Below are 72,089 nucleotides of genomic sequence, written 5' to 3'. Positions count from 1 at the left end.
AAAGAGTGACGAGCACCAGCATTGCAGCAAGAATGCTGCAAATCTTGGGGCTACCAACTTTACTTTATCAACCCATGGTTCGTACAAACTTGGAGGTGACAATGATATATACACAAGTAAAAGTGATCATTCTGCCTTTTGTCACTGTTCAGCTAGCGAGAGACCACTAGGGTTTCCAAGCTAGACTTCTATGGATTCAAAAGAATCTTGATTGATGATGAAAGAAAGAGCAATCTACTCTAGGAGAAAGCGTGTCTACTGCAATAAGGAAAATGACTGAAATCATATGCTAAAAACACACCATTCTCTAAATAATTGTTGAGAAAATATGCTTTACAGGAATGCCAAGCTAACATGTATGAAATGCTACTGTCTAAAGCATGGAAGTTCAAAACATCAAACATTATTATTGTGCATGTAAAGGACCAAAATAAATCTATTTTGTCTTTTCATTCCTTTTATGGAAAATAAATTGTAAACCCTAATCTCTTCTGGTGATGTGGCAGGTGTCTTAATGATGTTGGTGGATGGTTGGGAGGTTTAGGAGATGGTTGGAAGGTTTTGGGAACCCTTGGGTGACTTGGTGTGGCTTCCAAGAGGCTTTCCCTCAATTCAGCCTCAAAACAGGCCACTACAGGAAAACCTATAGGATGTACTAGAAACCTATTGGATTCTCTATATTTCTACAAGATACAACTGAGATCAAAACGATGGTTGCTGGAGGTGATGGAAGGATTAGGAAAGGTCGTGGATGGGTGGAATGGAGTGAGAAAATTCCTAGGATTACTCAGAACTCAAAACTAAGGTTAGGATATGGTTGGATTCGCTCAACATGCTTGGAGGAATTTCTATGTAAAATGATGAGGCTGGTGAAGATCTTGGTGAAAGCAAGGAATGATTATGGATGGATGAAATTGGAAGGTGGTTGCCTCCTATGAGATCTCTTTATATTTATGAAGCACCAGATTTGCATCAAACATTTATAATTGCCAAAAAGTCATGTAAACAAGAAGAATTCTAACAAGCTAGAAAAGAAGAATTTAATGAACTATTTGTCTACTTCATGCATGAGGAAAATTGCTGAATAAAATGGAATCATGGATGAGATCTACTGTAAGACTGAAGATGGAAAATAAGGTGATTAAATCCTACACTTGCAAAACTGATCAAATGCTGGTTCAAGTATAGTAAACTCTAAATCTTATGAGGAAATGGAAATATGTATTTTTGGGAATGCATAAGGGTCTTTTCCTCAAATCATGATCCCCGAGGGAAGAGGTAAGGCCAAGAAACCTACTGAAAACTTTGTGGTTCTCCTTTTACCCCTTCTAACTTGCGACTTAAGTAAAGCACAAATGGAAGCAAACTAATAAACAAGTAATCAAATCCACATTACTTGCAATGAAATACTTCTAAAGACAATTTAACCATGAATCTATGAAACTAAGCCAAGAATAAAGATACAAGAAGAGGATCCTTTACTGCTAGGGTTGGGCCCTAACCCAAGGGCTTCATCCCTGTGAGTTAACTCAGTGCTGGATCAAGAAAAGACTCATTTTCATTATCAAAACAGAAAATTACATCAATATCTTCCACAAGTCTGGAGCTCGAAAATAACTAGTGTTTTTACAACAAAAATTTGAATCCTAATGAGGCTCTAGGCCTTTGGACCTATACAACTAAAGTACCCAATGACTTCCTTAAATATATGGAGGCTCAGATCCCAAACTTGAGATGAAATAACTCTTTGTCTATCACTTGCTCGGCTGGCTTTTGATCTTCATGACTTCGTTGATTGCACTCCGAGATGGTGTGATTAATGGAGGAATATTCAAATGGGGGAGGTGTAAATGAGGAGGATTTACCTCCTACAATCTCTATCCCTTGTCCCATTTGAGTTTCAAACCTTAGTCTTGCAAAAATTCCTTGATTTTCTTTTCCAAACCTACATTCAATGCAATTAGTCCACTAGGCATAATATCTCACTTTAACTCATCTCATTAAACAAAATATAATCAAAACATGTAATAAATTGTGATAAGAGTTTATTTGACTAGCTAGGAGGTGAATTAAGGCCCATATAATTACCCAATGATGAGCCTCATCAGGTATCTACTGCTATATTATACACAACATGCTATCATCCCTTGGAGCCTCGAGTAGTTATGAAGAAAAATAAATCAAAGGCAAAAGGAATATGAAGAAGGGTGGAAAATTAAAGGTCAGGGTAACTCATGTACCACAATTTTCTCCCTCCTACACTCATATATCTAAGTGCAAGCTTCCCTCATTATAGCTACCCTTGTACCATGACATGTGGCCTAAATCCTTCTACTGATCCCCACTTCATTCCATCTCCATATCACATGCCACCTACCCATTGAGGGATGTACCATGGAGATATCACCCCCTCTAAAGGTCAAAACCACCTAATAGGGCCCTTGGTTAACCCACTTATTGAGCTTGGAGACACCTTTACATGCCAAATCCCATTATGGAAGGGCATGTGTTACACAACATTTTGTCAATGTCCCTGTACTCCCCGTTCCTTGATCCTGGAGGACCTATACAGTGAACCCCACATGCTTTGCCTTCATGGAGAAACTCCCATTATGTCCCTCTTCATGACTAGATCATTTCCGTTTTGCACCATTTCCCTTGAAACTTCTGTATTGCCCAATTTACAAGACCGACTCTAATGGCCTTTGTCTCCCCCGCGTCGATGTGCAGAGATTAACACTATTCCCTGCATAGATCGGTGTGATTGAGCTGTGTTCTAGTCACGCCTGTCCTGTTATGGATTTGTTTTTAAATTAAAATTGAAGCTTCCATCTCTAGAAGCTCTGTAACCGAAGTCTGGTAAATGGTTTGGATAGATGGGGTCGAGGATGACATTTTGGGCTCCTTTCCCCTATAATGATGGAACTACCTGAAGGGATAAATCCTTCTCCCATGAGAATAGAATCCATCTCTCATCCATCTTTCCTATTTAAACCTCCCTTCTTCCCAAGCACAAACTAGTGACATAGTTAGAGTGTTGTCTGAGTGTGAGTATACTATGTTGGTTTGACAAGCAAGTGATTACTAGTTGTAGCCATCTAGTTGTGTGAGGGACAAGTGTGTTTGTTTTGGAGTGAAGCCTAAACGAAAGAGTCTTTAAACTATTGTTGTTTGAATCCATCATGAAGTGCTAGCAGAAGTGGTGGGAACTTGGTCTTGTCAGAGGAATACTGCGACATCAAGACAAATGGTTGTAATCTCTCTTTGATATTAATATATGCATCTATCGATTCATTTCCTACATGTTCTATAATATTACATATTCATGTCTTGATGCTTCTTGACTCATTAAGTAGGTTGGATTGCAATTTGTCTATTATTATGTTTGTTTTCTGTTGTTGTTTACTTGTTTAAGGAGCTTGAAGAAGAAAGTGAGAGATTGTTGGAGCAGGAAAGCAAGGAAAATGTCAAGCAGGATAAGCAACTAAGAGGTAGGCCCTCTTGATTGATCCTAACCTAAGGAAATCTTCCATAGAATGTAACTATTTTGGCTAGACCCATTATCAGGCTAGAGGAATTCGTTCGTGTCCACACTTATAATTTTACTTCACCACAAATTAACGACTCCGCTGGGGAGATCCCATCATTTTGTTTATTTTGGATTTCATGAATTTGTGAAAACTTTGCTAGTTTTGTGTTTTCCATTTTATTTGGTTGCTTTTCTCCTACTTACTAGCTTAAGTCTAAAAATCATGGTAGTAGATCTGGTCCCTGTTTTTGATTTTTTTTCTTAGTTTCCTCAGACAGCGCATTTAATCGGCTGACAATTGTGCCGATCAGCATGAATTGTAGAGGAACAATCGCATTGACCTGCCTCTGGCACTTGTTGTCAGTTAGGCGGTCGCATCGATTCCTGTAAGTGAAGATTAGGGCTAGACCCCAATCTTGGCCAGTGTCTTCTGCTCTTGTGTTTTTTACCTTGTGAGCCTTTTGACTATTTTTCTCCTTCATTAGAAAGCTACTTTTCGTTTGTTTTTTCTTTCTTGTAGGCTTGACATCTTGTTGTTTTATTGATCGAGTCACTGAGTGGCCAGCGACACTAGGATATCTAGCTAGTCGTCCATTTAGTAGCTTGTGAACTCATCGAGTCTGGTTGCAGGTGTGTTTGCTCTTTGCATTTGTTTTTGGTCCCTTGTACGACTTTAACCTCTTTTTTCACAAGTTTGAAAAAGTTTTCTTTACTAGTTTGAATGTCTTTTTCCGACATAGATTACATTGTTGATCTTGTGTTTGGGAAAGTCGGTGCTTAGTCAATCTGAATGAAATCTCTTTTCATGTTTTCATCTGATTGAAGAGCTCATAGTATTGAAAATTTTCTCATTTAAAAATTGTATGTGAAAGTTTGTTGTGTTGTTTTATGAGAAAATATGAAATTCTAGCCTGTTGCTTCATTATGATTTGCATCTCTTAGAAACTAGAATTGCATCAGCATTTAAAAAAGAAGAGAAATTTTCTTCATTTTGAAAGGACTAATAGATAAGTTCTTGTCAGGAAATTAGAAATTGGAATGCATTTTTCATTAGTTTTTTTTCAAAAAGTGAAGTAGTGGAAAATAATTTCATTTTCAGTTGCTTGATTGTTTGCATTTGATTGAGTAGTTTCTACTATCTGTAGTGTAGGCATTTCATTGAATTGAAAGGGCCTTGTCCCATTTAGTTGCATTTTAGGTTTTTCAAGTAGCGTCGCTAAGACTTGAAAACTAAAAATTAACTCAAGATCAACTTTAAAATGAATTAAATTTACCTAAGGTGCATTTGACATTAACGATCAAATCTAGAAGGTCTAGGCAAGAGACGTGTTTCAGCGTCTATAAACCTATCAGTTGTCGTTAGCTTCTGCATTAGACAGTGCTAGCATAGATTTGTGCTCCCTGTACCATCGCGTATATAATGGGAGACCCCAGTAGGCTTCAATCCTTTTATCCTTAGGAAGCTGAGTCGGCCGCTTTGCAAATGTGATACACCAAACACAACATTCGGGGAGATTTCCTGCTCATACTTCTTGGTTTTCCAGGAGGTATTCTGCAGTTCACGGTTTCCTAGTAATCTTGTTTACCTAGATCATCCAGAGTAGTCATTCGATCTTTTTGACTCATTAAACGTAAAATATCATCTGAGCACTTGTCCTTTCAAGCTCGTTTCCAATCAAAAGTGATAGAGTCATCTTTGTTTCTTTCTCGACTCTTTAAAAATGAAAGAACACCAGTCTTTTATGCATTTTAAATAATTGATTACCCACGATCCAAAACATCCCATTAGATTTTTGACCAAATCGTAAGCTCCCTTAAAAGGACATTTTAAATCCTTGAAGTTATTCATTTTGTCAGCTAAGACAAGGTCATCATGGCTGAACCATCTGCTTCACCCATTTCCTCTTCCTCTCCTCCATCTGAAAGATTTTTCGAGGAGCCACTTCCTGAGTTATCAGAGCCATTTGAGGAAAAAAATGTTGAACTCGCAATTGTTTTGAGTGTTCAATCATTATCATCTCATCCTCCACCTACTTTCAACTCAGGGTCATCTTCTGGTCTTGACCCAAAATCTCCGGATACTCATTTTCGAACTCTAGAGAACTCGCTGACCACTAATGGTCAGCTTAGACTGGTTATCTATCTTCTGAACCCTCTATTTGATGCTATTGAGATATTACCACAATGCCCTTACAGTTTTTACGATCAACTGGGTGTTCCTTTGGAACTATCCCCTAGTACACATTCAGTTGTCCATCGTCGTTTGCTTCCAAACATGGAACCCAAGGGCGATGCTCCAATCACTTCTTCGGATGAGTCTACAGTCTCAACTCCACACACTGTTGAGGGAGAAGAATTGTAGCTGCAGTTCCATCTCGAGGGTTTCCCTTATTCAGAAGGTATTCCCGCCAGCTTGCCACCTAGCTATGTGTCTTTAGGTTACTTAGTTTCATGCACACCAGGTGGCTCATCACTCTACCATAACTATGTTTGGGCATCAGGCGTTAGGCATACGTCAGGTCCGTTTGTCACAAAACAACCTCCCAACTAGTTGTTACTTCAGTCCCAGTGCAACCCACCATCCCGAACATCCTTATACCATCAATCCCAGTTATGCGTCAGTCGTAACCGGTGGTTTAAAAGATTGTCTCTATTAGTTCTTTTGTCCTATTATTTAGTGGCCAGATTGTGCCACTGCTTGGGGGGCAGAATCTGAATGTCTCTATGGTGTTAGGTGCCACTAATGTGAGTGGCTCACAAGCTCACATGCTTTGTATAAACTAGCCCTCTTCTGGTATTATTTACAACCCTGCTAACCCTACTAGATCAAGCAATGTCTAGAACCAATATGTTCAGAATCCTGGTGGTTTGTCTGGATCGAGTAATGTTCAGTATCAATAGCCTTATGGGACTCAGGTCCAATACCAAAATCCTTACATTCCATATGGTTCCCAAGGATTGGTTAATCAACCTTACACCATCTCATCTAAGCAATACATCCAACGTGGCTACGGCCAGATTTAGTTCGGTAATTTCTTGAGCACTGTTCAAGTACCCTTGCAAAACAAGGACAACTTTTGCAACAACCAGGGCAACCTTTGTTGCAGCAAGAGCTTTCCACGCAATAGAAAGGGAAAATTATCCCACAGCAAGGTCACCTGCAACAACCGCAAGGTCAGTCATTCCAATAGTTAGGACAAACTATGCAGCAGCAGATGCAATATTCTTTGCATACCTCTCAACCCATACCCTCGTAGGGCTAACCTCTACAAACCCAGGGACAAATTTTGTAGCCAAAAGTCAAGCAAAATCAACATGGGCAATAGTAACCCTTGTATACCTATCAACAAAGGCAATCCTTATAGGGGCGGGTTCAAGGTCAAGTCCTGCAGCAGCAGGTGTAGAATCCTCTTGTCCAAGGCCAACAAGTTCAGAATCCTACCAGCTAAGGGCACCAAGTGTAGAACCCCTATGTCCAAGGGAAATGAGCATATCAACCTTATGCCCAAGGGCTGCAGGTCCAGAATCCTCTTGTTCAGGGACAACAGGCCCAACAACCTGTTGAAGCCCCGAAAATCGGGTAGACAACAAGGGGGATACCCACCCGGTCCGGACCTTGGTTGGCAGCTCCTTATCCATTTGGTATAGCGGGTCCGACTGGGGATAATGGGACCAGTTTCCCAATTTAAGGGTGTGTGCGTGTGCATAATTGGATGATGCTGATCTAAGAGTACTTAAAGATAATTTAATTCAAACTTTTAAACTAACTCTATGCTATTGTAATCTAATGAGAAACAACACATCTAATCTACGCTAACCCAGGGTGTATTTCTTCTATTATGCGATCTAAAGATATTTCAAACAATAACTGGTAATAAAAATCATTCAGCTATCATAAGACTAGAAATCAATTAAGATAAACCACTTTGCATAAAAAGTTAGGCAAAAAAGTTGTGAACAACATATCGCATAGTAAGTTATTCATATATCAAACATAAATAAATGACTCCACCGTACAAAAGTGCCAAATGGTAACTCACACATTCATGCAGTAACATATAAACAACTAAAAACTGTATATCACTTTAAGAATATAAGCACAAATGGTCAAGAGATAAAAGTACCATTTATGACTGGTTCCACTCATAAGCTTCAAGCAACAATGATTATCTCTCCTTGCTCTAACATCTACTAAGAGTACAGAAGTACAACATCAGTAGCAGATATCAAATGCAAACATTAATAAACCTTGATCCATCCATTCATCAAAACCCCCTCTGAGGGTGCAAAAGTGCATGTTCTGAGGACAAGTTTTTTGACAAATTTCTGGACCCTTCTCCAAATGCAATGAGAAGGGTTAAAATACTACTTCCTAATCTAATAATAGTGTATTTACAAAATTTAGGATGCGGTTTTCAAATGACCGTCCTTTTTCTAATCTAATTTCAAAGAAAAAACAACATTCTAAAACAAGGCCACTTCTGAATTTCGTCTTTAAAGCTGCAAGTGTTCATCATGGGCTTGAGGAGAGTCGGCTGGCTGACTTCTGCACTGAGCTGGGCTGCGAAAACAGAATCTATGAGAGTTGGCACTAATTTTTCGGCCGCGTTTATGATGCATTTCACAGTCATCCATTGACTATGCGGCTAATCAAGTATGCCCAGTAACACTCCCAATTTAACTTGTTTAATGCTTGGATCGCTTTTCCCTTTTCCTGCGCCTTCTGCTTCCATTCTGCTTCCAGTAGTAGTTTATTTGGTAGGTACCCCGGGGTGGTCTCTTCGATTAAATTGGCCCTGTGTAAATTCTAATTTACACAGTCGATAAGAATGCTTGCTTGCGTGGTCGCTGTCTTTTTGTCTTTTAGGTCTTTGGTCAGGTCGCCCTCTGAACAGGTTTGATATGCAATTTCCCGAGCCAAAATTTTATCAGGGATATACAGAGGCAGGACATGAGGAGGTACAGTGCTTCCAAACACTCTAATATAGGTGAACCATTTTTCCCCGAACCATCTTGCAATGGGGATGATATCTATCTGTGCCTCGGGTGAGCACCTCGGGGGGTCTTCATCATACATCATTCTATACAAGGGTAAGATAATCCCATGAAAAATCTGGTAGAAGTGTGGGACGAACTGAGAATCCCATAACATCTTATGATAAACATGGATAGGTAATGGGTCCTAGGTAGTCCATTTCCAACCCATAGTGGGAAATTTAGACACATAACAAATAGAATCCATAACATATGCGGATAGATAAAAAGGAGGATAGATCCTTTGAGACAAGGATCTTTTAGACCGGTAATTGATAATAGCCGTGTATAGATTATCAGAAAAGATCTTGGCCCAATCCATAATATCGGAATTTGTGGCAGCATCTATTAATGGTAGCCATTCAGACGAAAACTTATTGATATCCGGCATCCCAAATAATCTACAAAGCATGGTCGCAGCAAAACAATACGGAGAGGTGAGGGAACCAGTGCTGTACATACCGTTTTTGTCTTTTTTGAGTGGCTCCTCTTTTCTGGACCAATCTTTGGTGGTCTCTACTAGGTTTGGGTTCTCTGCCACAAATTTATTAACGAATTGTGCATTGTAAGTCGCCTGCGGTTCAGGAAGATGATACATAAGCTTTAAATCTTGTGCAACGAATGATCCGATGAGCCCATGTCCTTGAATCTTGAATTGTCTGTTGTTCATCTCTTCATTGTCAAGTATCCAATTGATCATATCCGTATATGGTAGAATTTTGGGCCTTGCTGCTATCCGGTGAAGAAATGAACATGCTAGCTCCTCTAAGGATGCCTCGGAAGAGCGTTGTGAGCCCGCGACAGCAGCAACCTTCATTATTTTGGGATTCTCTTCTTCAAGCAGTCTATACATGCTTTCCCATGTCGATATCCCTGCGTCTCTGTTACAGGTTGTGTCTGTATACAAAGGCGCCATCTCCTTCGTCTTTTCCTTCGCCTCAGAGCCTTGAGCTTTATTTTTCTTTCCCATTTCTTCCTGCATTTGGCTTTGAATCGTCTTTAGTTCTTCGTTCCAGCAGCTTACAAGTGAAATGGAAATGACTGATCAAGAAAGGTGATGGGAGAGTTTTAAATGCAACAGATAATCAAATATGCCACCTTGCGTGAAGTAATTCTTTACAAAAGCACGCATCTTCATTTCATTTAATAGCTGACAACTAATTCCTTTACTATCATTAAAAGCACATGATCTTGAGTCAGATTATGGTAAGTGGCTTTTCCTTGAATAGCGTGCCCGAAGGATTCGTGATGAAGTGATTTATGATTTGCTTACGTAACATCGCAGATCGTGCCATCGCAAATCGCACCATCGCAGATCGCGCAAACATACGAATATAATATCGCAGTGATCGCAACATCGCAGGTCACAGAAGTTTAATGTTTGCCGAATCTTGTCAGCTCATTTATGCGATATGCGATCTTGCGATCGGTTTTATCGCAGATCGGTAAATATTGAAGTTTTTTCCTTATGAGTATTACTTTATTGCGATGCGATATTATGCTTAACACGAGAGTCTTGCGCATACCGATATTATAGAGAAATGGAGGAATTTCCTATCAATTTTTGCAACGCGGCTTTAAAGATATTTCCCTTATCATAGACTTAGGTTAAAAAAAATATTCAAAAGACCTTCCTAAGCTTACGATGGTAACCTTATTTTGAAGAAAGGAAACTCTTGCTTTTTTTTTCTTAAATTTAACTAAGGGTCCCCATTCATTTAGTATTTTGGACAACACTTAAATGAACAAGGGGGGGGGTGTTGCTTGCCACAACACAACCCTATGTTCCAAGAAAACAGGTCCCATACCCACATGTCCAAGGTCAATAGGCTTAGCAGCCTTTTAACCCATATGTTGCTTATTAGTAACCTATGCATGGAAAGTTTCAAGGTATTTGTGGTCTGAATCCTCCCTTTGGTCAAGGTGAACCACAATGGGGGCAGCCTCAGATGCCATATGGCCAAAATCCCCCACTGTGGGGTCAAAATCCTTACCAGCAGGGATGGGGTTTTCCTTACGGGCCCTCTTATCGACCTCCCATGCCTTTTAACACTCAATTACCTTTCTTGGCTACAATTGAGTTGTCAGATGCATCATGTCTCACGAATGATCTGATTCTTCATTCACCATACTAGCCACTGGTGCTGTCCAAGATACCAAGTGATTTCCCCAAGTTCGATGGGAAAGTTAAGGAATATCCTTAAGCCCACATGAGCCACTCAACACCCGAGCCACTCAACATTACAATATTGTTGAAGATTTGGCTCAGGCACCGTCAGTTATGTCGGCTCTCGAGGTACTCCAAAGCTTCCCATCACATCGGAAATATTTGTTGTCAGCTATTGGGGGCATCGATCCCATCGATTCTAATTTAACTGTTTCGATCTAGAGAACCATGTTCTGAGACTCCATCATCAGATTACCTTTCTTACTCAGGTAATCATTAATGAAAAACCCATCCACCGCACTGTCATAGATGAAGGTGCTTCTACTTGCATCATGTCAACTGTGTGTTGGAAGGCTATTGGTTCCCCTACACTAAACCAGTCTCTGAACACATTGGAAGCTTTCAATGGGTGCGATTCGTGACCCTTTGGTGTTTTACCAAACCTTGCCATCACCCTAGAAGGCAAGACAGTGCAAGTCGAAGTAGATATTGTTGACGCCAATCTCAATTATAATCTTCTACTTGGCCAAAGTTGGACTCATGCCATGCATGTCATGGCCTCCTCTTCATTTTGTGAGATTCATTTTCCCCATCCAGGGATGATTGTCACCATTGATCAACTGTCTTTATTTTCCTCTTCCTGATCTAATGGAAATGTTGTGTATGTCGAGCACTTTGGTTCTCCCTTTGAGAGTGTGGGGGTAGGTCTCTTCAAAGATTCTGCCTTAATGGGGATTTTTCCACTCCCACCTCCTCATGTTGCCTCCGTCAACATGATATTGGTCAAATCTAATACCTGGGTCATACCTGTGCTAGATCTAGTTGATGCTTGGGGCGATGTCATGCCGCTTAGTCCCGCCGAAGTCAATTATGTGGAAATTGTTTCGGCTATGAACTTTGCATCCTTTTATTCTCATATCTCGAAGACCTCTCTCGATATGTATTCTCAATCCCCTTGGGCACATTGGAATCATCCGGTCCCTTAACTGAGACCTTCCTCGTTGATGAAGGTATCATGGAAATCATGTCTCTCGAGGAACCACCATGGATCGATACCCATGATCGCTCCTCGTTCCTGCCTCGCCCGACGGTCATATCTACCTCTTTTGAAGAGTCCTCTTATCCATTTCCACCACCGACTATTACTCAGGAGGTATGGTTAGAAGGAAATCTGGGTAATATTACCCAAATGATGTCGATTGACATTTCTATCAAACCCAGTGTCCTTGAGCACATTCATATCGAGGTATCTTGTTCTCCAGAAGATATGAAGACATATACTCTTCTTTTTCAAGAATTTCATGATGTGTTTGCATGGTCGTATGAAGAAACGTCTAGCATTGTTCCCATCATTGTAGTGCATAAAATACCAACGTATTTAGATGCAAAGCCTGTTCGCCAACGGCTTTGTCTGGTGCACCCTAGAAAGGCCGCTGCTATTAAGGGAAAAGTCAAAAAGCTTCTAAAAGATGGATTCATTTATCCCATTCCCCTTATAGACTAGGTGTCCAATATTGTCCCGGTGAATAAAAAACAAGGCATGATCCGTGTTTGCGTGGATTATCGAGATCTTAATCGCGCTTGTCTTAAAGACAACTATCCTACTCCCTTCATTGATCAAATCATTGATGAATGTGTCGGGAGTGAAATTTTTTCCTTTATGGATAGTTTTTTTGGTTACAACCGGATCAATATCACATTGACTGATCAAGAGAACACAACCTTTATCTACCCATGGGGTACGTTCGCATACAAGAAGCTCCCTTTTGGCGTAAAAAATGTTGGGGCCACATTTCAATGGGAAATTTCCTATGCATTTCATGATATTCACAACATTGTATGACCTTACTTGGATGACCTTCCTGCCCATTCTCGTACGTGACAATATCACCCAAACCACCTTCAGTAGATTTTTCTACGCTGCAGGCACTACAGCATTCAGTTAAATCTGCACAAATGTGTTTTCTATGTAGAATCAAGACGACTCCTTGGCTTCATCATTTCCAAGGACAAGATTCACCTGGATCTGCTAAAAGTCAAAGCTATTGTAAACTTACCCCCTCCATCTTCACTACACCAACTCCAGAGCCTTCAGGGAAAGGCCAACTTTATTTGTTGTTTTATACCCAACTATGTCGGGCTAGCTACGGGATTTACCTGATTTCTCAAACAAGGAACACCCTTTGCATGGGATGAGATAGCCCAAAAATATTTCGATGATCTTAAGGATGTCCTCATAAATGATCCTCTATTGCATTTGCTGGATTGTTATCGAGATTACTTCCTCTACCTAGCTGCAACCCCTAGCACCATAGTTATGGTGTTCATTCAAGACGACGAAGGCGCTGAACACGTCATCTACTACCTAAGTTGGAATCTCCTCGACACTAAAACCCGTTATGCACATGTCGAGAACTTGGCTTTGGCCGCTGCCCAGGTTGCTCAATGTTTTTGGCATTATATTCTCTTCAAAACAACCACAGTGATTTCTGAATGCAACCTTATGACCTACATCTTGACTCATCAGTTGTTCGGGGGCAAGTATTCTAAATGGATCAAATCTTGCAAGAATTCGATTTGGTCTTCACTACGGCCAAATCTAAGAAAACACTTATTTTCACAGAATTGGTATGTTCCCTTCCCTCCAAAGCTCTCCCTGCTGGTGTAGATGAACAACTCCCGGACGAGACCATTTTCCTAATTAGCACCCTTGATCCATTGTACGGTGATATCTTCATGTATCTCCAAACCTCCACGTTTTAGTCCGTGTTGACCAAAGATGATCGTCGAAGGATTCGACATGATTCTCAACCCTACCACATTATTAGTGATACTTTATATCGTGTCAGTGTCAATTCTATTCTATTCTTTACTGATGCCTCATGATTGAGGAAGGCGAAAGAGTTATCAATGATTACCACTCTAGGGCATGTGGTGGTCATATGTTTGGTTATGCTGCAACTCAGAAAATCCTTTGTGCTGGTTATTTCTAGCTATCCATCTTTAAAGACTGCATTCTTACTATTCACAAGTGTCATGAATGCCAAATATACCAACGAAATATTCGCGCCCCACCCGCTCACCTACACCGCATCATTACCATTGGTCCCTTTGCCAAATGGGGCATCAATTATATGACATGTAACCCTCTTCAGCTGGGAGGCATGGCTTCATTATTATTGCTGTGGATTACTTCACCAAATGGGCTGAAGTGATGCCTACATATTCGGCAGATGGTAAGACAATAGCTCAATTCCTTTTTGACCATGTTATTTCTAGGTTCGGCGTACCCCAAGCCATTTTCATAAATCATGGCTCCCACTTCAAAGATTACATGATGGCAGAACTGACATCTGCATTGGGCTTGTGCCACGATGGCTCGACCCCATATTACCCTCAGGCCAATGACCAATTTGAAGTCGTGAACAAAGTTTTGGTCACCATGCTTCAGCGTACTATTGGGATGCACAAGTCAAATTGGCATCTCATGCTTTTTTCAACTCTGTGGGCCTACCGAAATTCAACCAAAGACGCCATTGGTTTCAAACCATTCTAGTTGGTCTATGGCCTGGAAGAAACATTTCCAATCGAATGTGAGGTTCCTTCACTTAAGTTAGTTGTTGAACTCCTCCCTGAAACATCACCTCAAGAGGAGCGCCTCTTGTATTTGGAATGACTGGACGATATTCGCCATCTCGCTGCCTTGGTCATTGAAGCACAAAAGAAATGGGTCAAATCCCATTTTGACCAGTCGGTCTCCCCTTGTGCTTTCTATAAGGGTGATTTGGACCAAGCTACTGATAAGCTGGGGTAGGAAAGTTCGAACCTATGTGACACGGGCCCTATATTGTAAAATGTGTTTTGTAGAAAGGATCCTATGAACTTATTGATTATGAATGAAATCCTCTCGATAAGCCCCGAAATAGGCTTCACCTCAAAACATACTATGCTTAGGTCATCTTGCATGGTTACTTATGTACATTAGTGTGTGATTCATTTCTGTACAGTGTGGTTTTGTGTGGAATTTTTCGAACAACTCTCCTGTTTCCTATACTTTTCGTGCTTTGCAGATGTCTCCAGCTCCTCATGTTGATTTTTCAAATGGTTCTTACCGAGGTACCTAGAACCTATCATCCCTAGAATGGGCTATCTATAACCCTAACGATGAGTTGATTGATCTTCAAGGTATCTGCCTAGGTCGTACAACCAACAACATTCTTGAATACAGTGCTGTCATCAAACTATTATCAAAAGCCATCACTCTAGCCATCAGAGAATTGGTTGTCAACCTAGATTCACACCTTGTCATTCTTCAACTCAATCTTCCCTCTTTTGGATTTCAAGACCTCATGACAATGCATGACAAGCATGGAAGATATGCTTGCCCCAACCGGACTTGACCCGTACAAATTCACTAGCTCGCCTCTGCGAGACAGCCCAATGATGAAGTAAATGTCTAAAGTTGTTAGCTCCAACTCTTGGTCCCCAATGACAAAAATCTCATGATTGATGTCCCAAAGGCTTATCAAATACTGAAGCAATTCAGGTTAGACCCACATCCCTAGTGTAAGGAAAAATTTGAGGATCCCACAAGCCCTCAAAGCCTCTAGGCAATTTGGATCATTCATTGCCTCGGTGTCCACATCCTCATGTTCTCTTTCCTTCCAATCCACCCTTTTTTGTGATTTGTCTCCTGCAAAACCCATTTATTTGAGTCAATCATCAATGTTGGTACATAAAAATCATTTTTTAACAGTCAGTTCTAGAGGAAAAAAGGTTGCCCTATCTAAGGCGCCAGTGCGCCTGTTTTAGAAATAGTCGCACTAGTCGGTGTGAATGGCCTTGAAAATAACTCTCGGCCGGAGCGATCCCGTGCCCGGAAATCACGCCGAACGAGGGCGAACAAATTTCTCAAAAACCTCCCTAAAAATCCAAAAAATGGTTAAAAGCATAAATGAATAGCATAAAATGGATTTTAGGGCTTCGGCTATCACCTGGAACAAACGGCTCATCGATTGGCCTCCTGGATCTCCCTCAATTTGCTCCAGAAAAACTAGGCCAAAAGAGGGTAAAAGTCTTCACTGCAAAGGTAAAAAGGTAAATGGTAAGATATATTTACTATTCCCCTATTCATTCATTTTTTCATGAAAATATGGTCTTATAAAATATTTTTCACCTATTTTGCCTCAAGGACTTGATAATACACTTTGCCTTGCTTATGCAGTGACACGTGATGGAATTCAATGATGGCGATGAGTCATGTTTCAACTCTTTTCTCGACTCGTTAAACTCATATGAAAATATTGTCGAGTATTTTTTTCCCTTTTTGACTCATTTAAGAAAATAAAAATGGGGGGTCCACTTTCAGCACTTTTCCGAACTTTTAAAAATGAAAAGTTGGTCGAGCCCTTGTCGTTTCAAACTTTTTAATGGATGCAAAACATCATGTGCCTAATATAAGTTTACCCCTTTTTCTGGTTGGGAGGCACTATTTACGAAAAAGGTACTTCTTGACTAAAATGGTCAAGCAGTTCTATAAAGTATTGTTTTCTACCTTTTCGGGCTCGAGAGACACAAATGTACAAAAAGGGACCATGTGGTGTTTCTTTTTACGTGTCTTTTTCAAAATCTCTAAGCATGAAAAAGATACCAAGTTACACCTTTGTCAGACTTGTTAGACTATTAAATGACATCAGATTTGTCACCATGACGAACACGAGCTTCTCCTTCCTAGGGCTTGTTAAACTTACTAGGTCAGATTCATCTGAAGGATGAACTTACAATGCAAGCACATGCTATCCCCTTCAAGCTTGCGATAAAAAATAATTGAGGTACTCGCTAGAAATGGTGGGGGGAAATTTGGAAATCTATCGAGTTGTGTTGGTAGCTCACTCTTGAACATGACACTCTTTGCTTCGTGTTGGGTCGGGACATCCTCCTTTATATCGTTGACCTTCCTAGGTTTTGGCCATTCATTTTTTCCCCTCCATTTGATCTCTGCTATGTTGCCATGACCATCGATCCTATGGATCCAAAAGCTTCCAAACTACTAGTTGTGTCGCCGATATGTTCAAGAGTTGTCCTTCTATAGTTACACTTACCTCTGTTCCTTTGTATCATCCAAAATCATTTTGCATCCACTCGTCTCGCATCGACGATGTGGGATTCATTATGGCCCTCCTTTGACACGGTCACTTTCCATCAACATCAACTCATTATCTAGGAAGTTGATTGAGAGACTCCCTTCCAGTACCTTAGAGCTTGCATGCCTCAATGGCAAGTTCTTCATACTCGATGATAAGTTCACATCATTGGCTTTCGATCAAGTGATTTCGCGGATGTTTGACTTCAGTTCCTGTATTCACATTAAGTGAGTTGTGCTGATAGTACCTTGAGGGTCATTGTCATTATTGGTGGTTTCTCTCACACTTGTTAACAGTTTACATCATTGATTGGTAATCAAGCGACTTTCTAGCATGTTCGACATCAACACATATGTTCACGTGTTAGAATTTGTACTTTTATCGGGTCATGTTGGAGTACAAGACCCTGGACTCATATCACAAAAGTCTAGGTTGCAAAGTGGTGTGACATGGTTTATGATGATATGCATGTCTCTTTCAGATGGCTAGCTATGACCAAACCATGAGTTATCATATGTGATCCTTCTCATTATTGGATGGCTACAACCATACCTTGGTTTCCTTATTATCCTCTTTGATAGATGGTTGCACCCATATCTGGATCCATTTACATGATCATTCTCTAAATGGATGCATCCATGCCATGAATCATTTATCAGTTGATAGGGATCTCAGTTTGTGTATATGTATCTATACTTGCTTGTAGCTTTTCCGATGGCAGACCGGTTCCCCGCACTAATTTATAAAGCATTTCATCCCTCACTCTAGTTCAGCTTTCACGCTTTAGAGGACATCTGTTACACAACATTTTTTCACTGTCCCTGTACTCCCCATTCCTTGATCTTGGAGGACCTCTACAGTGAACCCCACATGCTTTGCCTTCATGGAGAAACTCCCAATATGTCCCTCTTCATGAGCAAATCATTTCCCTTTTGCCCCATTTCCCTTGAAACTTCTATTTTTCCCAATTTACAAGACCAACACTAATGGCCTTTGTCTCCCCCATGCCGATGTGCAGAGATTAGCACTATTCCCCATGCCAATCGGTGTGACTGAGCTGTGCTCCAGTCATGACATTCCTGTTATGGAAAGTTTTTAAAGTAGAGTTGAAGCTTCCATCTCTAGAACCTCCGTAACAGAAGTCTGGTAAATGGTTTGGCTGGATGGGGTCAAGGATGACAATTTTGTCTCCTTTCCCCTATAATGATGGAACTACCTCAAGGGATAAGTCCTTATCCCATGAGAAGAGGATCCATCTCCCATCCATCTTTGCTATATAAACCTCCCTTCTTCCCAAGCACAAACTAGTAACATAGTTAGAGTGTTGGCTAAGTGTGAGTATACTATTTTCATTTGACAAGCAAGCTATAACTAGTTGTAGCCATCTAGTTGTGTGAGGGAGAAGTGTGTTTGGTTTGGAGTGAAGCCTAAATGGAAGAGTCTTTAAATTCTTGTTGTTTGAATCCATCATGAAGTGCTAGTAGAAGTGTGTGGGAACCCGGTCTTGTTAGAGGAAGAATATGACGTCAAGACGAATGGTTGTAATCTCTCTTTGATATTAATATATGCAACTATCAATTGATTTCCTACATGTTTCTTAATATTACATATTCATGTATTGATGCTTCTTGAATCATTAAGTAGGTTGGATTGAAATTTGTCTATTATTATGTTTGTGTGTTGTTGTTGTTTACTTGTTTCAGGAGCTTGAAGAAGGAAGCGAGAGATTGCTAGAGTGAGCAAAAGAGGACAACGTCAAGCAGGATAAGATACCAAGAGGTAGGCCCTATTGATTGATCCTAACCTAAGGAAATCTTCCATAGAATGTAATTGTTGTGGCTAGACCCATTATCGGGCTAGAGGAATTCATTCGTGTCTGCACTTATAATTTTACTTCACCACAACATGCCAACATGAATTTCCCACTTGATTCCATGATTTTTAAGCTCTTTTACTTGATTACTCTAACGATTTTTTGTATTGGAGGCAAGGGGACACATTGGATCTTATGCAATATTGCAAGTGGGTCTCCATTTTGGGGTTTGGTCTCCCTATATGGGGTGCGAGCCCTCTAGAGGGCCATATTGGAACTTATAGAGTGAGAATTTGGAGCCATGGGCCTCCACCATAACAAAGAGTACTTCATGCATCCCCAACACCATTCAGGGATTGCTCGTGTTCCACCTTGTTCATAAGGACGATGCACCTGAATCACCATGCCCAACTAGGTCCACACATGTACCGCACATTTGGAAGATGTTCTAGGGTCCAAATGAGGATGTGTCTCATTATAAGAGAGAAAGGGAGGGATAATGTAATCATCCTAGCCCTTACATATAGTTTATAGGCATTATCGATCCACTTGGAGATCCATGAGGATGTCATTGTGCCCCCACACCCACTTGGGAGCACGACATGTGACTTGTGTTCGGTGTGGAACCTGATTATCTTCTTTATTCAGAGGTATCACCACATTGGACCCCAGTTTTTAATGTGGTGACAACACGCCCGTAATATTTGCGTTGCAAGGGGGGTCTTGGGGGGGGTGGCAATGATCATTAGGAGCCCCCCTAGTGGGGGATCGAGGGCAGTGCCCCCAAAGATAAAAATAGATGTGAAATTTCCTTGTAAAATGTTGTAATTTCGTAGTCAATCTGGGTCATTAATTAGGCGGAGATCTAATGGTAGAAGTTATGTTTAATTTAGGGTTTTTTTCCTAGAAGGCAACCCCTTGCTATATATGAGGGAATTGTATTGCGTCTATGTAGATCTGTATTTTGAGTGAGAAAGAGAGAGGAGATTGTGTGAGAGCGAAGAGGGAATTATAGCGGATCTGCTGCAGCTTGTATCTCTTTAGTTTGTTGGATAATATAAAAGGAAGTACTGGTTGTTTTTCCATGGACGTAGCCTAAATTGGGTGAACCACGTATATCTGTGTCTCTCTTGTTTTATGTGTTTTCCGTGTTTATATTTTTGCAATATATTTTATGAGTTCCATTACTCTATAATATATAATTTTCTAACAACTTGCTTGGAAAAAAAGGGGCCAGCCCCTTGTCCATTATGTTTGGAGCCTTCTCACTCAACTTGGCACCTTTAGACTCCATTAGGCCTCCTCAATGGCCCAACGACTCATCATAGTCATTATTTCACCCTCTTGAGAGGTTATTCTTTGTGTTATTGAGATATCTTAGTGGGCCTACACCGAGTTATGCCATTATTATTTATTATTTTATTATTTGGAGCTAAATTAGGCCAATTAGGTAAATCAAATCCCCTTTAGAGTTGTATAAATATGAGAGAGGCTCATTCTAACCTCTCATCATCACTTGGATTGAATTAGTATCTCTTGATAGGTCTTCACACTTTTTTCTGGGATAACTTTTGCAGATTTCTTGATGCAATATGATATTTGTATTTTCACTATTTTCTTTGGAGCTTCTTGCTGACATGAAATTGATGAATGGATATACTCTCTCTCTCATGCAAGTCAAATTTTTGATGTTATTCTTGTTATCTTACTTGTCAAATGCATGTCTCTTGTGATCATTATTCTTGTATGGGTTAATCTAATGCAAAATTCTTCTGGGACCTTGAACAAGTGGTTAAATTCATACATTGAGCTTCAAGGTATTGTTTGAATGTTCCTGAGGCACCTCTTGGGTTAAATACCTTGAAACTTTGTATCCTTCACAAATTTAAAGTATAAATACCTTTTGACCTAGTTTCTTCCCGTGAATAGGCTAGCAAAGATCAATTAGGGCCCCTTAGCTTAGGAAAATTCTTAATCTATGTCTATCTTGACTCCATTAGGCCCAAGAAATAAGGCAATAATCTTTGTATCCCTTTGGTGGTCAAATTTACCTCTCTTTCTTCACCTTTCCAAATTCTAGGCCTAACCCTAGAGTGTCACCTATGACATCCAACGAATTTTATTGTAGCCATTCAAACTCCTCGATTTTTGGTTTATTACTGCGTGGGATTTTCTCTAGAGGTCGTCCAAATTTCAAACAAATTCGACGGTGGAATCCCGAGATATAGCAAGTGCTAGTCATAACACCATTTTTTTCACTAGGTTTATGTGGGATAGTGTCCTCACTTGGGTCATTACAGTAAAATCCCAAAATAGGACTTGTCCTTTGATCCCATTCTTTCCCCTAATTAGGTTAATTCCCTCCTTAGTTGATCAACTCCATATCCTTGACCTAGTGAGGGCCCACTCGAGTTCTTTGTGGTCCCACATCTCTACAACTTAAATTACACAAGGATTACATATAATCCATTTCTTCACGAGAATCCTTAAGCCTAGGAAGCCCCTTGTCAAGGCATATCCTCCAACCTAGGTCTAGGTATCCTCATAGCCCTTCTTAGAGAGCGGTTCACCTTTATTTCAAAGCAAGAAAGCCAATTACTTGAACCTCTATTGTGAATAGGATTTAGGAATCACTTCTCATACCATCGTTGACATATTCATCCTTGTGATTCCTCTTATATTGGGTCTCCTCCCATTGGTGAAAGTCCATAAAGAGTAGGGATCCATAGCTAAGGTGACAGTGGGCTATTGATCCATTGTTTCCTCTTTACTAGTAGTTTCTCTATAGGATCCCCTCATAGGACCCCTACTAGTTTGAGTGGTAACATTTTGGCTTTGTTGTCGGGGACATGGGATGCATGTCTTGTCTCCTTTACAACATTATTGACATATCATTTTTTGGTGACTCGATTGGAAGAATGAAGCCCTAATTTTTCATTGAACATTAAGGTTGATGCTTGTAGGGTGGAGCAAGAATTTTTCTAGGCATATTTAAATTAACCCTGGTGACTCCTATACAATTTACATGTATACCTCAATAGGATGTCCTTCTTTGATGATTTTCCCGCTTTGAACATCGTTAGCATCCCTAGGCACCCTAATCATGTCACAAGAAGGATGGTATGTGGGGTGCCCATGTTTGATGGTGACCCACTCTCTGCAATTGATCATGTTGAGAAATTTAATGCACATGCTTCAAATGAGAAAGTTGTCCACCATGATGTCTTGATGTTGTTGTTCATGAGATCTCTCCATGGTCATAACTCATGGTTGCAAAATCACAAACCTTGGAGCATCTCATCTTTTCAGGAATTCTTTGATAGCTTTTTGATCTAGGTGGATGTTGGTGGCCACCTTCCTATTCCACTAGGACCCCCACCACTATCTCTTTCAGTTTTTCAGTTTCCTTAATTGTACATAGTTACTATTTTTGGTAGCTTTTTCGGGTCCTAAACTTTTGGAGTTGTTTTGAGGCCCTAAAAGACGTTTTTGGGGAAACATAGGGCCAACAAAAGACATATACTAGTGTTGGCCAGTCAAACGTTGTAGTCCTCGGACAGATATTTCTAATGAGGTATTGTGCGCATCAAACAGAGATCGTATGCCAAAGTTACGACCCTGAGCAGTTGATGTACCAATTTACCCAAATGGGGCCCATAGTTTCGGTGCTTCATCTCCTATGGTTAGGGTTTTGGATTCTTATGGTTTTCCATTATTTCTCAGTAATAAATAATCCTCCGAGCCTCATTGTAACATAGTTCAAAGGCATGTAGCTTCCACATCTCTTCTCAAATATAATTTACCATCACCCCAGCTAGTCTTATTTCCATTTTGTTTGTAAGCAGATTTCAATATTTGATATTAATGAAATGAAGTTTTATTTCTGTTGTTCTGTAATTTGTTGTGTTCCTATCTAAATTCGAATTAGTGTTATCAAAGTGGTTTTTTCATTCTCTTTTTTTCTTTGTATGTGCCCAACAATGTCAGGATATAAGGAGTTAGGGCTTGAACTGGTTGAACCTTTGCAAGACTAGCCTCACAAATCCCGACGATCTTCGATGGTGGAAGAGAAAAAGATGAGGGGGCAAGAGATACTCTCAAAATATTTCTTGAAGAAGCCCTCAAGTGGAAAAAGAACGCGATGATGGAAAACTTTTCCCAGATCCTTTAGCAGCTACTCAGAGGCGACACATCTACTTCTAGCAACTACTGTGGAAGTTCCACACCCTTTAAGGTACATGTTAACTTTCACATCCCAATATTTGAAGGTAAAATAGATGCGAACGCCGTAGATAAATAGTTAAATCTCCTAGAAGGATATTTTTCTTTTCATATATTTTCTAGCGGGGAAATTATTTCCTTTTCACTTCTTAAAGCCACCCCCCCACGTCAAGAACTAGTGGGAAACCTACTATGAGAAGAAAGATGAAAGTACACCCTCACTGTTTTCATCTGCACCCACTTGGAATTCATTCCGGGATCTCATCAAGGACCATTACTTCCTTGTCGGGAGCTATGAGGATAAATACATAAAGTGGAATACATTACGTCAGGGAAGAAACTAGGACTTGCCGAAGTTTACCAATATTTTCCATACCCTTCACATGAAATTGGGTATCAAGGATTTTGAGCGACATTTGGTACTCAAATATCGCAACTTCCTACACAAGTACATCGAGGATGATATGGAATTCCTAGACATCTCCTCACTCTGCATGGCGTACCGATACACTGTTAAGATCTAACAAAAGTTTAAACAAAAGAAGCGAGATTTTGGATATATGAATATGAAGCAAGGGAAAGGTGCCCCCAATCTAGAGAACAGAGGAAAAAGCCAAGGCGGGGTGACCCAAGACAACCCATCGAAGTTGCAAGAAAAGAACAACACAAAGTCGAAGAAGGACACAGGGAAGTGGTGTGAGTTCCATAAGATCCCCACTCACAACACAAGTGAATGTTAGGCCAAGCAGTCACTGGTGGTCAAGTTGAAGGCTTCAGAATCAGATGCATGTTCTGACTCTAAGTCAGAACCCAACAAGAGGAATGACAAAGGGAAGAAGATTATTGATGCAAATCCCAATGCCACTATTGTCACCACCAAGATCCAGAAGAATGAGCCCAAAGATCGAGAGGAGGGGGAGCATCTCTTCCACTCACAGATGTGGGTGAAGGGTTCGTCACTGCAATTCATTGTCGACAGTGGGATCTAAAAGAACCTCATTTCAGTAGAGGTTGTGAAGTGGTTGGGCCTACCGACCACAACACACCCGCAGTTGTACAATATTGGGTGGCTTCAACAAGGATGAGATCTTTGAGTCTGCCAACTTTGTCACCTTCCCTACAGCATCAAGCCCTTCAAAAATGAGGTATTGTGTGATGTTACTCCTCTTTACGTTTGTGATGTATTATTAGGAAAATCATACTTATGGAAATGAAATGTTGTCTATGAGTCAAGACCTTGCTCTGTTATTATTTCTTTGGGTAATACGTTATATAGGATACTGGAGGTAGCTCCGCCTACTGCCATATCTTTGATCTCTGTTAAGTAATGCACTAAGATCATCTCCCAAACTAGGAAATTTGTTTTCTTTCTGATTCACTCGCAAAGTAAGGGAAGGATCATAACCACATCCATGGCCCCCAAGAAGGGTTCCTCCACGCAGTAGAAGTAGGTGGATATGGTCATGGAAGAATATAATAACACCTTCTCCTCACCCAAAAGGGTACCCTTGCACTGCCAGATCAAGAATTCGTTCGATATGACTCCCGAAGAACCTCCACATAATGGGTCAATATATCATCGCTCCATTATGGAAAATACCAAGTACAAGCAGTGACATCAACATCAGATGCGACACAAGTTGCTGGTGGGCAGAAAAATTTGGTTGCATTTGTAGAAATAATGCCTTACCAGAGCCCATCGGAAGCTCAAACCACTCTAATATGGTCCTTACACCATTACCAAGTCTATGGGAAACAATACTTTTGAGCTCAACATTCCCCCATTATTTGGCCTGCACCCAGTGTTCAATGTGGACCACCTTTGACCATACTTCCCGCCATTATGGGACACATCAAACATTGCAAAACAACTCACGCCAATAGAGTTAAACCTAGACTGCATGGAACAAGATACAACTGATTGGACTATGGACACACAATTCATTAACACTCACCAGCAAAGGATCCAACTATATCAGGTTGTCAAAGCTAGCCAAATCCTACACCAAGGTAAGTGGCTCACTAGGGACCAAGTTCAGCAGAAGTTTCCCTATCTCATGGAAGCACTCAATACAATGGGGACCATTGCTTCCTAAGGGGGGAGGAATGATCCAGGTGGATGTTGGTGGCCACCCGCTTATTCCAATAGGACACCCACCGTTGTCTCTTTCAGTTTTTTAGTTTCCTTAATTGTAGCATAGTTATTATTTTTGGTAGTTTTTTGGGTCCTAAACATCTGTCACTATTTTGAGGCCCTAAATGACGTTATTTGGGAAAAATGGGGCTAATAATTGTTGTGGGCTTGTGTTGGATATTCAGAAGTTTTAGCCCTTGGATAGATATTTCTAACGAGGTATTTCGCACGTCAAATGAAGATCATATGCCAAAGTTACAACCTTGAGAAGTTGATGCACTAATTTCCCCAAACGGGTCCCACAGTTTTGGCGCTTCATCACCTAGGGTTAGGGTTTTGGATTTTTATGGTTTTCCATTGTTTCTCAATAATAAATAGGCCTCTGAGCTTCATTGTAACATAGTTCAGAGGCATGTATCCGCCACATCTCTTCTCAGAGATAAGCTACCATTGCCTGAGCTAGCCTTATTTCCATTATGTTTGTAAGCATATTTCAGTATTTGATATTAGTGAAATGAAGTGTTATTTCTGTTGCATCTTTGTATTTATGGTTATATCTATAATTTGTTGCATTCTTGTTTAAACTCAGATCACTTTATTAAACATTTTAAATTATTCCCCACATTAAACATTGAAGACGAAAGGGGGTCATCCCTGGATCCGCATGACAAGAGATGGCATGATAATTCAGAAAGCATATGTGATAGGGAAGGTGAATTTATAGAGAGTGAAGTTACGGTCAACCCTATATTTCCCAAGGACACTATCTCTGATGATATACCCTTTAAAAAACTTGGAGAAGGTGATCCCATAACCCCTTCAAACATTGATATCGATTATTATTTACATATTGAAGAAGGAAAATGGGAGTTCCATGGAAATCGTTTCGAAAAGAACCCTATCTACGACACCAATGATGATGATATCGATAGGACCTTTGTCTTTCCTCACAGTCCTGGGGTTGTAGTTGGGTCTAGTATGGACCCTTTTTTAAGGTCCAACCTTACCAGTCATCAATAATATAGAGAAGTAAAGGTCGCATTAATCACTAATAATCATTTTTTTGTTGTAACACTACTAACTTAGTTATCATGTAATTAGGGTCCTTAATATATTTCAATATAATAACATCACATAAGAAGTTAGGGATAACTTTCCCTTAAAACGTATTCTAAAACACATTTCGTCCCAAGTTTAAAAGATGAGAGCATGTGGTTTTTTCATACTTATACATCAACTCTAAGTAAGACTAGAAATAGATTCAAGCTAGATCAACCTATTTGATTTTCTAGATTTTGCTAAATAAGCTCCACTTATAGACTCTTGATATCATAATCACAAAAGTATCATCCTTCTATTACAAAAATCAAATATAAGTGTATGAGTATTAACCTACCTATAACAAGGTAACTAAGGGAAGAATATGCCTCTCTTCATCAGTAAATCTAATAAACTTTATATGTTTATGAAACAAAATCACAAAATATATTGATCCAACAACATGTCCAAATTCATCAATTAAAATTCTCGATCTCAATAATTAAGGAAATGTTTCAATCATGTGAATTGTATAATGAATGTTACAACAAGAGAAACTACTGCTACCAATTCAGAAACATATTATTCTTCAAGAAGTTTCAATTAAAACAATGGACCTGCATAAATTGGGCATAAATAGTTGTTTCGTCAGTCATTGAAGCATAAGATTACACCCATGAATACATGCAAACCGGGAAAACTTATTATGCTCAATTGCACAAGTAAATAAAATTCTATGGGCTTGGTTACTGTAAAATGATTTCCAACGACAACCATTTTTTTCATGATAGTTTTAGATAATAAAAGCAAAAACCATCCTACTGAAATTTTTTCTATTTACACTTCACCAACATTTTTAAATTATTTTTCACATTCTTACAAAAATTTACAAACATAGGAAGCTATATCTATTGAAATTTCTAGTACATAAAAGCTACAGTCATTAAGACATTTAATCTAACAATTTATGTGCATAAAAGATACATTCATTGAGGCCTTTTGACAAACAATTTGAAAACATGAAATCTACAACCATTGAGGCCTTTTCACAAACACTTTACAACCATGCAATCTAAAGCCATCGAAGCATTTTGTCAAACACTTTGCAAGCCTGTAATCTATAGCCATTGAGGAATTTTGTCAAACACTTGGAAACAATGAATTTTAGATTCTTCTCCAACCTATTTAACTCATAAATTCAGAAATTGAAAGTTCAAATGTCAGAATCTCAAAACATGGACTAAATAATCCTAGTCTTTCATCAAAAACTCGACAACAGGAACACATAATTGACAACAATAATCTGCAAAATCGCCCAGATTTACGATCTGGTTTCTAAATTTTTTTCTTTTTTCAATCAAGTTAGGGGTTGATGTTGAGATGAATTGCAATACACATTCCTATGAATGTGATTCTTTAAAAAAAACAAAAATTGATTCCTACTATCTCATTTACAACTTTTGTCAAACACTAAGTATGCAAACTTCACCTACAATTGTACATAGAGAAGCACAACCCAAATTTATGCTAATATGATAATTTCATAAAACTCATGGTAGCCTAAATGCTTCAACCATTAAGACCTTTTACATATTTGAACTAAAACTTCTACATAATTTATTCAAACATTTAGTGTGAAACATTTTATGTACATCTGAGTTTAGCTAACAGCCCAATTCACAGTAAGCAAAAGACCATGCTATCAAACATAGAATATTGAATTTGGATAATAGATATGACTTGCTATGGAAAAAGATTCATTATAAATTGAAATTGAAAACTTTGGCAACAAATTCTTATTTTAATCCTCTGCATGTACATACTCAACTATAGCTTCCATTCATTATTGGTTAGCTCATAATATAAACATTCACAAGTAGCAATTTCCCATAAGTTAAGTGATTGTAACACCCTCCTCCCACATTTATCCAAGTTAAGTAGTTTTTCGACGTAAACATGTGTCGAGAGGATACTATCATCTGATTCAAATCCCCATGTACATTTAAGGAAGTGGAACCGACATAACACAACCAATCTAACCTTCTACACATGTTACAAAATCTTCAGGATCCAACCAACCCTTGTAGGTGACCAACCATGAGGTGACTTGTCATTTTAATGACCTAGAGCCTCAATCACTCCCATGATATGGGAATTCATACAACTGGGATCCTCTAGTCACTCCCATGAAAAATGCATGCCGGCGACAAGGGACTTTTTCAGCTAGTTTTGAGCCAACGACCCTAGATTGTGTGCCACGTTTTCAGGGCTAGGTCTTAAGCCATTGCCTGAAACTTCATGAAACTTCTAGAAATGAAAAATAACATCTAAGTAATGATACTGATGCAAATACTTTTACAAAGACTTGATCTGACCCCTACTATCCATGACAATCATTTCATTAGACATTTCACAAATATGCAATCTATAGGTCATATCAACATATCTAAGCATAGGGGTCTCATACTTATCTAAGAATCACTAAGAAGCATTGATGCATTATTATGATAGCTGCATTATCATCTATTAGGTCATATATTCATTGTACATTCATTTATGAATCAAAACATGATGAGAACCATACATCAAGTTTGTCATAAAACATACTCATAACCAACATATAATGAATAGAAGTAACAAGGATATAACAACCATAACATCCACATATACACCAGTACTTTCACACATCAAATACCAAAGGGAAAGAGCTCTTATTAATGAGTGAAAAATCCAACCAAGTATGGGACTTCCACGAACCACCCAACGATAGATTGGATGAACCAAATATTTCTTTCAACCAATCACCCTGGTGCCAAATTCCAAGCTTGGATATGGGACTCATAACCAGCAGTCAACCAGAGCTTCTCAATGCTACACCACCTCCCCCTCATCGATAGAACCAGGCTTTACTATAATCCCCACCAGATCACTAGGCCCTAAACAAGCATGGATGCCACCAGATTTCTTCAACTAGATCGTGAGGAATTTTCTTGTCTCCTAGTCTCTAGGTTTTACTGTACATCCTACCATACAACGTTCGAGGCTCCATAGGCATAATCGAGACTCCACCCTCCAAGATTTACAATATATTCTGCCATTCACTGACTAAGGATTCCTAGGCCTGATCAAGGGCACCCACCTCTAGGATTTACTGTATATTCCACCATTCATCGGTCAACCCATAGTACAATTCAGGGGTTACTAGGCTAAGGCTTTACTGCAATCCATAGTTCGATTCAAGGATTAGGGGGCCATGTGTTCTTTCTTTCAGAGACCAAATCACTCAGTTTCGAATCCATCTTGTAATCCAACTCAACCAAAACATTAGAATCCCATCACGCCATGGCTATTCGAAAATAGAAAGGAAAGGCTGAAAAACATTGTCACACCTGGAATAAACCATACCAATAACAACAAGAGAACCAAGAACACACATGCATAACCATGGATGCCAAAACTAGCAAGGAAATCATACATGCAACTTGATACCTCCAATTAATTCCATTGTAGTCACTTGATCCTACTCTTCCTTGCTTGAATTTTGCTTCCTCTTTCTTTCTTTACTTTTCTTGATCCAATGGTGAGGTGTTCCAACAAAACTCTAAGTGTGCAAGAGTGAGAGAGAGAGAATAGAAAGAAATCTCTAAAACTAAACTGTCAAAAAGTAACAATTGGTCCTTAGAAGCCTTTTTATTATGAGGCCTCTACTTTCTCTAATTTTCCATTATTTTCCTTCATTTTCCGCCTCACATGCAACCTATGATCTTTCTCCTTCCTTTTATTCTAATTTCTAGTATTTTCATAAATAAAATGTCAATTAATGCCACTTGCCTTTTCAAAACCTTTTCCATTATCTTTACCAATTTCCTTTAGCCATAATAAGTCAATTGAATACCCACACTGGGATGTTTTTCCTAATATTAAGGTTCGAATAAGTGTCCCAAAACCATGGTTATTATTTTTCCTTTATTAAATTTATTACATGGAATTTTGAGCAGGGTTGTTACAAAACCCTCCCCCTTGGGGGACACCATCCTCGGTGTTCAATGAAATCTACAACCAACAAAATTGTTGAAAGAAAAACATACTTCCCACAGAGATTTATAACTTAGCTCGTTGCAGTATTTGCAATGATCAACATGCTAAGAAGAAAAACCAACATGACACATAACAACATAACAACTATAACAACATGACACCCATACTTCTTATTAGATCTTTATAATAGAACTCATGACGATATTTACATCCATATAAATATGTACATTTGACAAAAGATCACACCAAAACATATACCAAAAACATTCACTCAACCAATGAATAGAGAAGGATACATAGCCCACATTTGATCTGCCATCTCCCATGTAGCTTCATCAGGCCCAAAGTGCTTCCATTGCACTTTAACCTACTTGATTGGTTAGTTCTAGAGAATGAGCATCTTTCTCTGCAATATAAACTAAGGTTTCAACTAGAATTCTCCATTTGGCTCCACCTGCAATACAGACCAGTCAATCACATGATCAATATCTTTAACATAATTCTTAAGAAATGAAACATGGAAAACATCATGGAATTTTATTGCTGGAGGCAGTGCAAGTCGATAGGATACTAGTAAAATCCTTTCAATAATCTTGAAAGGTCCACAAACCGAGGTGCCAGCGTGGCACAGGATCCACCCTCAAGGAGCTCTTCTTCGTCTTGGTGCGCAAATACACTTGTTCCCCAACCTGAAACTCCTTAAACAACATGTTCTCATCTGCATAAATTGTTTGCCTATCATGTGATTCCCTTAGATTCTTCTTGATAACTTGCATTTCCTGTTCCATATCTACCAACATGTTCGGTCCTATCAATACCCTATTCACTGGATCACTCCAACTAATGGGAGTATTATAACTCCGCCCATAGAGTGCCTCGAACATACTCATCCTTAGTGACTCCTGATACCCATTTTTATAAGAAAACTCAACCATTGGAAAGTACTCCAACCATCTGCTTTATTGATGCATCACATACATCCTCAACATGTCCTCCAATATCTCATTGAACCTCTTTGTCTGTCCATCTATGTGCGAATGCTAAACTGTACTGAAGGCCAACTCTGTCCCCAAACCTACAAACAACTCCTTCCAAAACTTGGAAGTGAACTTAGCATTCTTGTCTAACACAATCTTCCTTGGAACACCATGCAACCTCACTACATCTTTGATAAATACCCGTGCCACATCACTAGCTGAATATGTAGACTTCACTAGAATGAAGTGTGTTACCTTTTTCAACTTGTCCACCACAACCATGATGGAATCTTGTTATCTAGATGTCCGCAGTAAACCTGTGATGAAATCCATGGAAATGAACTCCCACTTCCACTCTAGAATCATAATCAGCTGTAGTAGTCCACCTGGATGCCTACATTCTGCTTTCACCTGCTAATAGCCCAAACATCTAGCCACAAACTCTACCACATCCTTCTTTTAGATTTGACCAATGATAAAACCTCTTCACTACTATCAATGTCTTATGGTATCCTGTGTGAGTTGAATACAATTTTTCAAGAAACTCTCTCAAGATAGTATTCTTGAGCTCACTACAATCTGGCACATATATCATGTCCCTAAATATGATCAATCCATCTTATGTCAGACGATATTCCACATCCTGACCACTTATACCTTATTGTAACATGTGCATAAGCTCCATGTACCTGCCATCCTATTTTCCTACTGTAAGATATGATCCTATAAGTCTATCCCATAAGAACTCATAGTTTCTATGCAATTTACATGTACTCTCCTACTAAGAGCATCTGCAACCCTGTTCTCTTTACCCTTGATGTACCTGATCTCAAAGTCAAACTCAGTAATCGTGGCCAACAATCTAGTTTGTCTAAAACTTAGATTCGGATGGTCAAGTAGATACCTCAATACATTGTGATCGCTCATCAAGATGAACTACCTACCAAGAAGATAGTGTCTCCACATCTTCAAAGCATGGATGATCGCTGCCAACTCAAGATCATGTGCTGAATAATTCTGCTCATGCTCATTCAGTTTTTGTGACTCATAACACACTAGATGTGCTTCTTGCATAAGAACTCCACTAAGCCCTCTCTTTCAAGCATATGTGCACACCAAAAATTCTTTGTTCGGATCTGGAATCTTTAACACTGGAGCATTTGTCAACAACTATTCCAATTGCTCAAAATTGGCTATACATTCCTCTATCTAGTCAAATTTCATACCTTGCCTTTTTAGTGATGTAATCAGATATGCAATGCAAGAGATGTTCTTGATGAACCTCCTATAAATATCTGCTAACCCCATGAATGACCTTACCTCATCCACATTTCTAGGAGCTACCCACTTCTCTTATCTTCTTTGGATCCACTACTATGTCTTCCTTGGAAACAACATGTCCCAAGTAATGTACCTATGTCTGAAAGAAACTACATTTATTGAGCTTAGCATATAACTGACTCTCTCTTAGGAATCTCAATATTGTTGCTAAGTGCTCGACACACTCTTACTCATTTTTTGAATATATCAAAGATGTGATCGACGAATACAATAACAAACTTGTCCAAAATTAGGACGTAACACACTATTCATCAAGCACACAAAGGTATATGGAGCATTATGAAAACCAAACAAAAATACAACAAAATCATAATGATTATACCTGGTCCAAAAAACAGTGTTGTAGATGTCCTCTTCTTTAATGTGTACCTAATGATATCTTGACCTCAGATCAATCTTTGAGAACACAATTGTTCCCTTCAACTGATTGAACAAGTCATCAATCCTCGGCAATAGATACGTGTTCTTGATGATCACTGTGTTCAACTGCCTGCAATCAATACATAGTCTAAGAGTACCATCCTTCTTCTTCACAAATAATTCCGATGCACCCCAAGGTGATACACTTGGCCTAATGTATCCCTTGTCAAACATTTCTTCCAATTGCAGCATCAACTCTACGAGCTCTAGTGTACTGATCTTGTATGGTGCCTTTGATGTTGGTGTTGCCCCTGGTACCAACTCAATGGAAAATTCCACTTCTCTATGAAGTGACAACTTTGAAATATTTATTGGAAACACATCCTGAAACTTCTATAAGATCATGTACCTTCTTAATATCTCCACATACTCAACATTCTTACCTTTATCACTAGAAATGTGCACTACAAATAAAACACACCATTTCTTGCAACTACGTTTTTACTGCAAATTTGTCACCATTCTAACTCATATTGTTGTCTTCTTACCCTACAAGATTTTATGTTCTCCATTTTCATCCAAACAGTCAATGTTCTTTGTCATAACAATCCACTTTGGTCCTATGAAGATACAACCAGTCCATGCCCAAAATCATACTATATGATCCCAACGACAATACATTCAAATGTCTTGAGTTAGGCATACCATTCAACTCGAATGCACAAGCTCAATGATACACTCTCTTCTTTGTACCTGTAGCCAACTGCACTAACCAGGATTCTGCATTCCCTTCTTTATTGAAACCACACGTAACCACTAGGTCAGGACCAACATAATTATAATTATATCCAAGGTTAATCAAAATGGAAACAACTTGATCACACAACTCACCTTCCATCTCGTTAAAAGTTTCCTGGTGCTATGCCTGTTTTTTATCCAAAGTTGCAAAAATCTGTGGAATAACTTTCCCAACATCCCCAACTATCCACACTTCCTGTGCACTGTAAATCTGAGGCCTACCACCCTGATTCTAAAGACAACCCATCTTAAGATGCTCTTTACCACATGTACAACACTGCAATCATCTTGTACCATCACCGTTATTATGTTTCCCTACATGTTGTGATCCATTAAAATTCTCGTGAGGTGCAACATATTCTTTCTCACCTGCCTCCTGAGACCTTGTTATTTTTGTCTTCCATTTAGCTTTATCTTTTTCTTTCCCTTTCCAACCTTGTTGAGATTATGTCTTGTGTTTCAATTGTTGATAACAGTGCTTCAATTTCCCAATAACTTCCTCAAGTGACCTAGCCTCATCATACTCAATCTGATCTCTAAATGTTAATGGGAATCCATTAAGAAAACTCTAAACTTTGGCATTATCATCTTTAATATATGGTAAATACCTTAAAAATTCCAAGAACTTGGTCATGTACTCCTCATCTGTCATTGATCCCATATTTAGTTCATAAAACTCCCTGCCTTTGTTGTCATAGTACCTCTCTAACAAGTATTTCTTTATGAAAAGTCCTTTGAATTCATGCCAACTCAAATATTTTGTCGTGATGTCTCTAATCCATTTTACATCTTCCCACCAGATGGATTCTTTCCCCTTGAGGCCAAAGATAGTTATTTTGGCCTTCATATTCTCTGTGTACTCATGCAGTTCAAAGAACTTATTCATCCCAAGTAACCAAGCTTCTGCATCCTTGTTACAGATCCATTTGGGCACATCACTCCCATCATCTAGATCAGTGTTTTAGGGCTCATCAAACCCTAATTTTTTTTGCTACATGCCCTAAACAAGCCAACCTTTTGAATGCCTCCTTCCTAGATAGATTCATGGCCTGAAGACATCCTAAAATGACCTCTAGAGGGACCAGCACAAGTAGGCCCATGCAAGGGTGCATTGTAGAGTAGCTAAGTTCATGCCAAGGTGCTCTGCAGAGCACTTAGGCCCTCTTTGACCTGCACTGGGAGAGTTTGAGCATAACTCACATAGGGTTTGGGGAATATTCTTATCTTCTGGAGCCTTCTAGAAGATTCCACACTTATCATCTCCTATGAGCTCGAAAATGGATGAGGAATGAGTTAAAATACCTCCTACCCTCTCACCCCTTCCTTCATGGAACTAATTCTAAGTATGGAAGGCCATTCAATACCCTCATTGATGACAAAACCTCCTCCATCTTCCTATAAATTGAGCACTCATCTAAGTGATCAGGGGTTGGACTTTGACGAATTGTAAGGAGATAATGTTAGTTTGAGAATTTATATTATTGTAAGTGTCGTTATGCTTCCGGATTGTCATGCTTATGATGTGATGTGGATGGAACCAAAGCTAGATGAGTGACTTCGAATCAGGCTTCATGGTTGTAATTCTTCCTTCTATTTAATAAAGTATTTACACCTTTCTCCATATGCTTATATTGATATGTGATGCTTATATGTGTGAATATACCTGATTCCATTTACTTGTAATCAATAGATCTTTTTCTTTGATTAGTTCTTTATCTTATGTTGATGTTTACAGGTACTTCTCAAGCGTGTTAAGTACGGGAACTAGTGACAAGACCAATACAAAGGAGGAAAGAGGAAAGCGAAAGTAAAAGTAAGTCCTCTCATTCTCTTTGTCTTATATATTGTTTATAGAAAAAGGTTAAAGTGCTTTAAACTATTGTTCTAGATATGACTATTTATCTAGGGAATTAGTATTTATCTGCAGATACCGAATTCTTCACAAAAATCCTCCAATTTATTCAAATCTCCATCAAAGATAGGTTGCTTAGCTTTCTTGAAATAATTTGGAAAATATCCCCTGCCACTCCTCCTGTAAGGATGATAGTGATGACAATCATAGTGTTGATCATAACCAGAAATAGAATAGAACATGTGTCCATCACCTCTCCTATTTGGAGTATCCAAGAGTATGCCATCTCTGATCATGTCATCTCTATCCGACCTATGACCACCATGAGATCTACTGCCATATGCCCCATTAGTCATATCCCCTACCCATGGTTGATATGAAGTGGTCCTTGTCTCTTCAATTCTACACCACGTTGCTCATCTGATCCATAGGGTGAGTCTCGTGAACTGTAGTCTACCATCTTTCTAGTCATATTTGATTTCTTTACTGTAGGTACACCATTTTAGTTAAAACCAAAACATAACATAATCAACATACGTCAGTATAGTTCAGGGGAGGATATATCATCTGGAAGATCAACTAGATTAGCACAATACATGTATAATCATAATCACATTAGCATATAACATCAATTAAACCATTATTCAGTTATCAATTCCTAATCATACCAACCACATACCATGACCCTAGGCATGATAAATACATCCATATCAATGTACGCATAATAATATATAGGCACTAACATGCATAACCTATCCATCACTGACATACACTCATGATGACCACATCCAACAACACACCATCCACTTTCACATGGCAACACAATTATGACCATGACCAACACCATGCATATGCTACAAGCACTTATACCACAAGTATAAGAAACACATATGTAACCGACATGAATGCATTACCAACACACTGCCCATCCAGTCCAAAAGGTGAACCATACTCTGATACCACTCTATAGCACCCTCCTCCAAGATTTACCCAAGTTAATTGATCTGCTAGGGTAAACGTGTGATGAGAGGCTACTATGATATGATTCAACTCCCCATGTACAGTTAAGGAATTGGAACCAATAAAACACAACCAATATGACCTTCTACACATGTTACATAACATTCAAGAGCAAACCAACCCTTCCAAGTGACCAACCCCTGAGCTGACTTGACATCTTACTGACCTAGAACCATAGTTGCTCCCATGACATGGGAATGCATGTAATTTAGACCCTCCATTCACTACCACATCAAGGGAATGTCAATGATTAGGGACTTTTTCAGCTAGTTCTGAACCAATGACCCCAAATTCCGTGCCACTTTTTCAGGGCTAGGTATTAAGCCACTGCCCAAAACTTCATGAAACTTCCAGAAATGAAAAATAACATCAAAAAAATGATACTAATGCAAATACTTGAACAAAGACTTGATCTGACCCCTACTAGCCTTGACAGGAGTTTCATCAAACATGTCACAAATATGAAATCTATAGGTCATATCAACAGATCTGAGCATAAGGGTCTCATACTTATCTAAAAATTGCTAAGAAGCATTGATGTCTTATCATAATAGTTGCATTATCATCTATTGGATCATATATTCATTATACATTCATTTACGAATCAAAACATGATGAGAGTCATACATCAAGTTTGTCATAAAACATACTCATAACCAACATATAAACAATAGAACTAACAAGGATATAACAAACATAAAATCCACATTTAAGCCAGTACATTTACACATGAAATACCAAAGAAAAAGATCTCTTATTAATGAGTGAAAAAGCTAACCAGGTATGGGACTTTCATGAACCAACCGACCATAGATTGGTTGAACCAAATATTTCTTTCAACCAATCACCCTCGTGCCATATTCCATGCATGAATGTGGGACTCATAACCAAAAATCAATCGGGGCTTCCCGAGGCTACTCTACCTCTCCCTCATCAATAGAAATGAGCTTTAACACAATCCACACCAGATAACTAGGTCCTAAACAAGCATGGATGCCACTGCATTTCTCCACCTACACCGTGAGGAATTTTCCTATCTCCTAGTCTCTAGGATTTACCGTACATCTTGCCATACAATGGTAGAGAATTCCTAGGCTTAATCGAGACTCCACCCTCCATGATTTATTTAATATCCTTCCATTCATCGGCCAAGGATTCTGAGGCCTACTCGAGGGCACCCACCTCTAGGCTTTACCATATATCCCGCCATTCATCAGTTGAGGATTCCTAGGCCCACTGAGGTAACACAAAATCCATCTTTACCGCAACCCAGAGTTCGGTTCAAGGTTTATTATGCCAAGGCTTTATCACAATCCATATTTTGATTTAGGGATCATTAAGCCATGTGTTATTTCTTTCAGAGAGCACCTCACTTAGTTTCGAATCCATCCGAAAATCCAGCTCAATCGAAACATGGGAACCCCATCACACCATGGATATCTAGAAATGGAAAGGCAAGGTTGAAAAAAAAATTCGTGACAGGGAAAACCCATACTAATGACAACAAGAGAACCAAGAACACACATGCATAACCATGCATGCCAAAATTAGCAAGGAAATCATACATGAAACTCGATACTTGCAAATAATCCCACTGTAGCCGCTTGATCCTTCTCTTCCTTGTTTGATTTTTGCTTCCTCTTGTTGTCTTTTCTCTTCTTGATCCAATGCTGAAGTGGTCCAACAAAACTCTAAGTGTCCAAGAGTGTGGAAGAGAGAGAATAGAGAGAGAGCTCCAAAACTGAACTGACAAAAGGTACCAACTGAGTGTCATAAGCCTTTTTATTAACGAGGCCTCTATTTTCTTCAATTTTCCACTATTTTCATTCATTTTCCTCCTCACATGCAATCTGTGACATTTCGTCTTTCGTTTCTATTAATTTCCTTTATTTTGATAAATAAAATGCCAATTAATGCCACTTGCTTTTCCAAATCCTTTGCCATTACATTTTCCAATTTCATTTAGCCATAGTAAACCAAATGAACACTCACACTAGGATGTTTTTCCCAACATTCAGCTTGGAATAAGTGTTCCATAACTGTGGTTATTATTTTTCCTTTATTAACTTTATTACATGGAATTTTGACCAAGGTTGTTACAGTGATTTTCCTTCAACAACGCTTGATTACCAATTTATGCAAGGTGATTTACTATTTTTGGAAAGTCATCTTGAGATGCTAGACATGACTTTCTATTTTTAGAAAGTCACTCCAGAATTGTCATAAATGATACTTTAATAAGGAAATTCATCCCCGAGCTGCCCATGAGTGGTATTTTTCTTCCGGAGAATAGGTATTCCACATCCCTACTACATGCACCTTCATGCCTTAGTAGATTGAGGACTCCACGCCTTGATATACTCCAAAGATCCAATATTCCACACCTTGATATTTTAAATAATTAGGACTCCATGTCCCAATCCTTTTATTATAAATCTAAGACTCCATGCCTTTATCTTTCATGGATTTAGGACTCCACACCCTAATCCTTTTATTAGAGATCCAAGACTCCACATCTTTATATTTTATGGATTTAGAACTCCTCACCATAATTTCCATGGCTTCTCATCTACTCTGCTTTGAAAATTTGTGCTTCACCTTAAGGTACTGATTGTGATCTCATACCCATCTCATCGTTCATTGGTAAGGTCTTGTTCCAAGACCTGCACACATCACAATCTCATAGATCAAAGGAATCAAATGAATTTCATAATTAACTTATTCACATTTTACCAAGGATAGTGCATGAATTCCACAGTCATTTTGGTTTTGGAGAAATGACTTCTGTAATCATTTATAACTCAAGCATCCTTGTTGGCAATGACCAAGTCCCCTGCCACATCTTGCTTAGTACAATATTAAGCATATATAATCATACAAATCATGTATCATCCATAAATCATAATTAACCATATGTTCCACATAACCATGATCATCCATGGATCTATGTGTCTCAATCCTGGATCACCATCCATGTCATACACCTATTTCAAAAGTGGGACACCAAAAGAGAAAACATTGATAATATGTACTTAACCAAAATCAGTCTTATACACACAACCATAAATATTATCATAAGCACACAACAACCAGGTGACCTAAACTAGGTCTATAGCATACAAGCATACACATAAGTCTGACATGCATAATCTTATATCATTGCATCAAAATGACCCTCTCCAAGTGTCATCAAAACTATCTCACCAAGAAGGGACATTACGTACTCCCCCTCTTGGGCTAAACTTGGCCTGAAGTTTTCCTACAGTCATAAGATACTTAGTTCTTTTCGATTATCCTATCAATAAGTTGTTAACCACATGTATATGCATTTAATATCTTTTTCTTCATACTAATTCATAGTTTAATGTTCGCTGAATTAGAGAAACTCCATGAAAACCAAAACATATCATTTTTAATCAAGTACCATGTACAGTCACACCATACTAGATGGCTTTTGACATACACCAAAATACATACTATATCAAAATAATCATCTAATCAAGAATTTTATATCTAGATGTTATTTTTTTTGTAAATGATACGACAATGATCTCACATTACAAATGATCACCTTTTCCATTTTCCCTTTGGCATGTCATTCTCTTAGGTTTCTATAGAAAAAATGAGCTTGCTAACTCACAAAAAACTCCCACATTAGTTGTATAAACAATAATGATGGTCCATCCCATCTCAAAATCATGTTTGCATACAAGAAGCATCAAATCATTTACATATAATTTCCATTGCAACTACGTAACAAAACATGTCATATATATAACCCACTCTTAAATCCCACTTGATTTATGTCTTTTCAATCCAATTTTTCACCTTTTCATTCCATAAGACAACCTTGTGATCAAAATATTTAGAATATAACTAAAATTTTTACTAAAAGTTTACTCTTTAGGAGAAATGAGGTTTGTTGGGGAAATTATATGTGTTATAATTCCAACATTAATTATCAATCTGAGACTTGTAAGCTTCGAGGCACAAGCACAGGATCAGAGAATCTAACCTAAATTAATATCAAATTCCTATTTATGAATTAAGTATAGAATGAAAATAAACAATTTTAATCTCAATCTAAATCAATCAAACTTAATTTCAATGCAAGTAAAATTTAACTACAATGAAACCACACTGACATGTTAACTATGAAATGCTCAGAAGCTAATTACAAAATTAAAACTATGCTTAATGAAAGAAGAATTCATTTAACACACTTTGATGCTAATAGAAAACAGAGAATCCTATTCTAAAAGCATGCACACTAAATCTAAATCCCGGGTCTCACAAATCTACTACTTTACTTAATCATCAAAAGAGTAAATTACTGCATTGGCCATTTCAATGTTAAATTACTTCAATTGCAATTCCAATTCAAACCTAGACTACTCCTAATTGAAATCAGAATATTTTAACTACAAGATTCAATTTGCATCTAATAGAAAACAAAATCATTCAAATCAAAATCAAAATGTTGAACTATAAAATTCAGATTGCACTCATGAAAACATTCATTAATGAAAATCACTTCGTAAATCTAATCCCTGTGATTGGAATGAACTACAGAACTTGCTTCCAGGTGGTGGTGGGTCCTTGTCACTCTTGTAGCAAGTTAGATTAACTCAATGGAAATAAAATCAAAACAGAGTCATAATACTTACAGAGAATTTAGAGATGAAACAAAATTCAATTAAGATGCAATTATTATTACAACAGAGCTTCAATCCATCCTTTATTGCTTATCTCCTTATCTTCCTTCTACAAACTTCAAAATATTACAATACAAACCATGGTTGGGCCATTTATAGGATTTACAAGGTGAATTAGTCATTTTCCTCAATTCTAGAAAATTGAACAATTTTAACAAACTGACCCCAAAGGTATTGGCATATCTTCCTAACCATGGCGAATTTCGGAAAATGGTTTGTAGGCAACCTAACTTGTTATATTATAAACAAAAACCTCTCTTGGATTTGTCTAATTCAAATCCATATTCTCAGGAATTGTGCCCAGAGTTGGTTGTCTCGCTCTTTTTGCAAGATTTTAGAACTCTGGAAAAACAATCACTTTTTTTAAAACTTCCTCCAAGACCCACTTATAAATTTTAGCAAAATTAGAATCTGGAGAAATGCTTTTTGAAATATATATTTGGTTATATGGTTAACAAACCCATTTTCTCATATTTTCCAAATTCACCTCTAGTTGAACAGAAATCGAGGTCAAACACGACAGTTTGGAAACTGTGCACATTTTGAGAAGATTTGTTAATTAGCTCCTAGGGACCCCATGTGCGACCTGGTTGCAATCCAACACATGGAAAGGTATTAAAACATTATTTTTGACAATAACCACCCTCGGTTTTCCCCTAAAGCGTGCCGAAATGTCAAAACCCCAAATTGGATATTCTTGTACTTTACTTGTACCAACTGGTTCAACTGAATTGTGAAGAAATTCGGCGATGGAACCCTTTGACAAATAAACTTAGAAAAACCCTCATTATTAAATCATGGAAAAATCATCTTTAATCATAGAATATATATGAAAACTAATGATAATCAACCATGAGGCATAAGACGTGAATTGACGACAAGTGATGTAATTATGGTGTGAAATGAGTGTAATATTACATGAATATAGGTTATGAATGGTGGTATTGAATGATGAAAAAAATGGGCATATTTGAGGCCCAACAAGGTTCAAGACATTTTTGTTTTTAAACTAACAAGTTAAGGTTCCATACAGTCCTCATTGACCCACTTTGTACTATAGACCATTGCTTTAGTTCCCATAATCTTCATTAGTATTCACTTCTCTTACCTAAGAATCAATTATGAATGACTCTATTATAAGATCTTCATTCCGAAAACAAATTAATGATATCTTTTCAAAAGCAACTTGTAATAAGAACAACTCTCGTGATTATGAAAATACAATATCTATATTATTGAACCTACCTTAATAATTGTAAGTCAATTTGTTTTCCAACTATAAAATCACTCATGAGTTCTATTCAGTAATAAATCAATTCATTTGGTTTCAGGGCTTATTCCTTATTATTAATACATACACAAAAACAAGATACGAAAACCATGCATTTCTCAAAATATGAATAATCTTGTTGAGTTTAAATAAGATTTAAAGTATCAAAATGGAATTTCTAGCCTAAAGCTAAACCCATTTTTTTTTAAGGAAAACTATGACCCTCTTAAAATATTACAACCATTTGTAGGAATCATAAATACTCATACACCTATACATCCAAGCAAAAATTACTAAATCCAATAATATCTTCCATTCCACATACAATACAATCATCTTATGTTCCTAGATCATGCAACAATTCTAATGCATCAAAATGTGATCTCACTCTCCTTCAATTTCACCCTCAAAATATGTCACAAACACATATTCTTGTAAAACAAAAACTCAAATAAGTTTTTCATTAATCACATGCATTTTTCCTTTTAAGTTCAAATAAAACAAAGTTCTTACCACAAAACATGTTTATCTTATAAACAATTTACAAGTTAATCAAGTTTCAAGAAAGCAGTTCATCAAATTCATAAACAATATGAATTTTGACCCGATTGCCTAACTAACAATAGCTTAGAGCAGTTCATGAGTTCAATCCTCATAATTTCTCTAATTAAGTTAGTTTAAATAGAATTAAACCAATACCAAATTGATAAAATTATTAAAGAGACTATTATGGCTTTCCTATACCTAATTTGTCTTAAGCCAATAGAAAAGATATTTCATCAACTTATCACAATAATATTTTTCTACATTTCAAGAATTTGAAAATCAATTTAATTCTACTTAAATCCAACACATACAAAATAATTACAATACTAGAGGATAGATACCTAGTTCACACTTGACTCCATATATCAAAATCAGTTATTCCAAACATTCTAAACCACCTAATGGTGTTCACTATGTCAATCTTAGTATCTTCATTTGTAATAAAATGAAAATAATGGATTTAAATCTCAAGCAAATTCATGTTCCGAACCTCTATCCATTTAACTTCAATTACGTATAACCAATCCTCCTTAATCATGTCTATGAGATTTCATCAAACTAATTTGTTCATTCTAACCAGAAGAATTACTTAGCTCATAGATATATATGTATGGATTCCACACCCACACCTTACCTCATAGATATATGCTAGTATGGATTCCACACCCATACATTAGCTCATAGATATATGCTATTATGGATTCCACAACCATACATAACTTAAGGAAAACATAACCTTCAAGTGTTCCTTAAAATGGCTTCCACAACCATTCATGCACAAGTCATTTTGTTTATTAGGAAGGTCATACCAAAACATAGTATTTGAGTAAATTCAAGTTATTTGATGCATAAGATCAATCCAAAATACACAAAATCATGTCAAGGAAATCATATAAATTTCATTCTTAATCATTAAACATGTATTCCCAAATCATATTTTAACACATCAAATTAATGCACATACATTACTCGTGAATCTACATTTACAGTTAAAAGTGACATCCTTAAAGATAACTTTTGTTAAATTTTCATTAGTGTAGATAAGAAAAGATTCAAAATTAACATTATGAGCTTAATTATCACATTAATTGAATCTCAAACTTACTATTGTTACACATTCCCAAAGCATACACACCAAGGTCATCAGACTATAGTCCTGATTAGGCCAATACTTTTCTAGTAGATACAATTTTAGCTAGTAAAGATGGCTAGTAAGCCCATATCACATTGATAATGATGCATTAAACATATAGACGACCATGCATGCACACCATATATCTCACTCACCCATTGGCAATCAATCCATTCACATGCTTAGGTTTAACCCCAACTTTTCAAGCACATCCTTTCCCAACATGTCTTTAAGTCCTTTAACATATTTCTAATAAATGGTCTTAACAAAAATATAAAGGAATATAAGAAAGTATTCTTTTTTTTTCTTGAGTTTATAAATGACATAATAATAACTATATCCCCTATCCAACCAATATGCTCCCAATTCAACATACACAACAATTCAACATGCAAGAAAAATCAACATCCACACATCGTCAACCTAGAAGAAAGCATGTTGGCCCATTAGGACCTAGTGTTGTAGCTCGCTCTGATACCATATGTAAGGTCCCACCTTACCAACCATCAATAATATAGAGAAGCAAAGGTCACATTAATCACTAATAATCTTTTTTTTCTTAATATTTTGTTTTTGTAACATTACTTAGTTATCATGTAATCAGGTTCCTTCATCTATTTCAATATAAGAATATCACAAAAGAAGTCAAAGATAACTTTCCCTTAAAACCAATTCCAAAACACATTTCCTCTCAAGTTTAAAAGATGATAGCATGTGCTCTTTTCATACTTATACATGAGTTCTAAGTAATACTGGAAATAAATTACACCATAATGCCATGTGTGAACATTAAGCTAGGTCAACCTATCTGATTTCGTAGATTATGCTAAATAAGCTCCACTTATTGACTCTTGATATCATAACCATAAAAGTATCATGCTTATATTACAAAAATAACATATAAGTGTATGAGTATTAACCTACCTATAGCAAGGTAACTGAGGGAAGAATATGCCTCTCTTCATCAGTAAATCTAATAAATATGATATGTTTATGAAATGGAATCACAAAATATATTGATCCAACAACATTCCGATTTCAACAATTAAAAATTATCAATCTCAATTATTAAGATAATGTTTCAATCATGAGAATTGTATAATAAATTTTACAGCAAGAGCAACTACTGTTACCACAGAAGCATATTATTCTTCAAAAAGTTTCAAGTAAAACAATGGACCTGCATAAATTGGGCACAAATAGTTGTTTTCTACAGTCATTGAAGCATAAGATTACACCCATGAATACATGCAACTCGGCCAAACTTATTATGCTCACTTGCACAAGTAATTAAATCCTACAGAATTGGTTACTGTAAAAAATTTTCAACTAAAACCCCTTTTTGCATGATAGCTTTAGATGCTAAAGGCAACAATTGTCCTACTGAAATTTTCTCTATTTACACTTCAACAACATTATTAAATTCATTTTCACATTCATACAAAAATTTGCAAACGTAGGAAGCTATATCTATTGAAATTTCTAGTACATAAAAGCTATAGCCATTAAAACATTTAATCTAACGATTAATGTGCATAAAAGCTATAGACGTTGGGGAATTTTAAAAAACAATGCAATCTATATCAATTGAGTACTTTTGACAAACACTTTTCAAGAATGCAATCTACATCCATTGAGACATTTTGTCAAACACTTTGCAAGCATGTAATCTACAACCATTGAGGCATTTTATCAATCACTCGGAAGCAATGAATTTGAGATTCTTCTCTAACCTATTTTAATCATAAAATTCATAAATTAAAACTTCAAATGTTGGTATCTTAATACAGGGACTAAATAATCTTAGTCTTTCATCAAAAACTCAACAACGGTATAATTGACAACAATTTGCAAAATCGTCTAGATTTACGATCTGAATTTTGAAAGGTCTTTTTTTGGAATCAAGTTAGGGGTTACATATCCACTAAGTACGGATACCCCTGATGTTGAGTTGAATTGAAATATAAATGCCCAGGGGTGTGATTCTTTAAAACAAAAAAATAAATGGATTCCTACTATCTCATTTACAACTTTTGTCAAACACTAAGTATGCAAATTTCATCTACATTTGTACATGGAGAAAGAAACTCAAATTTATGCAAATATGATATTTTCATGGCACTCATGGAATCCTAAATGCTTCAACCATTAAGATACTTTCTTGATTAGTTTGCAACAACACTGTACAAAAAAAAACTTGCATAAAATGAACTACAATTATTGTTGATTTTTTTCAAACATTTAGTGTGCAACATTTTATATACATCTAAGTTCAGCTAACGACCCAATTCACAGTAAGCTAAAGCCATGCTATCAACATAGAATATTGAATTTGGATAATAGATATGACCTTATATAGACAAAAATTAATTATAAACTGAACTTGGAAACTTTGGAAACACATTCTTGTTTTAATCCCTTGCATGTACATTCTCAAATATAGATAGCATTCATTACTAGTTAGCTCATAACATAAACATTCACAAGTAGCAATTTCCTATAAATTGAAATTTCTACAACACTTTAAATTAATAACAAACTAAAATTTCAAAAATGTTTATGAATATACCTAACAATGTATGTATACAACTACAAAGATGAGAGTATGCTCCAACTCCAATCTACTTACCAACTCATTGTGAACCATCCGGTTTTCCACCCAACCATATCCAAGAAGAACTTCTCCCCCTGGAACCCCCAAGCTGTAAAAGTTCACAAGAAGTACCCAAAATACAATAGTAGAGAGATATACAAGGAAACTAAGGAAGATAATTTTCACTTCCTCTCAATACCACTCATGTTCAACTCCACTAGCTAGAGCTACTTAATAGTTTAGTAAGAATTTCATATTCATTTTGACAACATTTGGGTACTCTTTAGATCTCTCCCTCTCACAATCTTCCTCAAGTATCTCCCACTCTTGGAATCATAATGCACACTCCCCCCAAGTGACATGACATGAGACACATATATCCAATTTTTGTCATAAAGGACGAGTAATATGAATGCCTTGTATTCCATTTAGAGTGTAACTCATGCCATTAAGGAGAGATATACATGCCTTAGTTAAGGAGAGTGTAAGGAGAATATTTTATGACATGTCTTTAATGAGTGTAAGAGGAATATGTCATTCTTTAATGAGTACATAAAAAAGAGTGTAATGTATTATTAAAAGAGAAAGAGAGTTACATAGAGCCATGAGAATCATCAAGGAGTGAGGTGTGAAGTGATTGAAGAGATGAAGGTGACTTATAATTCCATTTTAATAATAATATCATAGTCTCATAAAAGATAATAATAATATTAATAATATTTACGCGTAAGGCGTTCCCCTCTGAAACTAACTTTCCTTTGAGGTTACGTGTCCATTTGTGAGCGCTTGATTTAGTTGTTAGACGATTAAAATTGTTTGAGCCATCAGATTGATTCCACCGAAACGTTATAAGAATCGCAACTGGTTGATTCCACCGAAGCGTTATAAGAATCGCAACTGGTTCTTCAGGAAAGCAAGGGGACCTCGGTCTGGGCAGGGAGGTGGAAAAGAATCAGCTCACTCAATGACAGAGGATGTGGCTGAACAAAACAACGATGTTGCTCTAAAGAAATCTTACCTAGCGGAACCGGGAGCGGATCTGGGATGGAAGAGGAGGGACCAGGGGGAATCGAATGGAACCGATCCCCAATGGGTGAGGGCAGACCAGGAAGGGACGAGGAAGCACCAGCATGAACCACAGGGAAACAAGCTCCGGCCGAGACATTGGGATGCAGGACGGACGAGGAAACATGATCATCGCTCGGTGATCTGCCCAATCCGATCGAAGAGGAGGGTTGGCCTTCCACTGAGTTAATTTCAGAGCCATCTGGAGCTAAATTTTGATCCAAGACTGGACTGAAATCAGAGGAGGGTTGACCGTCCGAAGGAAAGGAACTCCGGACACACGGGATATCCACGTTCAGAAATTCCGAGGAATGCATATGCATAAATTTTGACCGCAGTTACAATTAAGTGTGTGACATGATAGATGACGACGGTGAAGAAGAATATGGGGATTTGAATGGTGCAATTTTATTTTCATTTCCAGGGTGTTGTGAGCTAAGATTTAACATTGTTATGCAATTTCAGGGTTTCCAGGGTGCTGTGAGCTAAGATTTAACATTTTTTATGCAATTTCAGGGTTTGAAGCAGACAAGGGTTTTTTAATTGTATGTGTTGATTTTCGTGGTGGAAAATGGTCCTTGGAGGGGTAATCTGTTTGCAAAAAAGGCGAAGGTCACAGATGTGGACAGGGTGATATTACCACTTAAAACCCAGCAGAGAAAGCTTGCACAATACCAACAACAGGTTGTTGATCTAATATTTATTTTCAGAAATATATATATCTTTTTCTCTTTATAAAAGAAATATTACCTAGCAATAAAGAAAGAAAATTGATTTTTGGCAATTGATTTTTCCGGCAAAATTGACCTTTCTTTTAGCTCTATTTCTCGCCTATTAATTAAATTTCTGCACTTTGTCTTAACTGGCAACGGAAATTTGATGTTCATTGAGGAGTTTTAAGGCTGAAATTTGATAATTTAATTGTCTGTCAAGTCTGTTTATATTGCAAATAGTTTCGCCCGCTTTGAAGTCTCTTCATTTTTTTCTCCGTATATACACACACTAGAATGTTATAGATGTTTTCCATTCCCTTTCCCTGTTTCTCTCGAAAATGAGTGTATAAGTACGTGAGCGCATTCATCACCGTAAATCGATTTACAATTTCCTCGGTACTTCTCCAAATCACCTCCCACTAAAAATCTATCAATAGAGGACATCTGCCTGATTAGAGTGCGGGCTCAACCCTTGGCCCTTGGAAATGTAAAATCTATTAATGGCGGGCATCTCCCTGATTAGCATGTCGACTCTATTCCTAGCTCTTGGTAATGTAATTGGAAACTGAGAACTATAATTGGAGGAACTTAGACCCAAAATGCATCAGACATTTATTCATCTGGCCACAAAGATTTTCCTTTTTAATGCTTACGAAAACATCTACGAATAAATCAATAACTATGATAGAAAAGGTCATGTGCAAAAAGTGATACGGGGGTCATGAAAGAATTTTACTTATCTCCCTGATTAGCGTGCCGGCTCTACTCCTAGCCCTTGGCAATGTAATTGGAAATTGAGAACTGTAATTGGAGGAACATAGACCCAAAATGCGTCAGACATTTATTCATCTGGCCATAAGGATTTTCCTTTTTAATGCTTACGAAAACATCTATGAGTAAATCAATAACTATGATAGAAAAGGTCATGTGCAAAAAGTGATACGGGCGTCATTTCTTTTTCATCGAAAAACTCAGCATGAAATAATTTTACTTATCTTCCTGATTAGCGTGCCGGCTCTACTCCTAGTCCTTGGTAATGTAATTGGAAACTGAGAACTGTAATTGGAGGAACTTAGACCCAAAATGCGTCATACATTTATTCATCTGGCCACAAAGATTTTCCGTTTTAATGCTTACGAAAACATCTATGAATAAATCAATAACTATGATAGAAAAGGTCATGTGCAAAAAGTGATACGGGCGTCATTTCTTTTTCATCGAAATACTCAGCATGAAACAATTTTACTTGTTTGGTTTTTTCTTTCAGACAACTGATTCTGGACTGCATCATATGTTGCAGGTCAAATTGACAGATCATTGAGTTGGAAGGTTTGTAATAGTCCTGGTAGAGGGATATTTCAAATAATTTTTCAGTATTGTGTTTGAATAGAATGAAAATGGATAGAGAAGCACCTTGAGAAATCTTGGGGTTGAGTTCCTGCCTTTGCTTGTAACCTTCTTAATCTAAGAAAAATTATTTGTGATGAGTCATGTTATGATTTACATCTTCAAGAAATACTTCGTATCCTTTTTCAAGAAATACTCTGTATCCTTTTTCCAATTATTTTGGCTGTGGCATCGCATGGGCCGTGTTGTGGTTACTCTCCAATGCCCTGTCATTGTGTTTCGGTGGTTGTTCTCTCTGATCTCGATGTGATTAATTGGTTGAAAAGGCAAAGACCAGTTGTGGGCAGCTTCTTGGCTATTCACAAGTTCATCTGATCTTAGTACTTTTATATCAATACAAATATGAGGTCTCCGTTTGCTTTTAAAAATAAGAAATTGTTATGGTGGCAACCAATGACTATATGGTATGGTTTGTTGCTTGCAGTCCTGCCTAGACGTCACAGTGAACACTGTAGATGATTCTCAAGTTATTTTAAAGGTACACTATCTCATAAAAAATATTATCTAGTGCTTATGACGGTAGGTGGTAACATAAGTCTTGTCATAGATTTTCGATCCAGCTTTAAGAATTATGATGAATATAATCCAATCTTGCAGCATCCAGACCTATGGATAGTTATGTTTGGTTCGACAGTAGATTTTAATATATGTTTGTTTTATTGAAACAGGGAATTTCCACAGACCGTATTCTTGATTTATGGCGATTATTAACTGTGAATGTGGAGACATGCCATCTGCCCAACTATTCTTTATTTCATGAAGTAAGAAAATCAGTAGTTCAGAAGCTCAGTAAATAAAGGGATTGTTTGACAGGTTGGTGGATTGCAATTGACTGGTTCTGTTCAAGATATCATGTGGTATGACCTTACTTGCATTAACAACACAGGTGTTTGTGTCAAGATAGAAATAGCCATGTACAGTGAAACTAGTTTTATTATTAGTTTGTATAGCTTAAGTGTGACCATGGCAACATTGGCCATCTTAGTTTTCTTTAAGTATCCATGACTTGGTAAAAACTTGAATTATACCAGGTTTGTGGCAACAGGTTGAGGGATTCATCAGATGTTGTAACCTTGAAGCCCTGTGCCCTTACTATTGTAGAAGGTAACCAATAACTCTTCTCCCCCATCTGAACAAGTCAGGGGAGATAGCTAGAAATTTTGTCTTGCCTTTCTTTAAAATATAAATGTTTTTATCTTGAAAAGGGGTCAAAAATAATGTTAAATCATAATATTAGAAAATTGTTCTCTTGTTTCTTGAATTTCTAAACTGAATTTCTACTTGCATACGTGCTTCAAATATATATGCAAAGAAGAATATGCATTGTTTATACTCAAAGTTTGCATAATACTCTATGTATATGTATGATTTTTCCTTTGCAGAGGACTATACTGAAGAGCATGTAGTTGCACACATTAGAAGATTACCAGACATTGTTGCATGTACAAAATGCTTTGGTTCTTCAGGAAAGCAAGGGGAACCTCGGTCTAGGCAGGGAGGTGGAAAAGAATCAGCTCACTTAATGACAGAGAATGTGGCTGAACAAAACAACGATGTTGCTCTAAAGAAATCTTACCTAGCAATAAAGAAAGAAAAGAAGCAAACAAGGATGGAAAAGACAATAAACCAGAGACCTTTCAAAAAGTTGAAGGTAAGGTTGAGGCTAGTGAAAAAGAAAATGATGGAGAGGAGAACTCAAACCAACATTCTTCTAAGGGTGAAGGAAGAAAGAAATCCTCGAAAGAGGGGAAATCTGAGGCCATTGCAGCTATGGCTGCTGCCAAAGAGGCCACAAATAAAGGGGATATGACAGGAATGTGTCCTCCCTCTAAAATTGGTCAGTTCTATGAATTCTTCTCGTTCTCACATCTATTGCCTCCTCTCCAATGTTAGTATACCATTCCCTGCAATTTTTTATAATTTGAAAGTAGTATTTTTCAATCTTGTGTATAATAGAAATATTACGAGAATGCATATATCCCATACAAATATGGATATGATGTTGAAAGATTTTCCATGTACTCTTCAAGCCATCAAACTATGGTTCTTTATTTGATTGTAATGCAAGGATTCTAGAAAATTTTGAATTGTGAAGCATGGGAAACAATGTGCACATTGCCAAATTTAATTTGTTGATTTTCTTTGGAGCTTATGAGTTAGAACTTTGAAGGGAAAAAAAATTGAATTACGAATAGTATTTTAGTGACTAATGACATTGGGATGTACAGTCATAAGGAAGTCCACAAGGCAATCTATTGAAGACAAATGTCCTAGAGATTTTTTTCTATAGACGTGAGCGCTTCTTATACAATCTTGCACTAATTTTGAGCTTCACCTCCATAATGGCTAGGAACTGAATTGTTTCTTCTGTAGATTTCTTATATTTTTCATTCCATTTCCCCTGATATACAGGTGAAGCTTTGCAATGGAAAGTTGGTGACTGTAACAGCATCCACCAAAGGTTTTTATAGTGTTAGAAAGCAGCTTGTTCAAAGTCATGCACATGTCAACTTGCTACAGCAGTTGAGCAGGGCTTTTGCAAATTTCCATAGACGTGAGCACTTCTTATCCAATCCTGCACTAATTTTGAGCTTCACCTCCATAATGGCTAGGAACTGAATTGTTTCTTCTATAGATTTCTTATATTTCTCATGCCATTTCCCCTGAGGTGAAGCTTTGCAATGGAAAGTTGGTGACTGTAAGAGCATTCACCAAAGGTTTTTATAGTGTTTGAAAGTAGCTTGTTCAAAGTCATGCACTTGTTAACTTGCTATAGAAGTTGAGTAGGGTTTTTGCAAATATGAGTATCTTTAAGGTCCAAACCATACTTCTATTGCACCTTATATTATTTAATTGCTTACAAGATGCCTTCTCTCGTGTTTAAAAAATTGACATCAGTGTTTAATGTTTGGGCCTCGGTCTTCTCTTTGTGGGATTGATCTTCTGAATGTTTTAATTTCCTTGTAGCTATTAAGGATTTAAGAAATTATAATGATTTTGGATTTTGACATAGTTTGTTGTGTTGATAAAAATTGAGGCTTGGACATATTTGTTGTAGATGCTTTCTTTATGGGCTACAACAAGTGTTGAAGAGGTTGCTTCCACTAGACCAGGCATTTGCTTTTTTCAACTTTATGTAAGTTTATCATTTCCACCCATATGATTCTCTTCCCATGTTTTCTGAGATGTAATTGAGTTCATATCCATCCAATTGTATTATAGGCTCCTAAACCAATGGTAAGATCACTTAAATTGCATTGGTTTTACTAAATGTGGATGTATGAGTGGTGTTTAAATTTAGATGTCATTGCTGTCAGGTTTACAAGAACAGGAATGTTGTTGCACAACTTGTTAGAAGAGTGGAGAGGGTTGGTTTTAAGGCCATTGCACTGACTGTGGACACACCTCGACTTGGGCGAAGGCAGTCTGACATTAGAAATAGGTAGTGAAAATTCATTCTATTTTAGATTTGCTGACAGGACTAGGTAGACACGTGGGATAAATCTTATATTCAGAGTATAATCCTCTTTAACATTATGAGTTTGTACCCATGTTTTAACACTTTCTCAGCTCTCAATAAAAATCAAAACATTGTGGAATTCTTTTAGGATCAGAAGCGACGCTAAGGTTAGAAAAAGCATTTAGCACCTATAATGTATCAAACTTAAAATAAGTCAGAAGTCTCCATTTTATCTGGGATTCCTCTTTTTTCATCCCTTGTCTGACACTGAGGTATCTAATGTTCTGAAAAGTCTCATTGTGATATCCACTAACAGAAGCCATGGGTCTAAAAATTGTTTAGTTCGAGTTTGTGAGCAAGATGTGAAATGGTTCAATTTGTTTCTGCATGGTTGTTTTTTTTTTTTTTACGAAGATAGCCCTTCAATTGCTTGCATATTATGAGTTTCTTATGGATTCCACAATATCCCCTGTTTAGCTACTGTGCTAATACATAGTCATTTGAGAAAGATGTACCTTCAGCTCTAGTATCTATTTTTTCACCAACTTTATGACTGTAATCAGATTAGATAAACATTTAATAGCTATAATTTTCAATTTTAGTCACCCTGTCTTGGGCCAAACTTTTGAACATTATGGCACCTCTTTCATTACAAGCATCAGAGGAATTGACATTATTACAAATATTTTAGTTGATGTTGTATGTATCAGGTTCCATCCCTGTATATTAGTTGATGTAACAAAGGTGGATCTCAGTACCACTGTGTTGGGATTCAAGATATCAATGCCTATTATGATTGCTCCAACTGCCATGCAAAAGATGGCTCATCTCGAAGGTATGCATTATATTATTGTATTACAGTTAACATCCTATTTTGATGCATATATTTTCTGAAAGTGAATCCATCAACTTTTACAGGAGGGTATGCTACTGCAAGAGCTACTGGAACTATAATGGTTTGGGCATCGGTCTTCTCTTTGTGGGATCGATCTTTTAATGTTTTAATTTCCTTCTAGCTATTAAGGATTTAAGAAATTATAATGATTTTGTATTTTGAAATAGTTCGTTGTGTTGATAAAAATTGAGGCTTGGACATATTTGTTGTAGACGCTTTCTTCATGGGCTACATCAAGTGTTGAAGAGGTTGCTTCAACTGGATCAGGCATTCGCTTTTTTCAATTTTATGTAAGTTTATCATTTCCACCCATATGATTGTCTTCCCATGTTTTCTGAGATGTAATTGAGTTCATATCCATCCAATTGTATTATAGGCTCCTAAACCAATGGTAAGATCAATTATTTTAGATTTTCTAATAGGACTAGATAGACACGTGGGATAAATCTTATATTCAAAGTATACTCCTCTTTAATGTTATGAGTTTGTGCCCATGTTTTAACACTTTCTCAGCTCTCAATAAAAATCAGAACATTGTTGAATTCTCTTAGGATCAGAAGCGACGCTAGGGTTGGAAAAAGCATTTAGCACCTATAATGTATCAAACTTAAAATAAGTCAGAAGTTTCCATTTTATCTAGGATTCCTCTTTGTTCATCCCTTGTCTGACACTGAGGTATCTAATGTTCTGAAAAGTCTCATTGTGATATCCACTAACAGAAGGTACGGGTCTAAAAATTGTTTAGTTTGAGTTTGTGAGCAAGATGTGAAATGGTTCAATTTGCTTCCGCATGGTTGTTTTTTATTTTTTTAACAAAGATATCCCTTCGATTGGTTGCATATTATGAGTTTCTTATGGATTCCACAATCTCCCCTGTTTAGCTACTGTACCTTCAGCTAATACATAGTCATTTGAAAAAGATGTACCTTCAGCTCCCGTATCTATTTTTTCACCAACTTTATGACTGCAATCAGATTAGATAAACATTGAATAGCTATAATTTTCAGTTTTAGTCACCCTGTCCTGGGCCAAACTTTTGAACATTATGGCACCTCTTTCATTACAAGCATCAGGGGAATTGACATTATCACAAAGATTTTGGTTGATGTTGTATGTATCAGGTTCTGTCCCTATATATTGGTTGATGTAACAAAGGTGGATCTGAGTACCACTGTGTTGGGATTCAAGATATCAATGCCTATTATGATTGCTCCAACTACCATGCAAAAGATGGCTCATCCCGAAGGTATGCATTAGATTATTGTATTATAGTTAACATCCTATTTTGATGCATATATTTTCTGAAAGTGAATCCATCAAGAGCTGCTGCAAGAGCTGCTGGAACTATAATGGTTTGGGCATCAGTCTTCTCTTTGTGGGGTCGATCTTCTGAATGTTTTAATTTCCTTCTAGCTATTAAGGATTTAAGAAATTATAATGATTTTGGATGTTGAAATAGTTTGTTGTGTTGATAAAAATTTAGGCTTTGACATATTTGTTGTAGACGCTTTCTTCATGGGCTACATCGAGTGTTGAAGAGGTTGCTTCAACTGGACCAGGCATTCACTTTTTTCAACTTTATGTAAGTTTATCATTTCCACCCATATGATTGTCTTCCCATGTTTTCTGAGATGTAATTGAGTTCATATCCATCCAATTGTATTATAGGCTCCTAAACCAACGGTAAGATCAATTATTTTAGATTTGCTGACAAGACTAGATAGACACGTGGGATAAATATTATATTCAGAGTATACTCCTCTTTAACGTTATGAGTTTGTACCCATGTTTTAACACTTTCTCAACTCTCAATAAAAATCAGAACATTGTGGGATTCTTTTAGGATCAGAAGCGATGCTAGGGTTAGAAAAAGCATTTAGCACCTATAATGTATCAAACTTAAAATAAGTCAGAAGTCCATTTTATTTGAGATTCCTCTTTTCTCATCCCTTGTCTGACACTGAGGTATCTAATATTCTGAAAAGTCTCATTATGATATCCACTCATGCATGCTAGACAGTAAGGCACACCTCTGTGTTGAGATTCAATTCTGTATCCATAATTGTTTTTGACTTCTATTGATTTTTCTTTGTCAAAAATGTAGATTCACATTGCCTCGAATTGTGCTTCTTCTTCCCCTCAAAAGAGACCATCAATGAAGGAGGTATTGCATTTTATAGAAAAAATGCCATCATCCACGACCGATTAACCAATTATTCTTCCTATGTAGCATCCTTGCTTTGACATAAGTTGGACAAAGATGAGGACTTACACCCACATTTCGTATTCAACAACTCTACTTAGACATTGACATAACTGATATAGACACCTCTATGATTGGGACTCAGAAAAACTCTACTGTCAACTCAGCTGCTTATGAAATCTCCAGAGTCTTCTTAAAAATTTCAATATTTCTACAGTTGAGGATTGTAGCAAAACTCAGGGATCAAACTTAACTCCATGCTTATGAGGCATCCACATTCTCACAGTTTACTTGCAGCTCATTCACAGTTTTAATGGGAAGGTGATATATGGTGTTTTATTGTTGCAGTGGTAGGGGATGGATTTTAATTGCTGGTTGGACCAAAAGAAATTGATGCAAATAAATATTGAAAATTAGATTTATTAGTTCAGCTATAGTTTGCATATACAAATAAGAAACTGCTCCTTTTTTAGGTTAGAATATTTATATATACATGTTCATCTCATCAACAAATGATAATTTATCAAAACCATGAGAATGCTACACAAATTCCTTCATAAGCCTTCTTAGGAAGACCATGAAATAAGACAAGTGACCATGTGCTTGTATTTGTATCTTATTCTACATAACATCTTCTTACTTAGCTGGAGAACAATTGGCTGTAGTATTTATATCAATTTCTATGGAATGTTTTTGTTGTTATATATTGAACAGGTCCATTATACCATATTACTAGATTCTATAGAGTCTATCCATGTTTTCTCTTCTTTAGAATATATATCAACCCTTTTGTTTTGTTTCAAGGATATGTTGCAGTTTATTTCATTTCTCTTTTCTCTTTAAGATGGATATTTATCTTTTTTATCGCCACGTTCTCTGTGGTTCATTTAAATTGGATATTTGTCATTTTGTTCACTGGGTTCTCTGTATTTTGTTATAACTAGTTATTGATAGTTTTTCCCATTGAGTTCCTTGAGGTCGAGTATAATGCTTTCCTTGCTTATCAAAGAGTATTGATTCCTTTTCAATTTCAACATTCTGGATAACCAAATCCATTTCTCTGTAATCATTGCAAAATGGAGTCCATTATCATGTAGGGTTTGAATTGTTATTCTCCTCTTGTTGCATGCTAATCTTGACCATCTTGTTCAGCTTCTAAGGTTCTTAGTGGCCTATCCTTTTTAGATCATTTGACTAACACTATATCTCTCTAATCTTGCAGGATGGTCATCAAACTCTCCCTTTTATCTGCCATGGTTGGCCAGGATTAAAATTGCAAAGGGAGTAGCCAGAGGCCTGGCTTATTTACATGAAAGGAAGTTTGTTCATGCAAATATTAAGCCAAGAAACATCCTTCTGGGCTTTGACATGGAGCCATACATAGCAGATTGTGGGCTAGAAAAACTACTGGATACTGCCAATGTCAAGTATAGTAGCTCTACTATCCACCTAAGGAACCTTGAAGGTATATTTTCAGGGAGAAAATGCTCAGCTCCCGCGATAGCCTGCAAACAACATTTTAATTTAAAAGAGAATTATCATGGTAAATTGGTATAAGAATATTAGTAGAAAAAATTACCTAGTTATAAGCCTAAATATTGGCAAAGGCTAATTCTTCATGTGGCATAATCAATTAGCCATGTTATCTTGCTACATGATGCAAAAAAATGACCCATGGATCCTAATACGTTTTAGGGTTCTTTTTCAATTCAATAGGCTTTTCTTCTTCTTCTTCTGCCTGAGATGGTAAAGATAATGACTCAAGAATGACTCTAAGCTTACTAGATAACCAAATTCTCAACATACCTCGCAATTTCCACACTAGCCACTTACGGATTTTCAAACATCAATGTTTAGATAATAAATAATGGATGGGCATAAAAAAACATAAACATTAACACCAAAAATAATAATAATCACATGAACCTACTGAGAAAGCGGAAACACATAAGATATCATCTTCACATTTGATACTTTGGAGAAAGGAAATCTTGAGTACCACGATCAAATAAAGAAACAACAGACTACGGGAGAAGTGAGAGTTAATTTCTAAAATTTTGATATAAACATTGGTTTTCAATAGAAATTGCAATTAACAATGTACAAATTGCTGAATAAATAATTACCAATTAAACTTTTAAGTCATGTTTTAATGGGTTATATGCTTAAAATTCTAGGATTTCAATGCATATTTGTTACACCTCTATTATAGACCAAGACAAATGTAACAAATCAATGTACACTAGTGGATCAATATGATTGTTTTCACATAAGGCTTGATCATTAAAAGGACATTAAGGTTTGTACCTTTGGGGAAAATTGCTGGTATAGTCAACATCAGAGAAAATACAAACGACCCAGAACATGAGAGAAAATACAAATGACCTAGATCCATTAAAACCTTGAAAGTTTGTTCATGAACTCTCCGAATTTGGTATAAAATGTGTGCTGTATTTGAAACTTCAATTTGCGATTAAATTAATGGGACATGAATTCCCACAAAGGAGTTCAGAAATGTGCAATTAAGTTGAGCTTTCATTTTGTTATTCAATTGATGGACACTAAATATTAAATATAAGCTAAATATATAGAAGTAACATGTGAGTGTCAATTTTATAAAGAAGATTCTTTTTATTATTAATAAAAATATAAATAGTTAGTTTCATTTTAAAGGGTTATAAATATGAGTTATGAATACAAGACTTAAAAGGGTGTAAATATGAGTTATGAATTGTTTTTACTCAAAACCTGATAAATAGCAATTTAGCAATTTCTTTTTAATTGAGTGACTCAAATTCATGTTTCTTTAGGTTGAAGGTAAAGCCACTAAAGTGGAAAAAAATTGTGATGCCAATAATTAGAGGGATTGTCATCATGGGGTGATAAGAAATTTAATATTCCAAGAAGAGGAGGTAGTAGTAGATTCTAAATAAATTAGCAATGCAACAACATAAATGTTTGCAACAAATTTAGAGAGATCCACCTTGTTGAATAATGCACACACTACATGAATAATGCATTTCCGCACTTTATGCCTTACGACGTTTTTTTTGCAACATCTGGTGCAAATGCTAGTAATAATATTGAGGATTAAGTTGAGATTGAACAATTAGTATTGATTAATGATAAGTAATTTTCCTTCAACAATGCTTGATTGCCAATTTATGCAGGGTGATTTACTATTTTTTGAATGTCATACTTGAGATGCTAGACATGGCTTTCTATTTTTAGAAAGTCACTCTAGAATTGTCATAAATGATATTTTATTATGGAAATTTATCCCTGAGCTACCCATGAGTGGTATTTTTCTTCCAGAGAATATGGATTCTACATCCCTATTGCATGCATCTTCTTGCTTTAGTAGATTGAGGACTCTGCGCCCTCACCTACTCTAAGGATACAAGATTTCACACCTTGATCTTTTAAATATTTAGGACTCTGCACCCCAATCCTTTTATTATAGATCCAAAACTCCACATCTTTATCTCTCATGGATTTAGGACTTTTTACCCTAATCCTTTTATTATAGATCCAAGCCTCCACATCTTTATCTTTCATGGATTTAGGAATCCACACCCTAATTTCCATGGATTCTCATCTACTCTGCTTTGAAACTTTTCACTTCGCCTTAAGATATTGATTGTGAGCTCATACCCATTTGATGGTTCATTGGTAAGGTCTTGTTCCAAGAACTACACACATCAAAATCACATAGAACAAAGGAATAAAATGAATTTCATAATTAACTTATTCACATTTTACCAAGGATATTGCATGACTTCCACAATCATTTTGGTTCTGGAGAAATGGCTTCCACCGTCATTCATAACTCGACCATTCTTGTTGGCAATGACCAAGTCCCCTAACACATCCTACTTAGTACAATATTAAGCATATATAATCATACAAATCATGTATCATCTATAAATCATAATTAACCATATGTTCCACATAACCACGATCATTCATGGATCTATGTGTCTCAATCATAGATCACCATCCATGCCATACACCTATTTCAAAAGTGGGAGACCAAAAGAGAAAACATTGATAATATGTACTTAACCAAAATCAGTCTTATACACACAACCATAAATATTATCATAAGAACACAACAACCAGGTGACCCAAACTAGGTCTATAACATACAATAATATACATAAGTCTGACATGCATAATCTTATATCATTGCATCAAAATGACCCTCTCCAAGTCTCATCAAAGTTATCTCACCAAGAAGGGACACTACACCTATCCTTAACCTTTCTTACATTATCACTAATAATAAGGAATCCTCCATCCCTCCTAAGTGTGATCTTCATGGGAAACCTACTTGTTATATGAGATTTTCAATTGCAAAACAAAAGTATCTCCCTTAGGTCAGTGGCTAACCTAGAACAACAAAGAGACAAGGAACAAAATGTTTTTCCTTAAAGTAAATGGATCACGGAGTGAGGTCTACCTGGAATCCTTTGCACACTCGCTCTTTCCTTAGCTTGGAAGCTCCAATTCTAGCTCTGAATGCCAAAATTATAACCTACACAGTTAGATAACACAAGCTAAGAAACTATGAAGTCTATGAAGTATCATCTAAGTACTTCATTCAATAGATCATCACGGTATTTAAATAAGTGAAATAACAAGATCACATATAGGAAAACACTGAATTCTTTGCATTAATATAAATGGAAGGAGTTTACAACCATAAGTAGAAATTGATCTTGTAGAAGAGCTCCTCCAAGTTGTTGACTTTTCCTTTCCTTGTCACAATATGTACCTCCAAACACCCTAAATGCATGAGATGATAACCACTCACTACAGCAACATAAGGGTAGAATCACTCTCCAAAATCCAACCCCCAACCACATAGAAGGTTGGGAATATATAGAGAAGTAGGGTAAGTTGGGAGTTCTTATCCAATTACCAATATAGGGTAAGATATCCATCTTTGATGGAGGGATAGGATCAAAGGATAAGTGGTGAAAAATCCAAAGTAGGGAATGATAGGATTTGAATGTTTTACCTCAGGTAAGTAGTTGAAACAAATTCTGGAAACTCCTAGAAGGGGAATTTTCTGGAATCCCAATCATTCTCCCGTATTTCTAAAATCAACGCAGGTGCAAAGGGGAGAAACTTCCCAGTGACCAACACAAGCTACAATGGAGCAACCTATGGGTGAACACACCACAATAAGCTTACAGGGAGTGTTGGTCCTCAAACTGGCTCGGATGAAGCAGTTTAGGGCTGAATCTTTGGGGGATGAAGGGAACATGCTTAGGGATTTGTGCAAGATGGTGACAAGGGGGAATACGATGTTTATTGATCCCATTAGGAGGCTTACTCATCAGATGTTAAAAAATGGCCTATAACAGAATGCCCCCCTGAAGCACAAAGTCATAGGTGATGAATGATGACTGAAGTGATTTACCTTATGAGAAGTTGAGATGAAGGACAACCAACAAGCTTCATCTATTACAATTCATTTACAACATGACATCTTTGTTTGCTGAGGGAGGCATACTTATACTCGATTCATAAGATAACATAACATGTACAATGATCAAAAGACACCCACAGATGCAACTAGTGACCCATGATTGGATGACTATCTATATGATCACGACTACCATACATTGTGATATTTTCATAACTATTGAAATCACAGCCCAGATGGATGAAATTAGATTCAAGGTCTTATATCTTGTTCACATGACCAACCAATTTACTAGTCTAACCATGTGAATCAATGAGCTGGAGTTGAACATGGTAGACACCATCTCATTACCATACAATGATGTAAGTCGTTAACAGACACGAGAGAAACCACTAATGATGTTAATGGCTCTCAAGGTACTATAGTACAATCCATATGGTGTGAATGGATGAGTTGATGTCGAACAACACACAAAATCTTTCGGTCGAAGGTCAATGATGTAAACATGTCGCCAAGAGAGAGGAAACTTTCCATTGATGTATGAAAGCACCAAGGTACCAAAGGTGTGTTTCTAAGTCAACTTCCTAGACGATGTGTTGATGCCAACACGAAGTGACCCATTGTAGGAGGGCCTTGATGTATCCCCCATCAATGACATGAAATGGGTATCACAATTGAGATAGAATGATCAGAATGATGCTGACATGGAACTGGACTAGGAAAGGCAGACATGAACTGAAGGCTTAAGAGTATTGTAGCGGAGGTCAACTAAATGAATTCTCTTAAACACACTAGCGACACTGAATGGAGTTGGTAGCATTCCCAAAACTGAAATGGAACCTCTGAAAATGGTATGATAACCAAAATACAAGAAGATTACCCAACCCAATAGCCATAGAGATGAAGTGGAAGAGTGACGTGTCCAATAGCAACTTGTTGCCATTAGCAAAATGAAATCCCTTGTTTTCCCAATTTCCCCAACCATACTGATCAATACGTCTTTATTTTTTAACAAGCTTGAGGAGGATAATATATGCTTGATCTGTAAGTTCATCCTTCATACGAATCCCTTCTAGTATATTTTAAAAACCCTAAGAAGGAGTGGTTTGGCCTTGTCATGTTCGACAATTCCATCATTTTTTGATGTTTTAATGAGTCCAACGAAGGTAAAAATCGACATCTTTTTCATGTTTAGAGAGTTTGAAAAAGAGGCAAAAAAGAAAAATTCAAATGTCTCTTCTCATAGGTAGTCCCTTACGTACAAAAAGGTAGAAAACAATACCCAAGAGAACCTCTTAGCCATGTTCGACTAAGGTATTCATTTTTCGTAGCTAGTCTATCTCAGTCCAGAAAAGGGTTAAACTTATACTAAGTAAATGTCTTTTCATTTACTTTTACGAGTTCAAAAAGACAAGTGCTCAATGATATTTTCATATTTTGGGAGTCTGCAAAGAGATGAAAGAGGACTCCAAGGGGGTTTATTTTTCATAGGTTTATAGAGCCTGAAAAAGAGATAAAAGTATACTTTATGGTCAAAGTAACCTATTCAAACATAATAAAAAATTGCTAACAGTTGTCGACCTACTCAAAACAACACAAGAAGGATTAAACATACATGTTTCATAGTAAAAATGAAGCATATCTAGGTCAAAATACTACAAATGAATAAACCAATGAGAAAATGACCATAAATATTCAAAATGACTTCTCATTTTTACAGTTTCATATTTTACCTTCAATAATGATTATTTGGAGCCATTTTCCCCTTGATCTTCTGTAAATGTTTGTGGCCAATCCAGGGAACCATTTCGAGTGTCGTCGCTTCCAGGTAGGAACTAAAACCTGTCTTTATCTTTCCACAGTTCATTTTTTTGTTTTCATGCAAAATTTTTAAGGTTTTGAGGCCTAGTGGGGCTCATAAAAAATGCCCTGGGACCAATGCACCCCCCTTGTGTCGAAAACCACGTTGCACCTGGGAAGAGAAACACTGTAGACAAAGGTGCAACACTCTAGTAAACAATGTTGGGGTGTGTTGGGCACATTTCTCTAAGTTTTCTTTCAGTTTTGCCTCAAATTTTGTCAGGTTTTTTGCATGGGAAAGAGCCTAATGGATTCCTTGTTGATGTTTCAGGTACCCATTAGCACAAAATGGCATTCATTTGGAGAGAAAGAGAACATGAGGAAAAATACTTAAATGTGGCAAACGACCTTGCTACCATCCAGGCACTCAAAAATTTTGGGTTACGAAATTCTTCTGGCTTCCTAGTATGAGGCAACAGATAGAGTTGTTGAAATGCCTTGTCTGTTCATGCGATATTCAGGCACAGGTGTTCAGGTTTGGGGAGAATCTACTTGAGATAAAGGTAGAGAATATTTACTTCCTAACATGTCTTTCAAAGCGAAGTGCCCCCTTCGCTCTTCTAGGTGGAAGAAGTGGTGGTGAAAGACTATATCATTACCTATTGCAGGCCTCGAGCCCTTCCTACTAGGGATAAAAATATCAACATAAATAATGTGACCTAATTAATTTTTAGAACAATCTTGTTCATTATTGCAAGATTGGTAGGAAACTCAACACTACATGTAGCAAGCAAATCATACATGCAGTATGGGATAGAGTGTCTTGAGCCGACAATATTCAACTGGAGTGAGGATGTCTTGGTCAATTTGAAGGAACAACTTAATAAATCAAAAGAGGGGAATTTGAAGAACTTCATCTATGGGGTGATCTTAGTCTCTTTTTCTCTAGAGCGGGTACCATTACTACAACCTCAACAGATTTTACTCGAGCCCATTGATCTGAGGATCCCACGGATGAGGAGGTGGATAGACCACATGGGATGACATGTAGGCCCATCAACGATCAACTTTTCACTAGCCTTCTTTGGGTGGTTATGCAGACATTTCATCATTATTGATGATCATCCTTATGCAGGGATGGATTTTCATGATGATCCTGAGTTTGAGTTGCGTGAGGGTGAGTAATGAGACGCTTTAGGTAAGATACTTCAACCATTAATTTTTTGAAATTTTTATGAATTTTTTTGTGTTTTTTGATGTTCCCAAGATTAAACTATTTGATGTTTTAATGCAAATATCGAACCTGTTCAACCAGTAGGTGTTACATATCTCCATCGCACAAAGTGATAGCCACATGAGGAGGCAGTGGGACCAGTACAAGTCATTGCGGTAAGATGGGATGCACTATGGGATCTTAAGGTAGCTAAGATCCTATTAGAGGTGGAGTGACACATGGAGATACTGACACACGAGATTGATGAAAACATGGTCAATTAACTTCCATTGTGACTTCAACGACACACAATCAGAGTGCTTAGTCGTATTAGTCAATTACTGCGCAAAATAGCTCGTGTAGTATTATTGTATCATGAGCACCACTGATTTTTCTACTTAGATATTTTTCATGTAGTTTTTATATGGACGATGTAGCCATATGTGTCTCAGGGCACACATTTTGTAAAACCAAACTTAACACACACAAACACACATATATACATATATATATACATATATATATATACATACATATATATATATATATATATATATATATATATATATATATATATATATATATATATATATATATATATATATATATATATATATACATATATACATATATACACACACACACACACACACACACATATATACATATATATTTATACATATCTATATATATATATATATATAGTGTTTCCTAGTTCCTATTTTGCTTTCAATATGATGTGATATGAATTGAAACTTATTTACATTCGTTGCAAATGTCGATCTAAAAAAAAATTATCTAGGACATCTGCTAATGTGTTAAGATTTCTAGATATATGTTCATATCATATGAATTCGAAATGTCTTTCCAGAAGACGCACTCTCAAAACCATGCGAAGATGGCGGGATTTTTCACTGAATAGATATTAGCGAGCTGTAGTACTACGAGTTGTGAGCCAAACCTGATGACTATACAGTGGATACCATGTGAAAAATTTAGATAGTAGCTCAACCACTGTGTAATACTCAACGATGTTGTTAGTAGAGTGACCAATGAAAATCCCTTGCATGTTCACTAGCTTGTTATTTGGAGCAAATATAACCCACGCTACAGAGGATAGGTTCAGAGTAATACGACTAGCACCATTGGCATAACCAATATACTATTCAAGAGAGGTTGACATATGTAATCCAAAAGTAAAAAAAATCAATAGAAACCATGGGAAACTATGAAAAACACACTGCAAACACACTCAACACACCTATAGACAACATGTACACAATGTACTACTCACGGGATCAAGCATAATATTTTTTGAGGTACAAACCATTTCTAGGATGCACAAGTGGAACTCCATCGAGGTCTACTAACTCATAGGCCCCTTTTGCAAGGACACACTTGACAATGTATGGGGCCAACCACATATGCTGGAACTTTCTTGGACCTAACTTATCAACCTCCTGGTCATATAAAAGGACCATATCTCCTTCCGAGAAGACTTTAGTCTTGACAATTTTGTCATATTGCGCTTTGATGCATCTTTTATGGGCTTCATGGGCTAACGCAACATCATGTCGGGTTTCATCCAAATGAGTTATATGTAAAAGAATCTCCTCCTTTGCAAAAGTATCAGGAAGAAGTTTGATAATTAGTTTCAATTATGGAATTTCGCATTCGATGGAAAGGATCACTTCTAGACCATAGACAAATTGGAATGGTGTGAATCCGGTAGCAGTCCTAACCGAGGTTCAGTATGTCCACAAGGAAACATAGAGAAGCAAGTGCCAGCCTGATTTATGGACCTCCATCATGCGTTGAAGCATAGTCTTAAGAACTTTGTTAATAGCCTCAACTTGTCTGTTATCTTGAGGATAATAGGGAGTGGAATTTTGATGTGAAAGTCCCAATTTGGCAACTAATTTGGTCATCATATGATTCCAAAAATGCTTCATGTGATCCATTAGTATTTCTTGTGGAACACAAAACCTAGAGATAACGTGATTGAAGAAAACATATGTAGTCATTTCGTCGGTGTTGTTATATGTAGGCATCGCTTCAGCCCACTTAGTAAATTAGTCAACAACGATAATGATATAGCCATGCCCCCTGGCGGAATGAGGGTTACATGTCATAACGTTGATACCCATTTTACAAAGGGGTCAATATTCACAATGGGATGCAACGGAGCAGGAAAAGTGAAAACTTTATGATCATAGATTTGGCACACATGACACTTCTGAACCACGAGGATACAATTGCGAAAAATGGTGGGCCAAAAGTAACTAGTGCATAATATCTTTTGCGCAACAATGTAACCAAACAAATGTTTGTCGCATGCCCCTGAGAGACATCCATTGAGGACTTTCTTGGCCTCCTCAAGAGTGAGGCACCTCTTTCAAATCAAATCAATACCACAACAGTAAAGGGTGTCGTCGATAATCACATAATTTCGAGATTGGTACTGGATAAATCGTTGTTCTGAGCGAGAAGTATTAGGTCATAAAGTCTGGGTCTAGAGATAGGTCAGAAAATCTCCATACCATGGGTCAAATGATGAAATGAGAAACAATGACTGGTTTGGGATGAAATCTTCAGATGTAGATTCAGCAACAAGGTAAGGGAGATCATACATTAGCTCAACAAAAACTAAGGATTTATTCGACTTGGATTTGATGAATTCCAGGTCGAATTCTTGGAGAATAATGATCCACTTAGAGTATTTTTCCCCTAGCAATTGACGTGACAATATGTATATCATAGGGTTTCAATCCAAAATGATTGTAGTTTTCTAAAGCAAGATGTAATGGAAAAATCTCTCGACGGCTTGAACAGTCGCCAAAGCTAACTTTTCTACATGAGTATATTGGATCTTAGTATTGTTGAGGTTTCAATTCATATAGTAAATGGGATGTTCATTCCCCATATCGTCTTCTTGGACCAACACCATAGCTATAGTAGAGATAGCAGAAACTAGTTACAGGAAAGTCCCGCTAATAGTTAGGGGGATATAAGAGAGATGCTCGAACCAGTACATATATCAAGGCATCAAGCGTTTTATTTGTAGCATCATCCTAATGGAAGGAAATCCCTTTTTTTAGTAAGTGAGTAAATCCTTTGGTCAGTTTAGCGTAGTTAGTGATGAACCTCCTCAGGAACTCAGCTTTCCCTTGGAGTCTTTGTAACTGAATGAGGGAGGAAGGCACAAGAAAGTCAAAAATTGCATGGAATTTTAAAGGATCAATATGAATTCCTTGTTTTGAAATGAAAAAAATAAGGAGTCGACCAAAACCAACACAAAACACACATTTATGTGAGATAAGTCAAATTTTATAATGTCTACAACAAATAAAAATGGCCCATAAATGCATGGAGTGATCAACCCAATGCTTGGAGTGAGCTGGGAGATCGTCTAGAGAGGGCTGCATAATATGATTTATGTCATGGAAAGTGTAATCCACTACAGGTTGAAACGTGGCCCCTATGTTCTTTAAACAAAAAGGGAGCTTTCTATAAGAAAAAGTACCCCAGAGAAAAATAAATGTGGTTTTTGGTTAGTCCATCGAGAGAATTTTGATTTGATTATAGCCCGAGAATCCATCCATAAACAAATAAATCTTGTAGCCAACACAATCATCAATAATTGGTCTATAAATGGGGTTGAGTAGTTGTATTTTAGATAAGAATTATTTACGTCTCGATAATCGACACATACTCGGACTGTGCCCTGTTTCTTAATGACAAGGAGAATGTTTGATACCCAATCAGTTAAAGGAACAAGGTATATGAAACCAACCTAAAGATTCTTTTCAATTTAGCTTTTATCCCAATAGCCTTCTTGGGATGGATTGGATGGAAGTGTTGTCAGATGGGTTCGGCATCAGGATATGTGTTGGATTCATGCACCACTATGTTTGGGTCAATACTCGAAATTTATTCATATGTCCAGGGAAAGACATCTTTGAACTCGGGAAAAATGGGTCGGTAAATCTTGATTTCAAATGAAGAACATGATGATATGATGTATCAAGTTTCAAATATTCCTATTTTAATCGAAATATTATCGAGAGGGATGGTTTCTTCGAAATTTGAAAGGTTCTTTTCAGATTCAATCTCATTAATCGAGATGAAATTCGTGAAGTGTTCGACAAAATTAGGTAGGTATACACCACTGAGATTATCTTCAATGGTATCCAGGAAGGAGAAATAATGATGATGTTCATCCCATGGCATATCGTATGATATCATGATCTCAATGATGCTTTTGTCGGTAGAGAATATACATGAGAAAGGATCAGAGGATGTCCCATAATCCATTGATCAATCTACCCAATTGATTGAAGAAAATGTATGGGCCACACAAGCCGAATAGATGGCTTTGTAATCTTACTCAACAGGGATAAGCACCATTCAATTGCCAAACCTTTGATGTCAATTTCATCAAGTACAATCCAGATGTTAGTCGATATCGCAGAGTATCATATTGATATATGCAACCAAAGGGGAGGAGCTGGAAAGGAGAGTAGGAGGGAGCGAAAAGGTTCCCATAAGTGATGAGTCCTTCAACATTCCAACTCTGACATGATGATAGGAATGTAGGACTTCCCTACAAGAGGGACACTTCTAGTAACATTAGAATTGGCGAAAAAGGTGATTTGATCTATGGCCACGATCCTGCCTTTATGAGGAAAGGTGATCATTTGAAAGTAAGTCCAAAAAACAAAAGGCATAGCATAATCTCATGTACGTCCTAGTAGAAGATTATAATCTAGAGGTCCATTGATAACTTATACTTCAACGGAGACAACTTCCCCCCAATTCCACTTGGAGGGAATTCAGAATCCCACAAGGTTTGTATGTCCTTCCATCAAAGGCTTTTAATGTGGTGGTCAATTGGATCAGTTGGGGTGAACCAATCACCTTCCAGTAAGACAAAGACATGACACAGGTCGAGGCTCCCTCATCCACAATAAAATGATGAATTTTCTTACCATGAAAACTAACCTTAATCATAAAAGATAACTGATCCAGAAGTCGAGGGGTATATTTTTTCATGAGAGAAAACCACTAGGTTATAATCCAATGGATCCACACATCCGATAGCTGACAACAAGGCCTTCTTTTGGGTGGGGCAGTTTTGCAACACCTCAAGAGTCAACATAGCTTTTGAAAACTGAGCCAAGTCTTCAGCTACATTGTAATTTTGAGTGGTTCTCGAACTAGGGTTGAAAGCAGGCTTATGGATAACACCCTTCGTAGGCTTGATAGTCAATTCCATAGGAACCAAAGGTGGAACATGATAAGATGAGGGTGGTGAAGAAATGGAAGGCTAATCAATAGCCTGACCGTTCAATGGATTCGCATTACCATAGTCCTTATTTTGAGTGGCCACCATGACATTAGATTTCAGCTTTGAGGAGGAAAGCATGAAAATTGTGTTAGAGGAAGAAGCATCTTTGAAAAGCATATGAGTATCCTAATTGGGAAATGGGCCAGTCAACATAGCGGAAGAAGTGGATGATTTAAGAAACCATTTCACTTCAGTGTGGTGCAGACAATCTCGTGTAAAGTGATCCTCATTACAAATCAAGTATGGGTATTGAGGCTTTCATTTCTCATCGGAAGATGAATTTGTTTGTTTTATCCTGCGACGAGGAATACTTATTTTTTTTACCTTTACCTTTCTTCTTGATTCCAGGTTGCAGTTGAGACTTGCCTTTATCATATGAGATGGCATTTATCTCAGAAGAAGAAGCTGGAGGAGGATGGGATGGAGGGTTTTGTGTAGGAGTGGTGAGAGAAATACCATATGGTTTACTCGTTAACTACGAAATGGAAAAACCTATAATGTCATCGACAACATGAGATTATTTACATGGTGGAGGAGGAACAATATTTTAAGGTCTTAGGGCATTTGGTATATTATCATAGAGTGTTCCTGATTGGGTATAAACCAGATCTAAATATTAAGAAAGAGCAATAACTTTCTCTTCAATCACGACTCCACCTTTGGCCACATCTTATGTTATGGGATCTAATAGAGATTTAACAAACCATTCTGCTAACAATTGATTGGGAACATAAGTCTTGACCAACTAACAACGACGCCTCCACTCATGAATGTGATCCCAAATGTGAGTAGAGTCTGATTGTTTAAAGTTAGTCAATAATGTTGTTCCAATTTTGTATCTGATGGGAAACTGGAAATGTGTGAGGAAGGTAGTGGATAAAGTGTTGAAGTCGTGAAATGACACTCTAGGTAACTCAATATACCATTTAGCTGCAGTACTCGTAAGCGTTCGTTGGAAAAAACGGAATGGAAAGGAATTATCATTAAGGGAGTTGGATGAACACCATAAATGATACATCATAACATGCACCGATGGGTATTCTCCAGGATTCCCATTGAATTTTCGGATATCAGAAGGAAACTTAGTGGGAATAATCAGTCACCATGGCGAATGACCAATGGGGTCATTAGTAAGCCAAGTTAAATCTGGTAATTCAAGAGTAGCCCCAAAATGCAGCTACCGATTAAAGTCTGGAGGCAGATGACTTGGATATGAAGGGATAGACTGGGAAACAGGCACTTGAATTCCTAGATAAGGAGGGTTCTGATAATAAGGAACCTGGTTACCAGAATGTGGAGGGTTTTGATAATCAACATACAAGTGAGTTTGTTTCCCAGTCCCAGGATGGTGATAAAGCTACTAGAATGGTTGGGTTTGGATTCCTTGGCCTTGAAAAGGCACTTGGTGTGATCCATATTGTTTCTCGATAGGGGTTCTCATTTCCCCCCTGTAATATCCCTCCCCTTAATAATAAATAATAAATAATAAAAATAATAAATAATATAATAATAATAATAAATAATAAATAATGCAAAAATAATAACTAATAATAATAATAAATAAATCACTTAATAATAAATAATAAAAATAATAAAGATAATAAATCATAAATGTTAAATAATAAATGATATTAAAAATATATACAAGAAAATAAATAAAAATAATAAAAATAAAAATAGTAATAACCATACTAAAACTCTAAATAAGAATAAATAGAAATAAAACAAGAAAACTATCAAAAAGAAGGAAATAAAACAAGAAAGCTAAAAATCAAAAGAAAGTTGCATGTAGACACATGGAGTGTGTGCATGTGGTTCCCCTTCCAATGTT

The sequence above is a fragment of the Pinus tabuliformis genome, chromosome 6 (assembly GCF_031772625.1).
Source record: "Pinus tabuliformis cultivar Carrire ecotype Pingquan chromosome 6, CPIR1, whole genome shotgun sequence".
NCBI classification, from domain to species: domain Eukaryota; kingdom Viridiplantae; phylum Streptophyta; class Pinopsida; order Pinales; family Pinaceae; genus Pinus; species Pinus tabuliformis.
This window is presented reverse-complemented; position numbering follows the sequence as displayed.